General features: G+C 32.9%; 6 protein-coding genes, 1 long non-coding RNA gene and 1 other non-coding gene across 14 annotated transcripts; 4 read left to right on the top strand and 4 right to left on the bottom strand.

Annotated features, from left to right (window-relative positions):
• Nucleotides 1-12,794: 12,794 nt before the first annotated feature.
• LOC117910605 lies at nt 12,795-19,810 on the bottom strand. Of its 3 annotated transcripts, none has more exons than XR_004650710.1 (3): nt 18,690-19,810; nt 14,090-18,329; nt 12,795-13,008 (listed from the first exon to the last, which is right to left on the bottom strand). It is a non-coding gene; the product is annotated as an uncharacterized LOC117910605 (long non-coding RNA). The 3 variants fall into 3 exon arrangements; XR_004650711.1 differs by lacking the exon at nt 18,690-19,810 and having other exon boundaries at nt 12,797-13,008; nt 14,090-15,684; nt 15,793-18,475; XR_004650709.1 differs by lacking the exon at nt 18,690-19,810 and having other exon boundaries at nt 14,090-18,475.
• A 3,404-nt stretch (nt 19,811-23,214) lies between these two features.
• LOC117910603 (FT-interacting protein 1-like) lies at nt 23,215-26,415 on the top strand. Its single transcript, XM_034824702.1, is given in 3 exon segments — nt 23,215-23,565; nt 23,633-25,399; nt 25,402-26,415. Coding segments are annotated over 2 exon segments (2,382 nt in total). The 5' UTR covers nt 23,215-23,565; nt 23,633-23,889; the 3' UTR covers nt 26,274-26,415.
• Nucleotides 26,416-27,040: 625 nt separating this feature from the next.
• LOC117910604 (60S ribosomal protein L6-1-like) lies at nt 27,041-30,714 on the bottom strand. The gene is made up of 4 exons (XM_034824703.1): nt 30,384-30,714; nt 30,111-30,217; nt 27,522-27,700; nt 27,041-27,414 (listed from the first exon to the last, which is right to left on the bottom strand). The coding sequence occupies exons 1-4, from the start codon at nt 30,635-30,637 to the stop codon at nt 27,259-27,261; spliced, it is 696 nt and encodes a 231-aa protein (XP_034680594.1). The 5' UTR covers nt 30,638-30,714; the 3' UTR covers nt 27,041-27,258.
• Nucleotides 30,715-33,999: 3,285 nt separating this feature from the next.
• Nucleotides 34,000-38,958, bottom strand: LOC117910599 (bZIP transcription factor TGA10-like). Its single transcript, XM_034824697.1, has 11 exons — nt 38,408-38,958; nt 38,200-38,297; nt 37,507-37,580; nt 37,275-37,403; nt 37,108-37,176; nt 36,917-36,976; nt 36,734-36,811; nt 36,541-36,628; nt 36,161-36,432; nt 35,297-35,536; nt 34,000-34,335 (listed from the first exon to the last, which is right to left on the bottom strand). The coding sequence occupies exons 1-11, from the start codon at nt 38,629-38,631 to the stop codon at nt 34,186-34,188; spliced, it is 1,482 nt and encodes a 493-aa protein (XP_034680588.1). The 5' UTR covers nt 38,632-38,958; the 3' UTR covers nt 34,000-34,185.
• An 8,522-nt stretch (nt 38,959-47,480) lies between these two features.
• On the top strand, nt 47,481-47,690 carry LOC117910607. Its single transcript, XR_004650713.1, has one exon. It is a non-coding gene; the product is annotated as a small nucleolar RNA U3 (small nucleolar RNA).
• A 3,389-nt stretch (nt 47,691-51,079) lies between these two features.
• LOC117910602 (FT-interacting protein 3-like) lies at nt 51,080-55,048 on the bottom strand. Its single transcript, XM_034824701.1, is given in 3 exon segments — nt 51,080-52,339; nt 52,342-53,880; nt 54,874-55,048. Coding segments are annotated over 2 exon segments (2,331 nt in total). The 5' UTR covers nt 53,792-53,880; nt 54,874-55,048; the 3' UTR covers nt 51,080-51,458.
• A 4,575-nt stretch (nt 55,049-59,623) lies between these two features.
• Nucleotides 59,624-65,676, top strand: LOC117910596 (myb family transcription factor PHL5-like). Of its 5 annotated transcripts, none has more exons than XM_034824688.1 (9): nt 59,624-61,582; nt 64,009-64,075; nt 64,159-64,238; nt 64,353-64,407; nt 64,510-64,582; nt 64,778-64,970; nt 65,051-65,127; nt 65,226-65,265; nt 65,377-65,676. In XM_034824688.1, the coding sequence occupies exons 3-9, from the start codon at nt 64,169-64,171 to the stop codon at nt 65,412-65,414; spliced, it is 546 nt and encodes a 181-aa protein (XP_034680579.1). In that variant the 5' UTR covers nt 59,624-61,582; nt 64,009-64,075; nt 64,159-64,168; the 3' UTR covers nt 65,415-65,676. The 5 variants fall into 5 exon arrangements, with proteins under 5 accessions (XP_034680579.1, XP_034680583.1, XP_034680581.1 ...); XM_034824692.1 differs by lacking the exon at nt 59,624-61,582 and adding an exon at nt 61,626-62,544 and having other exon boundaries at nt 64,176-64,238; XM_034824690.1 differs by lacking the exon at nt 59,624-61,582 and adding an exon at nt 61,627-62,544 and having other exon boundaries at nt 64,001-64,075.
• A 1,357-nt stretch (nt 65,677-67,033) lies between these two features.
• On the top strand, nt 67,034-69,085 carry LOC117910595 (the record flags this gene model as incomplete). The annotated part of the gene is made up of 2 exons (XM_034824687.1): nt 67,034-67,582; nt 69,048-69,085. Coding segments are annotated over exons 1-2 (524 nt in total), but the record flags the coding sequence as incomplete, so codon positions are not given.
• Between the last annotated feature and the right edge of the window lie 13 nt (nt 69,086-69,098).

Below are 69,098 nucleotides of genomic sequence, written 5' to 3' on the forward strand. Positions count from 1 at the left end.
AAAAAATAGTTTTCAAACAAGTTCCAAAAATCTCATTTAAAAGATGAGGCTGATTTTATCGCAATAATTTATTTTAATATATTTCTGAGTGTTTTTCGAAGGCTATAGAAAGATTAATTAATTATAAAAGATGATGTTGCAACAAATTTAATTTTTTTTTTTGTTTTTATAAATAAAAATATATTCACTTATATATTTACTTTAATTAATTTATATATTTATTTATTTATAGAAAAATACAAAATAAGAAACTAAAATGATAAATAATCCTAATGATAGGAAAACAAAGAACAATGTAACATGGATAGACCTTTAAACTTAAGCTATATGTGGTCTATATTAAATAATTGAAGATAACTTTGATAATTAATTAATTGATTAATAAATACAATGTCAAGTAAATAACAACAAATCAGCTAACACAAGATGGCCAGCAAGGGGAGGAGTGAATCGATTGAGATGACTACTAGGGTTAGTGGTTGTGGTAGATCTACTCTTATATTTTTATATACAAATCATTTCATACTTAAAATCTTTTAATAAATAAATAAATTAAGTAAATACTTAAAGTAATAAGTGGATGCAAATAAATCAATTTTGATATATATATAACAAAATTATTGTATTTACACTTCAAAATTAATCTATCATAAATAAGATTATCTTCTTGTTAATAAAATAATAATTTATAAAATATAACTATTTTTCCTATTAAAATAATTTTTTATGTAAAAAGTGAAAATTCATAAATTATACCCTTTTCTCACTTTTTTTATTTTTTATTTTTATGCCCAAGGCATTTATCAAATTACCAAATAAGTTTATTTACTATAAGAAATTATTTTCTTTTTCATTTATCTTAAAACAATATAAATTTGCATAATTTGAAATACAATTAGATTTGAACATACTTAAATTGCCTACTAAGAGAATTGCAAAAATTATCTTTTTATTTACTTATATATAGAAATGCATATAAATTAATCCATCTTTTTATGTGGGAATGATTTTGAAAAAGAAATTTAGTTTGACAATGATTTTAAGAAGTGCTTCAAACCTTTTTAAGATTTAAAATTTTGAATCATTCAAATGTTAGAAATGCTAAAAACATTTTCTAAAATCACTATCAAACGCACTCTTAGAGTATGTTTTAATATTTCTAATATTTTAAAATTTTTATCATTTAAGTATTAGAAAAATAAAAAATTTTAAGTATTAAAAAGACTAAAAACATTTCTCAGAATCACTATCAAACACACTCTTCGAGTTCATTTGATAGTAATTTGAGAAAGCGTTTTTAACTTTTCTAATATTTAAAAATTTTTATCATTCAAGTATTACAAATATTAGAAATGTTTCATAAAATCATTATTAAACATACTCTTAAAGTTCATTTGGTAGTCATTCTAGGAAGCGCTTTTAATATTTCTAATACTTGAAATTTTTTATCATTCAAGTCTTAGATATGCTAAAAAAACTTTTTAAAATCATTCTCAAATGTACTCTTAGAATCCATTTTATAGTAATTTTAAAAAATACTTCAAATATTTTTATCACTTAAAAGAAAAATTCTTTTAATATTAAAAATGTTAAAAACACTTTTTAAAATCATTATCAAATACACTCTTAACCTATGTGTTTCCTCGGCAATATTGATGTACTGAATAATTAATAAGTTAGGATACGTGTTTGCCTAGCAATACTGATGCAGTGAACAATACTGAATAATTAATAAGGTGTTTCCTCCTTGGCCACGAGAATATATTCTAATATTTGCAGCCACAAAAAGATAAGCAAGATGTCATGGACAGCATTTTAATTACCGGGAGTTATGAAAGAAATAAATCTGTATAATAAACATGCCTACTATCAAACAAAACAGCCAAGGAGAAAGCCCATCCAGAGTAGCCAAATGAAGTGGGTTAGAAAAGTTAGAAATTTGTTCGAAGAAGAAACCGGTTATTTCCACATGCTCTCAAACTTGGGAGACTGGTACCTATCCTTCCTCTCGATAGAATTAACTGCAGAAGCATCATGGCTGTTGATATATTCAAATTCTGCACTCTTCAAAGACTCACAAGTAGACAAGGTCTCGTACAAAGAAATTGAACCCAAAAAACATAATTCAAATGCCAGTTTCCTGAAAAACTCTGTAGCAAAATAACAAGATCCTTTCTTAGGACTAAATGAATTCATCTCTCCTATTTAGTATTATGACATCTTAATATAAAATGAGAGAAATATTCACACATTAAGGCTGTTGAAAACACACACTGATTAAATCAATCGCCAAATTCACATTTAAGGCAAAATAAGAAAAAGAAAAAACACACTTATTTTTTATTCTGTAGCTCTGAACTTATTAAACCCCATGGCCCACCATCATACTATTTCTTAGAAAAACCACAAAAACGATAAGTCAAAAAACAAACAGTTTTGTTAGCACCCTAAACAATCCTATCCCACCATCCTTACATAAACTAGGAGGGTTTTTCTTTTTCTGTATCTGAAACATGTCTATTGATTAAAAAGGATGGACATCCCTGCACAACATGCAAATCTAACCAAAATCCTAATGTAGTGGATAACAGTAGTATAGCTGGCCCTACCATTGTGCATTAGTGCTTCTTTTTTCCCCCCTTCTTTTGTGGTCAATTTGAATATTAATAATAAATTAACATATAAAATAATACACCTTATATAATACCATTAACATGTAAAATAATATGTTACCTAAATTAAAGTCATTCATACCATATTTAATATATAAAATACTAATTTTCAAATTTCCAATTCCAAATACCGTTGGCATATAAGGTAAAATGATGCAAATACATGAACATTTGAAATAATAAATCATTTTTATATAAAACAATGTATTAAGCCCTTTTCTTAAATTCTCAATCCCAAACATCCCTTATTCACACCACGGGATACCCGGTTTGCAGAAGCAAAAGCCTCTCTATAGTACACAGCCAAACAACACTACGGAGATCGAGCAAGAAAAGGCAAGACCAACATGCAAAGATCATCATCAATGAAAGAATGTGATGTTTCTCACCGGTCGGTCACCACGACTACATCACCGACACAAAGCTTTCTTTCTTCTTCTTCTTATCCTTCACAGCTATGGGTCTTGAAAAAAAAAATTATTTTTAAGAGAATCTCTCATATTTATTAAAGATTTCTCAGTTTTGGTTGCCGTTTGTTGTGATTTGAAAGGAAAAAAAAATTTGGTTTAATCTGAGAATATTTAGATCTTAAACGATTGAACTAGTAATTTCGACCAAGTCCACTCAGAATCTCAACCGAGGCGACCAAGTTTAACCGATTCTTAGTTGGGTCTATGTTCAAGATGGTACCGGGTATTGGACTCGATGCATAAAGGTTCGAGTCAAATACGACTCGGCCAATATTTTGAACCATGTGCTAAAGTGACATACATCATCTGCCAAAGTCAGACCTGCACCTGCTAAAGTGACATACATCAACACCGTCCCATTTCTGATCCTAATTTGCTTAGGTTCCTTCACTTATTTGTGAAAGAACCCTACCCACATAGTAAATTTCCTGAAAAGTTCCACACGCAGAGAGCTTCCATGTTTGAAAGATGAGATTCTAAAATCTAAAAAAATATATATATATTAAAATCACATCAAAGGCTATCAACAACCTTATTGAACCAAACCCCATAATAATATAACTAATACTCATAATAAAAAAAATAATTATCTACAGAAAATATAGACATATCCTCCTATGGTGTTGTACAACATCTCAGGTATACAAGAAAGATTGCTACGGGATGAAAGATTGTTGAAGGATCTATGACAAATCACTTGTCTTACATTTATTTGGACAATATGGCAACAAAGAAATTGATGAGAATGAATCTCTAAGATAGATTTGTTGCAATTTAAGTAAGATTAGTATTACTTTGAATTAAATTAAGATTAGTATTTGTTGGAGTTAAATTAGGAGTAGTCAATTATTAGAATCATAATTAGGTTATAGGAGAATTAAAATTAGAGTCATAATAGGTTGTTAGAATCCTAATACACTTTGGATTTCTTAGATATGTCTATAAATAAGGCTAATTAATGTAAACCAAAGTATTAATTGATTGATGATTAATAATACTATGTTTTCTTGTGGAGTCTCCTAGAAGTCCTGAGTGCAACTCTAAAGTTCTACCCCTTCTTTTTATCTTAGTTCTCTATTTTTTTTTTTCCTTTTATGTTGTTGTCATAAACTTTATCTCTTATTCCTCTCCTTAAACCCTAAAAGATAAAAACCCTAACCCACCTATTTGATGGTAGACAGCCATCCTAGGGTTGCCCTACATAAAAAATACAAGGATCTCTAAGGACAAATGGATGACTTTTCAAACGATATGGGACCTAGTCTACTTCTATTCATCTTTTTGGGCCTCTACTAGGGCATTCCTCTCAACATTATTCAACTTGATTGGCTTTCAATATGTAAATCAAAAGGTTAAAATAGCAATCATTTTCATGTCTTTTGGATTGTCTTGATAAAAAGAAAAAAAATGCATAATTGTTGAAATGGAGACAAATGGATTGGTATACTACCAAACTTGCAAACTCAAAACGGATGGCCATAGAACTTGAGAATCTAAACCAAGAAGTAAAGCCACAATTCATAAGCTTCCAAACTTATTTATACTCGAACAAAAAAATTCCAATGCTTTGCTTCGAATATTTAATTAATCAATAACTAGAGCGCTTCAACACACCATGAAAGCAAGTAAGAAGCATAGATGAATTATAAAAATCCAATTGTACTTCTTTGGGCATCAGTGGGCCCTTGAGGTCTGGCTCAAGTGCTAAAGGGTTGGAGAGGGCTTATGGGAGGTTTTAAGTTCAAGTCTCAATGGAGACAAAAATTTACCTACCAACAAAAAGTTCTCTAGGCATTAGTGGGAAAAGGAAGCAATAATAACATAACAAATTAATCAATGAATTCTTGAACAAAACACAAGCTGCCTAAAATGCAAATGGCACATGACCAAGTCAATATACAATTCCCAGGCAAGATACCACTTTCTACATATAAACCACAATGCAAACCCCACATACATTTTTACTTATTTATTTACAAAAACCTCATAGACAAAATCTTCACAAACCAAACCTTGGTAATCCAAAGGAAAGTGAGAGAAAAAAATAAGCTCTTCATAGACAAGTATTTATTTATTTATTTCCAAAAACCTCATAGTTAAGGTTTTCACAAATCAAACCTTGGTAACCCAAAGAATAGTAAAAGCTCTTCAATTTGTGAGCTAGACAACTATATTAGCCATGTTTTTATTTAAAAATTAACAAAATAAATTAAAAAAACTGACCTGTTTTAATGTCCTCACTCTGACCCTTTCTTATGAAACCAGAAATCAAAAAAATTGAGTTAAGGCAAATTGATGTCCATGTCATAAAGAAGAGTGCTCAGAGACATAAATGTAACAGCCCCAAAAACATGATATTCAATAGAAAATAAATAAATAAGAATTTGTTACCACATAACTCCACTTATTCTTATTTCAAATCAGTATCTATAATGTCATTTTGTTCAAATACAAGCTATTATAAATGAACACTTCTCAAATCAATCTTTCAAATAAAAAAAATTAAGTTCAAATACAAAAAAACTTAAATTCCATTTTGTTCTTCAAAGGGAAGAGATGATTTAAAAAATCAGTATCTATAATGTCATTCTTTTATGAAAGAAATAATTCTAAGAATCAAATGTCCCTTGATTAGGATTTACGATACCCGAAAAAAAGCATTCAAATACAATTCCATTTTGTTCTTTAAGGGGAAGAGATGATTTAAAAAATCAGTATCTCTATGCCATTCTTTTATGAAAGAAACAATTTTAAAAATCAAATGTCCCTTGATTAGGCTTTATGATATCCGACAAAAAGCACTCATACAAGGGACAAAATGCTCCATATTGAGGAAAAAGAAGAAAAAAAAGGTAACAACGAAACTCATCATTATATGTAACTCTTAATCTTATCAAATTCTGCATAATACATCATATCACTTCCTGCAAAAACAACATCAATTGGAAGCCCAAAAAAACAACTCCTGTTAGCACACCAAATAAACTTATCCCACCATGCTAATCAAACTCGGATCATTGAGAGTAATAGACCAAGCTGCAGATGTTAATACCCAAATCACTAATAAAGGGTTCATTATGAAATACAGGGTTTGCATAGGACTTTGTTGGGATGGATGATCATCAGTTCCCTGATATTTCTCAACAATTGTTGTTAACCTCCTCCCGACTTTCTATAAAAGGAGGGTTCTACTGTGTCAAATGTGCCTGAAAGTAACAATGTAGCCAATCTATGACACCAATTTATTTAGACGAAACTGTAAAAGTACACACAAATAAAACTCAGGCATTGCCCAAATATCCCAAAAAATTTTAACAAATCACAAACACATAACCAAAAATATTAATTTCTGTACAAATTACCAACAAATCAAAGAACATTTGTCACTAACAACGACTTCAAACAGATTGTAATCAGATAGCTGCCAATGAAGACAAAACCCAATATCAGAAATAAAACTCAGGCATTGCCCAAATATCCCAAAAAATTTTAACAAATCACAAACACATAACCAAAAATATTAATTTCTGTACAAATTACCAACAAATCAAAGGACATTTGTCACTAACAACGACTTCAAACAGATTGTAATCAGATAGCTGCCAATGAAGACAAAAATACACGACCAAATATCATAAATAAAACTCAGACATTGCCCAAATATCTCAAAAAAATTTAACAAATCACAAACACATAACTTGAAAATTTTAATTTTTTTTACAAATTACAGACAAATCAAAGAACATTTGTCACCAACCATCATGAACCCTTTCCTTGCGTCAAGCCCGATCCATTCCTGAAAAATCCTAAACCATGCCCAAAAAATTCCTATAGAAAATCCTATCGTCCTCACCCATCGTCGAGAAACCCTAACAGAAAAATTCTACCGTCTTCGTCTATCATCTTTATTTTAATATGGAATAAGATCGTCGTACAAAACCCTAAAAACCGCCTTCACCCATCATCCTCAAACACAAAAAAACCTAATGCCTGTACTCTTCATTCAACACCCATCAAAAAGCAAAACCCCAACACCCATCAAAAAGCAAAACAATAAAAAAAAACTCACTCTTTAGTTTTTATAGTCGATCGTTGGGCTTTACAATTTCAGCCCAATCGGAGCCCAAAGCCCCCGTAGTAGTGAGCCAGATAATCAGGCCAGGACCACCACGCGCCCCACGCCACCCTGTGTGTGAGGAAAAAATATTCTTGGAAAATTGATGATGACGTGTATGCGAAGATTCCAAGAAGCTTCCATGTTTCTTGGAAAATATTCTCTGCTTCCCGATTTTATTCCTCGTCATCAAAGATTCTTCGCACACAGATTCTTGCAATTTTCATGTTTTGGAAGATCCTACCTTTCAGCTTTTTTCTGAGCCCTTCCAAGAAACGACTTCTTTCACCTTAGGATTGCACCAGTGAGGGCCTCCACAGCCTTCTTAGCCTCATCTGGCAACTCAAAGTACACAAAACCAAACCCTCTGGATTTCCCATTGCCATCCTTCATGATAACATCAGTGCAAACTTTTCCAAACTCAGAGAGCTTACCTCGAATTGTCACCCAGATTATTCACTTACACATTTGGACACATATAATTTTTCCCTTCAAGACATTTTCTGCAAGTTTGGCAATATACTCTCTTGCAAGGTGGTGGAAGAAAGCTGCTGCTATTAATGCTTGATAAGTTGCTTGACGGGAAAAAATTATATGTGTCTAAATTTGTCAAGAAAGGTGAGAGGAAAGACGTTTCTGCGGAAACAAGGTCATGATACAAGAAATTTGTCAAGAAAAGTGAGAGGATAATAGGTTGAGAGTTTAGGATGATAGGTTCTTTTAAGGACTTTAAAGGATGAAAGATGATGGAGTTTGTCAAGAAAAGTGAGAGGATGATAGGTTCTTTAAGGATTTTAAAGGATGAAAGATGATGGACTGGGGAGTTGGAGTTTTCCTTTTTGATGGGTGTTGAATGAGGAGTATAGGCGTTAGGATTTTATATTTTTATAATATCTATATTATTTTATTATCAATAATTTTTTTTTAATTTTAAATAAAAATATTAAATTATAATTATATTATATACTTTTTTTTTTAAAGTATATATAAGTTTTTTTTTGTTTTTTTATTGTTATCTTGAAATTTGTATTATTCATTATTTAAATTTTGGTATAAATATATATATAAAATTTGAAACACTTTTAATATTTTGAAAAATTACTTGTAATATTGAATTTAAAAAATTAAATGTTAGACAAAATTTAGGAAGCACCTTCAAAAATATGAAAAATAACTTATGGGGTTAAAAATCACTTTTTAATATCATCCGGAGAAAAAATTGATCCATGAATTTTTTTAAAAACTCAGAGAAAACAATTTGACTAAAATCACAGGCATTCATTATCTTTTACTAAAATTTAAAAAAAAAAATTGGATAAATAAAAAAAACTATTTTAATTGATTTGACAAAGTTAGCTTTATCTTTATGTTTTTAATCAATATAAATAAAAACAAAGCGTTAAATTTTGTTTTTAAAATATAAAAGATTCAATAAATATAAAAATAGATTATTATTTTTTGAAGATAGATTTTAAAACGAAAGAAAAAAAATTATCCTTTGAATTAAAATTTATATTCTTTATCTATTGTGGCTGATTTGTAAAGATTTAAAAAATAAATAAAATTAAAATGTTTTAATTGATTTTTAAGATAAAATTTTAGATTAATTTCCTTCAAATTATTATGAAAAAAAATCTATTGTTATACCAAAATTTAATTTCTTTTATTGCTTAATTTATATAAATTTATAATTTATAAAAATTATATAATTTTTTTGAGAAAGAATTGATATGACATATTTTCTAAATAGCGAATATGCAATAGATTATGATGTCATTAAAAGAATAGGAAATCTTTTGCAATGTTGGTTTAAATATTTACCTTTTTTCGAAAATGATGATATATAACCACTTTTCAGATTTACGGTTTTAATTTGTGTTTAGTATTTTTAAATATATTTTAAAAATAAATTTTATATCTAGTGTTTTATTTTTAATTATTCTACATGATTGTATAATTATTTCTTAAAACTGCACAACAAATGGAAACAACTAAAAGATGTTTTTTGAAAATACCATATTTTTTTATTCTTAAGAATAGAAAATAGGAAACAATTTTTTGTTATCAAACGTGTTTTTTTATAGTTTTTGTTCTAAAGAACAAAATTTGAAAAAAAAAATAGTTTTCAAACAAGTTCTAAAAATCTCATTGATGAGGTTGATTTTATCGCAATAATTTATTTTAATATCTTCCTGAGTGTTTTTCGAAGGCTATAGAAAGATTAATTAATTATAAAAGACAATGTTGCAACAAATTTTATTTTATTTTACTTTTTTTTGGCTTTTATAAATAAAAATATATTCACTTATCTATTCACTTTAATTAATTTATATATTAATTTATTTATTTATAGGAAAATACAAAATAAGAAACTAAAATGATAAATAATCCTAATGATAGGAAAACAAAGAACAATGTAACACAAACAGACCTTTATACTTAAGCTATATGTGGTCTATATTAAATAATTGAAGATTACTTTTATAATTAATTAATTGATTAATAAATACAATGTCAAATAAATAACAAAATTAATTTTCTTATATTATCACAGTTTGACTTGATGGGAAATCAATGCAAATATAGATGGCTTGGATAACAACAAATGAGCTAACACATTATGGCTAGCAAGGGGAGGAGTGAATCAATCGAGATGACTACTAAGGTTAGTGGTTGTGGTAGGTCTACTCTTATATTTTTATATACAAATCATTTCATACTTAAAATCTTTTAATAAATAAATAAAAGAGAAAATAAATAAATTAAGTAAATACTTAAAGTAATAAGTGGATACAAATAAATCAATTTTGATATATATATAACAAAATTAGTGTATTTACACGTCAAAATTAATCTATCATAAATAAGATTATCTTCTTGTTAATAAAATAATAAATTATAAAATATAACTATTTTTCCTATTAAAATAAATTTTTTTGTAAAAAGTGAAAATTCATAAATTATACTCTTTTCTCACTTTTTTTTTTTTTAATGCCCAAGGCATTTATCAAATTACCAAATCAGTTTATTTACTATAAGAAATTATTTTCTTTTTCATTTATCTTAAAACAATATAAATTTGCATAATTTGAAATACAATTAGATTTGAACATACTTAAATTGCTTACTAAAAGAATTGCAAAAATTATCTCTTTATTTACTTATATATAGAAATGCATATAAATTAACCTATGTGGAAGTGATTTTGATGAAGAAATTTAGAGTTTATTTGATAATGATTCTAGGAAGCGTTTTTAATATTTTTAATACTTGAAAATTTTTATCATTCAAGTGTTAAAAATACTAGAAATGTTTTCTAAAATTACTCTCAAACGTACTTTTAGTTTGACAATGATATTAAGAAGTGTTTCAGACCTTTTTAATATTTAAAATTTTGAATCATTCAAGTATTAGAAATGTTAAAAACATTTTATAAAATCACTATCAAACGCACTTTTAGAACCCATTTGGTGGTGATTATAGAAAATGCTTTTAATATTTCTAATATTTTAAATTTTTTATTATTTAAGTATTAAAAATGCTAGAAATGCTTTCTAGAATCATTTTCAAACGCATTCTTAAAGTGCGTTTGGTAGTGATTTTGAGAAGTGTTTTTAACATTTTTAATACCGAAAAAATAATTTTTTTTAAGTATTAAAAAGACAAAATATTTCTCAAAATCACTATCAAACACACTCTTAGAGTTTGTTTGATACTAATTTGAGGAAGCGTTTTTAACTTTTCTAATATTTGAACATCTTTATCATTCAAGTATTACAAATATTAGAAACGTTTCATAAAATCATTACCAAACACACTCTTAGAGTTCATTTGGTAGTCATTCTATGAAGCGCTTTTAATATTTATAATACTTGAAAATTTGTATAATTCAAGTGTTAGAAATGCTAAAAACGTTTTTTAGAATCATTTTCAAATGTACTCTTAGAATCCATTTGATAGTAATTTTAGAAAACGCTTCTACTATTTTTATCACTTAAAACATTTTTTTTTCAAGTATTAAAAATGTTAAAAGCGCATTTTAGAATCATTGTCAAATACCCTCTTAAAGTGCAATTAATAATATTTTTTATTCAAAGTGTTTTTAGGTAAAACGTTTTCTTTAAAAGTGTTTTTTAAAAAATCACATAATAAGATTTCTTTTTGGAGTGATTATAGAAAACATTTTTAACATTTCTAATACTTAAATGATAAAAAAAATTAAATTATTAAAAAGATTAAAAGCATTTTTTAGAATCATTATCAAGCGGACTCTAAGAATGCATTTGGTAGTGATTATAGAAAACATTATTAAAAAATTAAATTTATTTTTTAAATGTTAGAAGGGCTAAAACGTTTCCTACCATCACTGTCGAACAAGCTCTAAATGTTTTTCAATAAAAAAATTATAAATGATTTTTCATTATTATAAGTGATGATTTTTTATTATTATAAGTGATCATTTAAATTTTTAAAAGTGTTTCCTAAATTTTATCAAACGTTTCCTAGAGTCATTGCCAAATGAATCCTTAACACCGTGCACAACAAATTTTCGTGCATGCATATTTTAACTCCTTGAAACTTAACATTTACATACATGTTTTAACCTCCAAAGTTAGCATGGGCTGCCACTTTAAATAAATATTTTATTGTCTTAAAGCTCAGACCAGATATGTATTTATATTTTGAAGCTTCACACATACAATTAATTATATCTTGTTCTTAGACCAAAAAATGAAATTTATTCTTGAGCCCATGCAATCAAACATATCATTTATTCCTCACAAGTCACAACCAGAGTTACTGCAGTTATTTGCAAACGTGATCAACCCAAAACTCCACCACTCTCTTATGAGCACAATGCGTGAGAAGAGTATACTGAGAGTGGAGATCAGTTTTCGACGGCTTATGAATTATGGCCTCGTGGTGGGAGCATGAATCGGTCCTTTCTGCGGCGTATTGGAGGAGAAGGGGGGTGGAGGCTATCACGTTCATGGCGGAAGAGATGCAAGCTGGGCCCGATCCGATATGGGCTGATGACTGTGGAACACGGGACAGGGAGGGGGTACTTAATTTCAGCTTTGTGGACGGTGTGGAAGGCTAGCTTGCTAGGCTTGGGTGAAGAGTGATCGTGTGGGTCTGTAGTGGTGTTTTTATGGGCCTGTAAGCGGCTATAAGATGAAGGGCTGGAGCTTCCATGGGTAAAGCTTGAGGATTTCGCAAGGTGTAGCATTTAGATTTGATGAAGGAACTTGTCTGCATGGTTAATTTTCAAGCCGATTTCATGCCTGTAGTGTCAGTTTGAATACCGGCCAGCCCAAAACCAGACCCATGACCTAGATCAAAGGTTTGACTCAAAGTTGCTAAGTTGACACTTAATCTCATAATCCGATTTTTTTAAAGAATAAAATGAACGATAATTTCAAATGAATTTATTAAACTAGAATTAACTATATGGATTTTTTTATAAAAAATAAAAATAATCTCAAATGAATTTATTAAACCACGATTTGTAAATTTTTTTTTTTCAAACCAACCATGTACACAAGTAAAAGCATAATAAATTTATTAATCATCCTACAACCTAAGCTGTTTATACAATTTTTTATCATAATTTCTATGATAAAGTATTTTTAAGTTACAATAATCCATATAACTTGAATTAACATACGTCGGGAAAAAAAATTAATATAAAATAAAAACAATTGCTCTAGAACTTCTCTTGATCTTCAAGTGGTTCTTCATAAATTTGCACCTAAAAATTTTAGGAGAAAAATGAATGTGCATTTCCATGTCCAACAGTAAGGCGTCTTGCACCCAAAAGAGTTCAAAATTTTAGGTCAATACCATACAATCCCATGTCAAAATATAATAATTCATTTACATTATATTACATCAAATAAAACTCAACCATCCAAAATTAAATTAATCTAGATTTTCACATTTTTTTTTTTTATACAATCACATATACCATAGCAAATATTTTTTACTTTTTTATAAAACAAATAAATCATTTTATTCTCTAATAATACATGCAAACATTCCATTAATGTCATTCAATTAATTGATACAAATTCATCTTCTAAATGCAAATGTTTACACGCAATCAAAACAATGCATCATCAAAGGATATGCATTTGTACTCAAATACTTTTCTCATTTGAAGTCTTTGTAGGATAAATTTATCTTTCACGCCAAAGGTCTAACTTGCTTTTTAATTCACCCTTTGAAGTTATTTCATTTCTTTTTTTTCCATCTTTCGGGTTTTTTTTTTCTCATTTTTAATTCATTCAACCATTTTTTTCCTTACACACAATCGTGGATGCAAAATGAATACGGCAATATAATATACTACCATTATTCAATCCCAACTAAAATAATAAAATTTAATAATATAAAAAGAACATTTTAAACTAATAAAATTTAATAATATAAAAAGAACATTTTAAACATGTAACACCCAAACTTTTTCATAATTTATACATAGAATAAACTTGAAATTTTACAATTTAAACTATCACTATTTCGTTTTCTGTAAATAATTTTCATTGTTTGAACACTAGTGTATATCTAAATAATCGTCCTAAATTTAATTTCATCTTCAAAGAGAATCCAAATAATTCCAATATTTCACACAAATATCTCCCTTTAATTCATATAAACTATGTCATCAACTATTAATTACTACATTTTTCTCCAACATTTCATCCACTAAAATCAATACCAAAAATTCATATATGCATCAAAAAAGATTAACAAAATATTACATAAGTGGATCTAGTTTTAACATCTACAAAAAAGAAAAATATTAAATGAAAATTTTGAGAATGAATTACCTTTACCAAAATGCAAAAATCCAATGCTTGGATTCAAAATCCCACTCCATAACGATGTTCCCCATGTAAAATCGAATGGAATATTCTTCTAAAGTTTCATGCGAAATGAACCGCGTTTGGCTTTACCAGATGGCCAGTAGCAGGCAAACAATAGCATTGCAACAACAAAGAAGTCATGGAGAAAGAAAATGCAAGAAAATTGAACCAAGATATGGAATGCAGATGCTGCAATTTTAGCAGAGCTTCATGAGCATTTTCACACTCTAAAATAAGCAAATCCTTTATACAAATGTAAGTACACCATACAAGCAATCTATTTATTGTCTTTTCAAATGCTCCATATATATATAGGCACACAAAATCTAGATTATTTTTAGTACAATGTACACAGGTACATGCATGCATATACTAGTGCATATTTCTTAATTATATTCTATTTGCTAGTCAATAATGAGTATCTCATCATATTTTGGTAGGGTTTTAAATAGTGTTGTAGGAATGGAATAGTTTTTATATGTTCAATTCAATTAAATATTCTATCTTAGGATGGCTGCAGGCAAGTTCCTTATCATGACGGCTTAGGTTGCATAATTCAAAAACATAATTCTTAGTGGTGTTAGCATGGCTAGATTAGGTTGGTAATTTTAGTCCAAAAACAAAGTTGAAGATAACAAATTTGTGAAGCAAAGCAAGGTAAGCATGTAATTTGAAGCATTGGTTAAGTAATGACAAATAAAAAAGCAGAATTATGGTTTATGAAGGAGTGTAAAGGTGTTTAAAGATGTTTGAAAGCTCAAATTTAGCAACACTGAGTCCACTTAAAAATAGGAGTAAATGTTGAAGCAGCAAATGATAGTAGAGTAGTAATTACACATACCTTTAAGCAGATGGAAATGGAAGATAACTTTTTAATGGCATTGATAAGTTAGAAATCAGCAGATAATTCAAACATTATGCCTAATACCCCAAGGATCAGTTGGATTCATTGTATGGCACACCTCAGTTGGTCTTCTCTAGGCACTTGGGATAGTTTAGCTGCTTCTGTTGGTTTTACCTACCTTCTACATGGTCAAGTTTTGTAGAACTCAGTGGAGTAGAGAGTCTATATAATGCATTTCATCCATTTGTGGAGTCAAAGATTATAGACGAATGCAAACTTTCTAGCCTTGCCTCTCTAGTAATCAAATTTTGCAAAGCACATATGAGGTTGTTTTTCCACCCGAACCTATGAAAGCAACAAAGCTTTTAATAGCTGGGTCAGTTCGAAAATTCTGAAGGGTGATTTTATAGGAAACCGCAAGTCCACGAGAAATGAATTAGTTTCGATATGTGTTTCCCTAGCAATATTGATGTACTGAATAATTAATAAGTTAGGACACGTGTTTGCCTAGCAATACTGATGCAGTGAACAATGTATGGGAACAAAATAGCACATACATTTAAAATGCAAAAGAGGTGTCTTAACATTTGTATGCATGCAAGTGATGGTAGATATCACAATCAATGGTTGCACAAACCGTGGATCCAAGAAATTGTTATCAACCTTCACAATCTTGTAAATTGTTTCCACCGCAAGATCTCCCTTGTAGATATTCCTTGATATAAAAATTACAGAAACTAAATTAGTAAGGCCACAATAATATATTCTAATATTTGCAGCCACAAAAAGATAAGCAAGATGTCATGGACAACATTTTAATTACCATGAGTTTAATGAAAGAAATAAATTTGTATAATAAACATGCCTACTATCAAACAAAACAGCCAAGGAGAAAGCCCATCCAGCTGCCAAATGAAGTGGGTTAGAAAAGTTAGAAATTTGTTAGAAGAAGAAACCGGTTATTTCCACATGCTCTCAAACTTGGGAGACTGGTACCTATCTTCCTCTCGATAGAATTAACTGCAAAAGAATCATGGCTGTTGATATATTCAAATTCTGCACTCTTTAAAGACTCACAAGTAGACAAGGTCTCATACAAAGAAATTGAACCCAAAAAACATAATTCAAATGCCAGTTTCCTGAAAAACTCTGTAACAAAATAACAAGATCCTTTCTTAGGACTAAATAAATTCATCTCTCCTATTTAGTATTATGACATCTTAATAAAAAATGAGAGAAATATTCCCACATTAAGGCTGTTGAAAACAAACACTGATTAAATCAATCGCCAAATTCACATTTAAGGCAAAATAAGAAAAAGAAAAAACACACTTATTTTATATTCTGTAGCTCTGAACTTATTAAACCCCATGGCCCCCCATCATACTATTTCTTAGAAAAATCACAAAAACAATAAGTCAAAAAACAAACAGTTTTGTTAGCACCCTAAACAATCCTATCCCACCATCCTTACATAAACTAGGAGGGTTTTTCTTTTTCTGTATCTGAAACATGTCTATTGATTAAAAATGACGGACATCCTTGCACAACATGCAAATCTAACCAAAATCCTAATGTAGTGGATAACAGTAGAATAGCTGGCTCTACCATTGTGCATTAGTGCTTCTTTTTTCCCCCTTCTTTTGTGGTCAATTTGAATATTAATTCATGGGCATAGTTTACATAAGAGGAATCCTGGTGGGAACCTTGTTCAACATTTTTATTCCCTACAGAGTAAGTCACCAAGCTACAATAGAAAATTGAGTTTCAGGTCAACAGACCAAGCTCAATCAAAGCAAAATAAAAATACAGTTGCATTTTAAGACTGCCCACAACCTCATTGAACCCAACCTCATAATATAACTCATTATTGTAGGAACCACAACTCCTCAGCAAAAAATTATTCACACATATTTTTTATTGGGATGGATGATCATTAGTGGGAAAAGGAAGCAATAATAACATAACAAATTAATCAAAGAATTCTTGAACAAAACACAAGCTGCCTAAAATACAAATGGCACATGACCAAGTCAATATACAATTCCCGGGCAAGATACCACTTTTTACTTATAAACCATAGTGCAAACCCCACATACATTTTTACTTATTTATTTACAAAAACTTCATAGACAAAATCTTCACAAACCAAACCTTGGTAATCCAAAGGAAAGTGAGAGAAAAAAAAAAGCTCTTCATAGACAAGTTATTTATTTACTTATTTCCAAAAACCTCATAGTTAAGGTTTTCACAAATCAAACATTGGTAACCCAAAGAATAGTAAAAGCTCTTCAATTTGTGAGCTAGACAACTAGATTAGCCATGTTTTGATTTAAAAATTAACAAAATAAAATAAGAATTAAAAAAACTGACCTATTTTAATGTAATGTCCTCACTCTGACCCTTTCTTATGAAACCAGAAATCAAAAAAATTGAGTTGAGGCAAATTGATGTCCATGTCATAAAGAAGAGTGCTCAGAGACATAAATGTAACAGCCCCAAAAACATGATATTCAATAGAAAATAAATAAATAAGAATTTGTTACCACATAACTCCACTTATTCTTATTTCAAATGAGTATCTATAATGTCACTTTGTTCAAATACAAGCTATTGTAAATGAACACTTCTCAAATCAATCTTTCAAATAAAAAAAATTAAGTTCAAATACAAAAAAACTTAAATTCCATTTTGTTCTTCAAAGGGAAGAGATGATTTAAAAAATCAGTATCTATAATGTCATTCTTTTATGAAAGAAATAATTCCAAGAATCAAATGTCCCTTGATTAGGCTTTACGATATCCGAAAAAAAGCATTCAAATACAATTCCATTTTATTCTTTAAAAGGAAGAGATGATTTAAAAAATCAGTATCTCTATGCCATTCTTTTATGAAAGAAAGAATTCTAAAAATCAAATGTCCCTTGATTAGGCTTTATGATATCCGACAAAAAGCACTCATACAAGGGACAAAATGCTCCATATTGAGGAAAAAGAAGAAAAAAAGGTAACAACGAAACTCATCATTATATGTAACTCTTAATCTTATCACATTCTGCATAATACATCATATCACTTCCTGCAAAAACAACATCAATTGGAAGCCCAAAAAAACAACTCCTGTTAGCATTCCAAATAAACTTATCCCACCATGCTAATCAAACTCGGATCATTGAGAGTAATAGACCAAGCTGCAGATGTTAATACCCAAATCACTAATAAAGGGTTCATTATGAAATACAGGGTTTGCATAGGACTTCGTTGGGATGGATGATCATCAGTTCCCTGATATTTCTCAACAATTGCTGTTAACCTCCTCCCGACTTTCTATAAAAGGAGGGTTCTACTGTGTCAAATGTGCCTGAAAGTAACAATGTAGCCAATCTATGACACCAATTTATTTAGACGAAACTGTAAAAGTACACACAAATAAAACTCAGGCATTGCCCAAATATCCCTAAATTTTTTAACAAATCACAAACACATAACCAAATATATTAATTTCTGTACAAATTACCAACAAATCAAAGAACATTTGTCACTAACAACGAGTTCAAACAGATTGTAATCAGATAGCTGCCAGTGAAGACAAAAACGAATATCAGAAATAAAACTCAGACATTGCCCAAATATCTCAAAAAAATTTAACAAATCACAAACACATAACTTGAAAATTTTAATTTTTTTACAAATTACAGACAAATCAAAGAACATTTGTCACCAACCATCATGAACCCTTTCCTTGCGTCAAGCCCGATCCATTCCTGAAAAATCCTAAAGCATGCCCAAAAAATTCCTATAGAAAATCCTATCGTCCTCACCCAACGTCGAGAAACCCTAACAGAAAAATTCTACCGTCTTCGTCTATCATCTTTATTTTAATATGGAATAAGATCGTACAAAACCCTAAAAACCGCCTTCACCCATCATCCTCAAACACAAAAAAACCTAATGCCTGTACTCTTCATTCAACACCCATCAAAAAGGAAAACCCCAACACTCATCAAAAAGCAAAACAATAAAAAAAACTCACTCTTTAGTTTTTATAGTCGATCGTTGGGCTTTACAATTTCAGCCCAATCGGAGCCCAAAGCCCCCGTAGTAGTGAGCCAGATAATCAGGCCAGGACCACCACGCGCCCCACGCCACCCTGTGTGTGAGGAAAAAATATTCTTGGAAAATTGATGATGACGTGTATGCGAAGATTCCAAGAAGCTTCCATGTTTCTTGGAAAATATTCTCTGCTTCCCGATTTTATTCCTCGTCATCAAAGATTCTTCGCATACAGATTCTTGCAATTTTCATGTTTTGGAAGATCCTACCTTTCAGCTTTTTTCTGAGCCCTTCCAAGAAACGACTTCTTTCACCTTAGGATTGCACCAGTGAGGCCTCCACAGCCTTCTTAGCCTCATCTGGCAACTCAAAGTACACAAAACTAAACCCTCTGGATTTCCCATTGCCATCCTTCATGATAACATCAATGCCAACTTTTCCAAACTCAGAGAGCTTACCTCGAATTGTATCCTCTGTCAAATCTTCACCCAGATTATTCACTTACACATTTGGACACATATAATTTTTCCCTTCAAGACATTTTCTGCAAGTTTGGCAATATACTCTCTTGCAAGGTGGTGGAAGAAAGCTGCTGCTATTAATGCTTGATAAGTTGCTTGACGGGAAAAAATTATATGTGTCTAAATTTGTCAAGAAAGGTGAGAGGAAAGACGTTTCTGCGGAAACAAGGTCATGATACAAGAAATTTGTCAAGAAAAGTGAGAGGATAATAGGTTGAGAGTTTAGGATGATAGGTTCTTTTAAAGATTTTAAAGGATGAAAGATGATGGAGTTTGTCAAGAAAAGTGAGAGGATGATAGGTTCTTTAAGGATTTTAAAGGATGAAAGATGATGGATTGGGGAGTTGGAGTTTTCCTTTTTGATGGGTGTTGAATGAGGAGTATAGGCGTTAGGATTTTATATTTTTATAATATCTATATTATTTTATTATCAATAATTTTTTTTAATTTTAAATAAAAATATCAAATTATAATTATATTATATATATTTTTATTTTAAAAATATATACATATGAGCTAATTTTTATTTTTTTTATTGTTATCTTAAAATTTTATATTAATTATTATTTAAATTTTTATATAAATATATAGAAAAAAAAGTTTTTTTGAAAAATGAATTTTGACTCTTACAACCTAAAGGACTGTAGTCCAACCCAATCAACTCGAGTTTAACTCGATCAACCTGAGTTGAATTGAATTTAAAAAAATGACATTGGATTGAGCTTAAGTTAAGTAGCTCAAATTAGAGACCAAATTAACTTAACTTAAGTTAAGTTTAGTTCGGATTAGGTAAACTTGGGTTAGTCAGCAACTTAACCAATCTGCCTAAGTTGAATAAAAGGATTACTTAAAGAAATAACTTCTATCAAAAACACTTTTAACAAACAAGATTTTAACAATGTTACCATAAACAATTTCTTTACATATTAAATTATTTTTAAAATTAAATTTAAAATGAAAATATTATATTTTTATTTTTATTTTAAATTAATTTTATTAAATAAACTTTAAAATTAATATATATATATATATATATAAATTAATATAAATTAATTTTTAACATAAAATTCAAGATTAAGACAAATTATAAATAGTAAAAGATAATATAGTTTGAAAAATAAAATAACTATAACAAATTTCAAAATCATAAATCTGAAAAGTGGTTACATATCATCATTTTGGAAAAAAAGGTAAATATTTAAACCAATTGCAAAAGATTTCCTATTCTTTTAATAACATCATAATTTATTGCATATTCGCTATTTAGAAAATATGTCATATCAATTCTTTCTCAAAAAAATATATAATTTTTATAAATTATAAATTTATATAAATTAAGCAATAAAAGAAATTAAATTTTGGTATAACAATAGATTTTTTTTCATAATAATTTGAACGAAATTAATCTAAAATTTTATCTTAAAAATCAATTTTTTTTCATAATAGGAATTGATATGTTTTTATATTTTACATTTTTCAAATAATTATTTTATTTATTTGAAAATTCAGATAGTTTTTTTTTTTTACTTTTTATTGGCTTATTACTTATTTCTTAAATTATTTTTAACTAAATAAAAAAGTTAAAATATTCCGTGTTTTGAATGATAAAAATAAATTATCATAATTAAGATGAACTTAACGGTTTTTATTTACAGTTAATACTTAATAAAAATAAAATATTAAAAAAAACAAATAATTTAATACTTAATTATATTAAACATTATTTAGTATTAAGTTGTATTTGAAATTAAGTGGTAAAAACAAACAACCATTGAAGGCTTTTTATTTGTCCTGGGTTGGAATTCTAATTGGAACCTCCGAGTGGATTTGACATGGATTGCATATTTGATAATGAATCAAGGGACTTATAGCCCGTTCGGTAATGATTTTAAGAAATGCTTTTAATATTTCTAATACTTGAAAATTTTTATCATTCAAGTGTTAAAAATGCTAGAAACCTTTTTTAGAATTACTTCCAAACGCACTCTAAACTTCTAAATTATAGCCAGTCCATTAAGAGTTAGGAGCATTGAGTGAGGCTAATACACGGAGACGAAGGTTTTATTTAGAAAAGAGAACATAATTAGTACGTAGACAAATTTTAAATTCGGAAATCTCTCGGATCCATTTAATATCAATCAATAAACTTTTTGCAAAAGCTGATTCATCCTGGCCTCAACTTAATCAAAAGGAAATTTTAGAAGTAAAAATTCCTCCATTTAAAGCGAAAGATATGTAAAGCCTTACTCGAGATAGAAATGTCGGACCTTACATGGCTGGTTTTGGTATGAGTGAAGTCATCTTCTCCACAACCCTCATATCTGCAGTCTTCCAAAATGAACTTTAGACTGACAAACAAAGCTTGAAAAGAAAAGGGTATATCATATAATCATATGATCTCTAATCACCTCAAATGATTCAGCAATTGATACACAGATATCTGCCTTTACAACTCTGAAGATTAAGCAAATTTTTGTGAACTTCTGACCAATGAATTATGAATCTAATCATGGTTTTGTTTAACTATACTGCTCATGCAGACATCTTTTCATGGCTAAGATTCTCTGTGGGTTGTGTTTCAATACCCTCACTGAAAGCCATTGGATCTTTTTAACCACCAGTATTAACAGTATTCTAAAAAGCCAAAGATGCTCCTCCCTACCCCAAAAAAAATAAAGGAACTTGGCCATTAAGAAACAGCTACTGAAAGAGAATCCAATAAATTGAAGAAAGAGGTGTTGCAAGCATCAAGTTGCTGGATATATAACCATCTATTCAAACAGATTTGATCCATATTTTCAATAATTCAACGACAAAATGATCAAGTTATACATGGGAGGGACTCCACCACCTACTTCAATCTATAATGCAAGAGGGAATAAGCATCTAAAGGAGAGAATTTAAATTTGGGTGAAGGAGTAATGACAATAGGAAATTTGTAATAAAGGAGAATAAAGATGGAGAATAATGGACAAAAGCATCTTTATGAATTATGTGCAAGGCTGCATGCCCTTAAGCTTTTCTATTTTGCTTTTGCTTTTCTTTAAGTCATACACTGGATTGCTTTAGCTTTTTCAATTTCTTTTTTCTGTTTCACATGCTTCTCCTCACATTTGCTTTGCTCTGCTGCTGAGAGAAAATAAACAGAGAGAAGAAAAGAAAAGAGAAGAGAGTCCACCTTGGGCCACCCAGGTGCTTTCTTCACGTTGGCTGTGGTGCTGAATAAAGAAAGCAAAAACAAAAAGAAAACAAAATCCAACAAGGGGGGTATGCAGATCAATAAAATTGGAATACTCCCAGCTTCAAATGCTATATTAGTTCTTCACTGAAGATTTTGAGGGAATGAGAATAGAGCAATGCAGGGTTTGACAAGGCAAGAAAGCCAGTAAAGTAGGAAAGAATCTAGGAAAGCCAACATGCCATAGATCATCACCCAGTTTCAAAATCCAAGAAAGCCTATCTTTGTCATCCAGAGTGGGGCATCAATCATCTTTTGCAAAAATGTGGAATTTAATGACCTAACCCACTTGCTTTTTCCTATGCTTTCCCACTAATACTAATGTCCCGGCTCAGTTCAATGCGTCTAGAGGAAGCAAATACTTCCACTACCAAGCCTCCAGCCCAGCCCACTTTTCAGTGACAACACACTATGGCTTCTCACTTAAAAGGCTCATATATTCTCCATGTATTTTTCTATTTCAGAATTTTGCCACCTCTGTTACAGGTAAGAGCTTTGTGTTTCTCAAGAAAGCAACAGGAGAGATTTTATGAAGCTGGGGGAGGTGGATGCTGACAGCAATTTTTGAAGGAAAAAAAATTTGAAAAATCAGAGATACTCACAGTTTTATACCCAAGGATCAAATTCTCAAGAACAGAGAGATCGAGAACTGCATGTGATGAGGAGAAATCATTCTCCCGTCCAACCTTTGCAGGAAAGATAAGAATTCATGGCTCAGATAGAGTAAAGGTGTGGTTTATGGATCATACAATCAGAACAGAGGGTTTTGCTCTGCTGGGTATAAGGTGAGATTGGCTTGAAACGATCTCTCTCTCTCTTCCTATTTTTACTGATGATACCAATCTTCCTCAGATTAAACTAGCTACTTCCAAGACTTCAGCTGCCCAAGCAGCTATGCTCGGTGTCCTAACTTGCAGCAGCAGCAACTGGTACTTCAACTGCTAGAGTTCCAGTGGCTGAAACATATGTCTACCATCCCGACCACTTCTGCTAAAGACACAGGAGGCGATCAACGAAGCTGTAGAAGCAGAAGCCGTTACAATTGAACATTCATACAGAAGCAGGAATTTTGTTTGACGCCCAGAAGAGGTTCCTTCAATCTCAAAAACATGCAAGCCTCTTCCAACCACCAAGAGGACTATAAGTTGAAGGACACACACCCCCAGCTCGGGGAGCGATGGCCGCATGGAGGAGTACGTGGTGGAGGCGGGTGGATCAGCAGCGACAGAGTTACAAGCACTTACGATCTTGTTGAACAGATGTATTATCTGTATGTACGAGTGGTAAAAGCCAAAGATCTTCCCACAAACGCTGTAACTGGAGGCTGTGACCCATATGTAGAAGTGAAGCTGGGGAATTATAAAGGAAAAACAATGCACTTTGAGAAGAAAACAAACCCCGAATGGCACCAGGTCTTCGCATTCTCTAAAGACAAGATTCAATCTTCAGTTCTTGAGGTTTATGTCAGAGAAAGAGATATGGTGTCGAGAGATGATTATCTTGGGAAGGTGGTGTTTGACATGAACGAAGTTCCAACCAGAGTTCCACCAGATAGCCCGCTGGCACCTCAGTGGTACAGATTAGAGGATAGGCGTGGGGACAGCAAGGTGAAAGGGGAGGTCATGCTTGCAGTTTGGATGGGAACCCAAGCTGATGAAGCTTTTCCAGAGGCATGGCATTCAGATGCAGCTACAGTACATGGAGAGGGTGTTTTCAATATCCGATCAAAAGTTTATGTATCACCAAAGCTCTGGTATCTCAGGGTCAATGTGATTGAAGCTCAAGACGTAGAATCACAGGACAAAAGCCAACTACCACAGGTTTTTGTGAAGGCTCAAGTTGGAAACCAGGTACTTAAAACCAAGACATGCCCAACCCGAACCACCAGCCCATTCTGGAACGAAGATCTACTCTTTGTAGCAGCCGAGCCTTTTGAAGAAATGTTGGTAATGACAATTGAAAATAAGATGGGCCCTTCAAAAGATGAACTTATGGGCAGGATAAGCTTGCCACTCAACATCTTTGAGCGGCGCATGGATCATCGGCCGGTTCATTCTCGATGGTTCAACCTTGAAAAATTTGGATTCGGAGCTTTAGAGGGAGACAAGAGGCATGAGCTTAAGTTCTCAAGCAGGGTTCATCTCAGAGTCTGCCTTGAGGGAGCTTATCATGTACTTGATGAATCAACCATGTACATAAGCGACCAACGGCCCACAGCTCGGCAGCTATGGAAGCAGCCAATTGGGATCCTGGAAGTGGGCATCTTAAGTGCACAAGGGCTTCTCCCAATGAAGACCAGGGATGGCCGAGGAACCACAGATGCTTATTGTGTAGCTAAGTATGGGCAGAAATGGGTAAGAACAAGAACAATACTCGAGAGCTCCACTCCAAAATGGAATGAGCAATACACATGGGAAGTCTATGACCCTTGTACAGTGATAACACTGGGAGTTTTTGATAACTGCCACTTGGGTGGGAATGAGAAACCCGGTGGTGGCGGCGGAGCTGGAAAAGACTCGAGGATTGGAAAGGTGAGAATTCGTCTATCAACCCTAGAAACGGATCGGATATATACACATGCTTACCCGCTTCTTGTTCTACACCCATCTGGTGTGAAGAAGATGGGGAACTCCAACTAGCTGTTCGATTCACTTGCCTTTCTCTGGCAAACATGATATATCTCTATGGACACCCCTTACTGCCAAAGATGCATTATCTACATCCTTTCACTGTGAACCAACTAGATAGCTTGAGATACCAGGCCATGAGCATTGTGGCAGCGAGACTTGGCCGCGCTGAGCCACCGTTACGGAAAGAGGTTGTGGAGTACATGCTGGATGTGGATTCCCACATGTGGAGCATGAGAAGAAGCAAAGCTAACTTCTTCAGAATTGTGTCTCTGTTTTCTGGTATGATCTCTATGAGCAGGTGGCTTGGTGAAGTCTGTCAATGGAAGAACCCCGTCACTTCAGTTCTAGTTCACGTCCTGTTTTTCATATTGATCTGCTACCCAGAATTGATACTCCCAACCATCTTCCTTTACATGTTTCTAATCGGGATATGGAACTACCGGTTCAGGCCGAGGCATCCTCCACACATGGATACTAAGCTTTCATGGGCAGAAGCAGTTCACCGAGATGAACTAGATGAAGAGTTTGACACTTTCCCTACGTCTAAGCCTCAAGATGTAGTGATGATGAGATATGACAGGCTTAGAAGTGTGGCTGGAAGGATTCAAACTGTGGTGGGAGACATGGCAACACAGGGGGAGAGATTTCAGTCCTTGCTCAGCTGGAGAGACCCAAGAGCTACGAGCCTCTACATAGTTTTCTGCCTCATTGCAGCTGTGGTTCTTTATGTGACACCCTTTAAAATATTGGCTTTGGTAGCAGGCCTGTTTTGGCTGCGGCATCCAAGGTTTCGAAGCAAAATGCCTTCTGTTCCCAGCAATTTCTTCAGGAGGCTGCCTGCTCGCAGTGATAGCATGCTCTGAAAAATGGAACACAACCAAGCTGTTTCTCACTGTTTTAACGTCAATTCTAATTTTGTACCTCATCCTTTCACTGTGTTACCATAACATGTCTGTTCTTTTGTTTGTTCAATAGAAAAAGGGCAAGAATCAACTCAGATCTTAAGTTCCCTTGTGTGACATTTCTTTCCTCCAAACCTAACATAAAAAAGAGGATGCAATTAAATGAAGGGGAACATTGCAGAACTTAGGCATGTATGTGAGTGTATGTATATACACATGATGAGAATGGAAGAAATGTCTTCCATGTAGATAGAAATGCTGAAAATGCCAAAGACCTGAACAAATTAACAGTCTCCACAAAAATGCTGGATGGCGAAGTTTTGTCGGTTGGGTTGAAATGTAACATCTTCAACTGCCCTCTCTTTCCTTTTACTATTTGATGAAGGAAAGGTATAGAATACATCCAAATAAGGGTTATAGAACCCTACAGATGAGGAAAGGGTAGATCGCTCCAAGAATAGCACTTAAAAGTGTAGAAGATCAACCAGACCCAATAGAAAACACATTTCTCAGGCTGCAATGTAGGTGTAGTATGACAGACAAGCTGGGTACTTTAAGTTCCGAATTGGATCTGGAATTTCCAGTAGGAAAGTGAAGATGTTGGGCAAATTAATATGCCATACCACCATTGAAGTAGGACCACTGCTTTGTCCCACTGTTTGGAATTGTTAAACAAAATGCAAGATAAGGTGTAATAACACCATTTGACAATTGAATCATGAGACAGCTAAAATGGAAAAAGATAAATTCCTCACATAACTGAAAACTAGTAACACAAAATTTGGGGGTCCAGCCCAGTAAAATCTGAAATACAGTCACGGATATGCAAACTAGGATTACCACAAAATTTGGGTTCTGCCGAACAAAATCTGAAATACAATCCCTGATACTCTAAATCAAACAAATTCCAGAGCAGAGCATGTATCCTAATAACTGAGAAGTTCCTTTAGAAGACAAGCTCATGAGGTTTCATGCCTGACTTGAGAGAAAATCTTGCAGCCAGGTATACCTTCAACTCGGGAACTCCCTCAATGGATGCAATCAATGAAGCATCAACAGCCTTCTGGTCATCTTTCTTCTCCTGCGGGAGATCCTTCTTTTCCTACAGTTTGTCAGGAGGTAGAAAATCAAAATTGGGTTCAACAAGCCAAAGAAAACTATAAATCTTCCAGTGGAGATAAATATATGTGAACAAAGCATAAGACTCACCTCCTTCTCTGCCTCAAAAAACTCTCCCTCTCCCTTCTTCTTCTTTTGTACTTCCTTGGCAAAGTACTTGTCATCAAACTTCTCCACATTGACCTTGGAAATGTCAACCTTTGTGGAAGTTGCAATCACATAAGCTTGATTTACACGCCTTAGAGGAACACCATTAATCTTGAATGGCCCTGTTATGACTCAAAAAATCAGCATTAAAGAAATTGATATAAAACCAAACGGGATGAGAGCAAAGCCTACAGGTTGAAGAGGGTAACACGCAATGACACCAGTCAAAATTATTACTAATACATCCATACAGTAAGCATGTTTTTTCACAAGGCAAATATATCAGAAGGTTTTGCTAGAAATTTTCTTCTATAAAGGGACAACCAGAACAAAATTCCACTGCAAAAGCAAGGAAAAACTCAAATTAGAGAGCATTATATATTGCAAACCCTCCTCTTCCACAACTATTCTTTCTCTAAAAATGAAAGTTGTTAACTTCCTGTATCACAGAGGTCATTCATAAACATTATAGCACATAACATGAAGTATATTTATGTCAACAAAAATTGTAAATGAGTGATCCAGAGTGTCTTCAAAAGAATTAAAGAATTGGTGGAATATGTGTATATATCTACACACACCAATCATATAAGACACGCCAAAAAATATTATTATAACTAGCAGTACATGTTGGTTTTATACCATGGGCACAACAAGGCTCATCTAGCTAATTTTAGTTTGCTAATAACAGAGAGTACTTTCCCAAGAGGACTCTCCAAGATTATTAATAAAGACTTGAAAGGGTATAAAATCTGCAAAGACAGTGACCTCTTCAAGAGTGTTTGCTTTCTATGACAACAAATGAATATCCGTATTTCAAAACTTCAAGGAGCATCATTAAATTTCTTTTATTCTGCATGATAGTGTTCTAGACAAAGTAGCATGTCAGCAAGTCAGTTGTATATGAATGGTCAGCATTGTTGTTTGGATTGGGCTCTTTACAAAGATGAACACAGTACATAGCTAAGTGCGCCTAGACCCAAGGCACAATTACTTCCTAGTTATGGTGCCTTGCTTGCCAAGGCATGCGGCTTATTGAAGAGGTGCACCTCATTACTCTACTTTTCCTTTTTAAACTTGAAATTTCAAGTTGCATATTGAAATTTATATAATAGGATTACTTTTTTGTTGAATGCTTCTTTCAAATGTTTGGAATCTCAAATTTCCTATTGATTGGATTAAATTTTGGATCATATTTTATAAAATTGATATGCATCCTAGGTCAAGTTTCACTTTATTGAGACGCACACCTTGTGTTCCGCCTTGCACCTACGCTATAAGAGACTTTTGCGTCTTAGGTATGCCGCACCTTTTAAAACTATGACAGTGTTTTGGACAAATTATAATGTCAATAAGTGCATTTAAGATTGAAATGTACAGCAAATTGAGAGCGCACACAAACAACGATTATCCTGTCATGCCAGCAAAACTGCAAAAATTTGAAGATAAAAGAATGTGAAAGCTATAAAGGCAGTAGACATGCACCACTTCCACCAATTTTAGTCTGAAACTTTAAAATGAACTAAAATGCTGAGCCCCTCATCATGATTTGGCATAAATATCAACAGACACATGATAAATTTCAATTTTTCGAACAGCATGCAAGAACTCTCTTGAAGGATTATCCTAGTAGCCTTTCCCAAAAACAGATATGTCAGCAGAACCAACATGTGACACACAAAATTAAACATGCTAAACAATTAACTCAAATTTTGGGGCATTGCTGGGGATACCAGAGGAAATTATAAGAATCATCTACTGCTGGGTGAGCCCTCATGCCTTCCTCAATTTTAAAACAAAATTACCATCAATTTCCCATTAATCCTAACCACGTCAGCCATTTAGAGTGTCCAGTAAAAATCAGATAATGGGCAGAACATTTCAAAAATAAATAAAAATCTATCACAGTATCACCCTAAACCAGCTTCTTAAAAGGATTGTACTGAAGCCAGACTCTGACATCATCTAAATAAAATATGTCATTGAACACTTCGGCTTATACTTGTCCATTGAATTTCACAAAGCAAGTGTGACCACATGATGCCTTAGTAACAGGCATAATAACTCATTTTCAGATTATTTTGACAAAAATCATTTTCTATAAAATCTCCATACACCTTTTGTAACAATTTGTTTCTCTAACCCACAGCCAAATAGTTCACAGGACATTATTTTCAGGACCATCCGTTATGTTCTTCTTTTTCCCCGGAAATAACAGTCTTTTTTTGCCGTGAAGGCACGGCGCTGATAGTGGAAATGATTTCGGTACAACATGAATCCTTTGCACTAAAACAAATGACACTTAATTTACATTCTTTCAATTAATCCAAAACCAAATTCAGACATCTGGTTCATTGTACCCGTGTTCCATTTTCAACACTATAAAGAACAACACCAAACGAAAAAATCATACTACATACCATCAAAATAAAAGCAAAATATATATATATAAGGCACATTTCAAATATTCAAAATCATTTCCAATTCAATCATAATTGGCCTAAAACATTGGGGAAAAAAAAAACACCTTACCGGTAATCAGAAGCAACCCGGATGAGAGCTGTTTCAGAAAAACAACTCTCTTCCCTTTAAACCTCCCAGCCAAGATAATCAACACCGTTCCAGGAGTAATACTTGCCCTAATATTCACCAAAAAAACATAAACACAAAATCAAAGTCAAAAAAAAAAGAAAAAAGGAAACAAACAAAACCAAAACCACAAAAACATATTTCGAGAAAATAATCGAAAGATCTGAAAACAAGAAAAAAAAAAAAAAAAAAAAAAAAAAACATCATAAATAGAACCTGAGTTTGGTCGGCTTGGCTTTGTGCTTATTGATCAATGGCTTCTTGACGTCATCGGCCGGGTAGAACTTTGGAAGCTTCTCCAATGGAGCTGGAGCCACCGGCTTCTTCTCGTGGCAAGGGAAAACACCGCCGTTTTTAGCCTTGATGGCCCAGAGACCACGCTTGTGGTACATTTTCGATCTAGAGAACTTGCCGACGCCGCGAATCAGATCCGGGTTTCGGCTTGTTCTTGGGGTTTTCCTTGGTGCCATCGCTGCGACTCTCAAGCCTCTGTCTCAGCAACTACGGCACTGTTAAGGAGAATCTAAGAGAGGCGTTTTGTAAACCCTAGACGCCTTAAGAGGAAGGACAGATATGAAAAATATCCAACGAGAGTTCTAAAAATGTCGATTGCACTCTTTGAGCTTTCTAAAATATCAATCACACCCCTGATATATATATATATGTGTAGTGTATATATCAAAATATTTTGAGTTTCTGAAATATCATTGACGCCCTTGGTCTCCTTATCGTTTAGTCATTGTCCATGGACTCAGCCCACCCATTTGGTTTGCTCAAAGAAAGCCCATTGGGCTGGGGCTAAATTCATTGACAATTTGGAGAAGTGTTTGTGAACCTAGGGTTGATGTAAATGAGTCATCTTATTTTAATAATTAAAAATATTATTATTAATTATTAAATATACTTTTTCCCTTTTCCAAAATATTTTGACTTCACTATTAAAATGAGCTAATTGTCAATTATTGGCCCAGTTATTATAGCTATGAAATTAACATCTCATTAATGGAAATCTCAACATTTCACTCAATATTACTTCTCAATATTACCAATTTCAATAACTTGAAAATTTCCATAGTAACCTGATTATGAGTAGGTTTGAAATTTTTGATAAGTTAGGTAGTGAAATTTTTTTGGAACCCAAAATTTCCTAATCCTGGATAGGTTGAACAGTAAAATTTTTTTGAAACTTAAAGTTTAATTGGTTTGACATTTTGTAACAATCCATGACACTTTGTCATCTTTATAACCCTAAATCTCATTATAACATTTTTTTTAATTGTATTTATCTTCGTTTTCTCCGTCGTTAACTCATAAATGTCAGATTATATCATTACCTTTTTAAAAATTTAGAAATTTCTAATTGCAACATTCAAAAGTTACAAAAATTAAATATTATAAAAATATCATTTTTAATACAAGGAAAATGAAAGTTCTCATCATAGGAAACTACGACAACGATACTGGCATCAAAAATCTCATCCCCTAAAAGAAATCATATGAAGATAATATAACTCACACTAAATGCAACTTTAGTATAAAGTTATGGTCGTTTATGCCGCAACCCTTTATGATCAACATCAACATCATAGCCGCTAATGATCGACATGGATATCATGGTCATCAATGGTATTGTTTCTACCACTTCTCTTTGAATGATATATTAGGTTTTGCATAAATTTAGTTGCTAATAAATTTAATTTGTGGTTTTTTATTTTATTTTTTATATTTTATCTTTCATTTTAAACTTATTAAAGAACAAAAAAAGATCAATACACCAAGGACTCGACTCAAACCACCTAACTTCACCTGAAACAGTACAACAAATCTAAAGCAAGACAAGGTGAAAATAAGGATTAGGTCTAGCTGCCTTGTCTCACCCCATCCCGACCTTAATCTAAGTCGCATATAAGAAATTCCTTTTCCCATAAAAGGAACATCGGAATGGGGTAATCCATCCAACCTACCTTCTCAACGTAACGAAAGATTGTTTCTCGATACCCTACCACCAGCCGCATCATGGAAAAATCCTAAACAAGAGTCGAGGCCCAACTTAAGTTAGGGCCTGGACCTTTCAGGGGGATGGATGGTGTATCAGGCCAATCTGGCCCAATATCGTGGCAACCCCAAACGACTCAGTATGGTATGCTTCATAATTGGGCCGGGCCAAGCAAGAGGTAACATCCTGTCTAAGAGGCCCTGGGCCCAACCCAATATTTGTCTTTGATCTCTTTGTTGCATACTTGAGAATATGATCTTTGTTTCCACAAGGCAACAATCACACAACCTCTGGTATGAATTAAATAGAGTAACTAAACTTGTATGGACCCTATAAGTCTGTGTTTTACTGATATCACAGCTTCTGTTAAGTTATCATTTCTTAAATAATGAATGATTATTTTATCCATAATTTAGGAGCTTAATGTACCAAAACCCAACCGTCTTACCTAACATGAAATGTCAACCTCTACCACTCTATTATTTTTCCTTTAGTCGTCCAAGCTATTGGATCTTAATAGAGCTATTAAAAAAGAAAAAAAAAAAAAAAAACTCAAAGCAAATAAACTATATAGCGTGATGAAAAAAGTAAAAAATAAAATAGTCAATCAAATGCTAATGAAAGGTGATAGAAAAATTCAAAGCTTTTCTTAGACTATTTAAACCTTGCCTCTATAGAAAAAGACTAGTGTTAGGTTTTTCCAGCTACAATCAACACCTATGTCACGTGTGTATATGACTATCACCACTCCCATCTCCCCATTAATTTTCTAGGAAAATATTGAAATTTCTCTATCATATATTGTATTATATATAATTTGTGTTTTGTTTTTTTTTTTGTCGGTAATTAACTTAGAGTCCATTTGACCATGCGCTTTAAATATAGTTTTATGTTTTTAAATACAGTTTTCCACTTTTAAAAATAAAAAATTATTTTTAAAATTTATAATATTGTTTGATCGTTGTTTTTTTTTTAAATAAAATAAAATAGAAAATATTTTTTAAAAAATAAGTAAAAATTATTTTTATTAGTTTTTAAAAATAAAATAAAAATACATTTTGTTTAATTATGTTTTCTTAAACTTATTTATTTTTAAATAAAAAAATGGTTTTTAAAAAAAAATTTCAAAAAATATGGTGAAACAGACCAATCACTTTTTCATTTTTTAAAAAAACTCTAGACTTTATACATTCAACCATTTTATACAAACATATCTATGCGTGTATCACCTACCCCCTTCTTCTTTTTTTCTACATTTTATTTTATTTGTTTCTCCATCTACGTGTAAATAATTCACATCAATTGGTCAATTTCGGGCAGTTTTTCAAAAATTTTAATCAAGGGTCCATCCCTCTTCTCTTGCCACACAAGCTTCACATCCTCTTTTTTAAAGAAATATATTGGTGCGTGGTGGAAGACATCTCGAAAGTTGAAAACCCAAAGATTTTAATCATTGAATAGTCCAAAGAATCGACAATTAAAATTTGAAAATGACATAAAATATATTTTGAATATTCAAAATCATTTAAGAGTGGCATTTGAGGTCATCTTTGGGCATATGGGAATAGAAAAGGTGTGCTGTCAACTTTCTTTTAAGAGTCATGGGCAGTTTCCATGCAACAACATCACAGCCGCATGGGCATTTGACTCAAACAAAAACAATAGAATTTGTCCTTCTCTCCCTCTCCCTCTCCTTCTCCCTCGTGCGCCCAATGCCATAGAGAATTAAACAAGCTTAACCTCTTCCTTCAATCAATCTCAGTCAAATATGGCTGCAGAATCAATCATTAGTGCCTTAAATTCCTTAACCCATGAAGAAAATCAAGAGGGTAGAAATACCCGAGGAGAAAACAAAGAGAGTTAGATTACTCCTACTGTTTTGATTTTCATCTATTTTATTTGTCTATCTATACATCATCCCTCTGTGGAAACACAGTAAAAGATACATTAAAGGAGTTGCTAGTACTAAAGGAAAAGAGTACTACTCTAAACATATGAAGATCAAACTGGTTTTTCATTTTCTTATTCCTGCCGAGGGCGAGCCATCCAGAGAGAACTGAGAGCTCGGAGGCGGTGGAAATACTCCGCCATGGCCAGCAGACACCTCGCCGCTTGTCTGGTGGTCAGGACTTGCTGCAGCCTGTGAATAGTCTGGTGCCTCAGATTGTCCGCCTGTAAGATTTTCATTCATTTATTTACCAGAAATTAAAAGGAAAAAGAAAATCAGAGCTCATTCATATACTATTATTTTCATAGGGTACATTTAACATGAATGATACATCGACTACAAATCAATCACCATCCTATGACTTTATGACATGTTTCCATTGTCAAATGCACTAGGGGAATACAAGGAAACCAGACAAGGACGTGGACGTGTACGTGTATTTTACGTGTTGGGCAGGGTTTTACCAAACCCTAAGTTTGTTTTTTTTACTAGAAATTTGATAGGAAAAACTCTCATTGTAGCCCATGTGAAATGTATCGATCTAGAACTTCATCTAGTACTGTCATTTTCTCCTGAGTCAACTCAAAACTCAGTGAGTTAAGCTCAAGATTTGGAACACGAGGTAAACCTTGTATGATCATCAAGGTCTGGGACTCATAGACCTTTCAAGTCAAACGGTTGCGACCATGACATCACATGGCATGGGCATAGGCGAAAGAGATTCATAGCTGTGTGGTGCTGCCACGTGCACAGATCTAGCACATCAGGTGAATCTCATGCTGGTGATTTTCTCATCCTATCTGCCCTTAACAATGGGCTTGAGTCACTCACCTAAGCCTCAATCACCGTCAACCAGCAGATTTAGAAAACGACTTGAGCACTTTTTTTTTTCTTTTCTGAAATATCAAAATACAACAGGTGCTATAAAAAATTCATGGTACTCTAAATTTATAGGAAATTTCTTGACACTAATTCAGGACTACATCAAATTTGGTTTGTTGATCAAGAATTTATGTATAAAATGTAAGTGGTGCTTGGGTATAGGTGGATACCCAGTAACCATCGGTCACCTAGAATTGGAGTGGTTCATGAATCTAAGGATTGGAGTAGGTTCCCAATCCAGTTGTCTCGCCTTGATATATTATACACACACCAACTCTGAAAAATAGTATTGAAATTACATACCTGTCTAACAAATCCTTCAAGAGTAGAGAGTTTGTTCATGGCAATAGCCATCTGACCCATGTAGTTCGCCATGTTAGGAGGCGCGCTCAGTGAGTCTGAAGCTATGGTGTCTGAGAGAGACTGATTCAGAGCTTCAAGCCCTTGAGAGAGAGCTTCTTCCGCCTCCTGGGTCGACTGCTGTAATCCACATATCCCCAAGATCTGTTGCTCCGTTAAGGGCTCAATTTGGTTCAGAATGATCTAACACCACCACACGTTTACCGCACATAAAAACCATTACACATCTCAAATTCATGGAGGAAAAAAATAAAAGAAAAAGAAATTACATTTGAATTTTGTTTTTCCACACCCATAGAATCCGAGTTAGGGTTTATTTATTTACTACCAACCAAAGGAAGGACTGAGAATGAGAAAAACGAAATCAAGAGAGACAAGACATGGAAAGTGCACTCTGAACACACATGCTCTAGACAGTAGTCGTAAGAGAGATAGGCTTTATAGAATGGATGAGAATATGATCTAACCCGAACTTATAATGGAAAACTTCTTGGTATATCTCACGTACGTCATTCATCAATATTCTTTGAGGGATCTTCTTGAAAGGGCACGACAAGTTGGTCCGTGACTCCATGCAATAAGCGTCTTATATACCTTGTGGAGTATCTCATCATTCTTCTACATCTCATCTAAATTATCCTTTTCTTTTTCAATCACGTAAACAGTTAGGGGCTCACTCTAAAGTTCTAAACTGAATAAATATATGGAGTTGGGTGTTTTGGAGCTAGGGTTTTATTTTTTCATAACTAGGGCTTGGGTGCTTAAGGGCAAATATAAATATTGGTAATGTGTTGAGGGTTAGAGTACCTTGATGACCTCTGATGGGCGGAAACCACCCATCCACATGAAGCAACGTTCGGCCGGAGTCTTCCACATGCCCGAAACAAGATGAAAGACATCGGACTTGGCGACCATGCTCTTGAGGTTCATCATCCCATCGAAGTGTGCTATGCAGTTGTCCACGAAGAGGCGAAGCTCGTTCTCGGGTAAATGCTCTTGTACTGCTGCTCGAAGATCGCACATGAGGCGGTGGTGCTCCTCAAGCCATCTACCGTATTCCATGTCAAAGACGGCGGCATCTATAAGGAACGACGTTCAAAGGGATTAGCCGAGGAAATCCATTTATATATCTCTTCAATAGATTCAAATATAACAAAGAGCTTAATCAATTAGCTTTGGAAATGTACCTGAGCTCAAGTTGGTCACAGCCACAGGAGCATTCTGGTCTCCTCCTCCTCCTCCTCCTAAAAGTCCTCCACCAGTGAAAATTAGGCCCTAAAAAGAGAATCCAACCTATGAGTTTATACATGTTTTTCATGCTGAAAATCTGATGGAAAAAAAAATGGTTGTTTGTAGGCTTTTGTTGTCCAAGAATCTCACTTGAGCTCTAGCTCTTTGTAGTTCTTGTTCCAGCTGTGTGAGCTTGATCCTGCTGGACTCTAGCTGCTGAACATAAGCCTGCAGTAGAATAAAAGTACAAATGGAACCCAGATCATGATTTTCTGCTGTTTGGACTTTGGATAGAAAGAATAATGATGACTAGCTAATTTTATCTGGATTTACCTTTTTTCTTAGCCTGCTTTTCCGGGCTGCCTCTCTATTCTGAGCAAGTCTTCTCAGTGTCTACTTAGAGAGGAAAAAAAAAAGAGAGAGAGAAAGAAAGAAAGAAAAGCACTTAACATTGTTGAAGAAGATGCAAATAGATGGATGTAAAGAAATTGCTGTGGAAATGGAGCTAGACAAGTAACCGCCACCTTAGGGTCTGGCGTTTTGGGTCCTTCCTGCTCTGAACTCGATGTTGGACCTTTGCGGTTTCCTTCGCGCTGTCATAATATTCCAAGCAACAACATTCAAATATTTAGAAAAGAGGAAAAAAAACAAAAACAAAAACAAAAACCCGAATTAAAATAATCTATCCTACCTTGACAGCCTTGGCAGGTTGATCAGGCCCAGAAACATTAGCATCATTTTTTGGGTTGGCCAACTCCATAGATGGCTCTGATGGTCTCTTTGAACCGCTGGTTGATGGAGAAACCAACCCTAGACTCGCCTGAGAAGTACAAAACAAACCCATATTTTTCATTTTTACCTTAAAAAAAAAAGCTGAGAACTCAAGGGCAAGAAAAGAAGTATGTGTGATAACAGTTACATACCTTTATTGGTGGTTCTACGTGCATAGGCTGAGAGGGGAAAATGTTTAGGGTTGGAGGTCTGATATCTGAGTTATCTGGAAAAAAGAAGAAATTTTGAAAGCATTAATTGCCCTGAAAGGTGAAACTAAGCTCATGAAAGAGAGAGAGACAAGGAGGAGAGAGACACAATGATTAAAGGAGAAGCCAAGTGAGGAGAGCTGTGAATGAAAGTCTTGGAATCATCATGCATTTGTAGCTCTCTGCCAGCCAAAACAGAAAAAAGAAAGAAGAAAATAGAAGAAAAAGAAAGCTGAAAAAACTGATCCCATCTTCGTACCCTTTTCAGTACATACATAACTCTCAACAAATTCTTGATGATCTTTGGTTTGTTACATGTCATGGTCTAAATCCCAAATAACAAGAAATAAAGAAGGATTTCGGAAGAGAGGAAAAACAATTTTTCTTGGAATTTGGATTTTCTTCTTTCCTCCCCTCTTCTTTCTGCAAGGATCCGGTCAAAGAAAGTACAAGCAGATTTAATCTGTTGAACATGCTTTTCCTGTGACCCAAACAACCCTTTCCAAAGAGAATCTCCCAGACAGGAGCAGAAAGTTAATCAAAGAAGAAAATCCCTTATAATCTCTCATGTCTCAGAATTTTAAAACCAAGAGAAAAAAAAAAAAAAGAAAGAACGATAGAGAGAGAGGCGCTCACGTCTTTGCTCTTGTATAGCTGAAGGATCATGCCCATCGAGATAGAGAAAAAGGGCTTGATCCAATTCTCCTAAATCATAAGCTCCAGGGTCTTTGCTTCTGATGACACCAAAAAAATTCAACACAGGAAATTAAAATTTAAACCACAAAATTAAAAACCAATTTTTTTTTTTTCAAACATTCAGGCTTGTTGTGTATAAAATTAATACAAGAAGTTTCCAGGCATAGCTGATGATGACGATGATTGCATCATTCCGTAAGACATCTGATGATGATCCAACACTTGCTGGTGCTGCTGTTGCTGCTGCTGTTGTTGATGCTGTAATTCTAGGTGGCTCGTGTGGTTGGTGGGTTTATTAGCTGTCGCCATGAAAGGACTCACAAGAAGCTTTGCTTCTATTTCTTCCTCAGCAGCAGCTCTTGAGAACCTCATTAATGGTGAAACTGCCTTGAGGTGTGTCCAGTGCAGATCATTTCTAGAGATAAAGAGATAGAGATAGAGAGAGGGAGTCGGTTATGGGGTTTGATAATAAGAAGATAAAAATGAGGGAGGAAAAGGGAGAATAGAATTCAATGCAAATGAAACAAACGACAAAGCTTTTTCAAGCTCTCTCTTTCTCCATCTTTTCTCTTTCTCTCTCTCTTCACACAACCGGACGACTTTCTCCAAACCAAATTTTCAGATAAAGCGGTCTCAAGATATCTGCTTCAACTCCCTCCCTCTCTCTCTCTTCCTCTCTTTCTAAAACCGCCCCATTCAGACAAACCGCTTTTGGAATTGACAAAAATGGAACCACCCCGGGTTGAGATTCTATGGAAACCGCCTATGGCTTCCTTGTCCAACCTTCTCAACCTTCAATTACCGAAATGCCCTCCTTTCATTTGGAAATTGGATTTTCATCCTCCCTTTTTCTCTTCATGCAAATTAAACCTGCACGTATTTGATGGCGGTGGCTTGGTTTTGATGCGGGTGTGTAACACTTTAACCAAGGAGGATAGTTTAGTCATTTACAAATTGAAATCACACGTAAAAATGTCATTCATCTCAGTCAATTTGTCCTAGGTTAGACTCTAATTACATTGATTATTCAAATTGTATGATCATATTGGACTGAATCCAATTAAATTAAAATATTTAGTGAATATTTAATAGCATACATATTTGAATTTGGTAAATAATTTGTACTTCATTTAAGAAATGTTGCTTGCATGATAAGGACTTGTAATAAAACAGTTCTTAGTTGGTGATTTTGTTTTTTTTGTTGTTCTCCTTTTACTTGTTACCCTAAATAATAATAATAATAATAATAATATTAGAAAAAATCTTTTTCGGTTAACAGGTTTCAATAAAATCCTTTATTTTAATTATTATGAAGACTAATTTGGTTTCCCGTCCAATAATAATTATATCAAATTATTTATTTATTTTAATAGATATTTTTTACTGTAGAAAATATGGTGTAAGAGAAAATATTGTTCCACATTTTAATATCTTTATATATTTTACTAAAGAAAATTATAAAAATAAATGGTGGATTCAGTGGGTGGACCGTGTGGGGTATAATCGTCAATTAAAATTTTGACATTGTTACACGGGCAGCTGTCGGCAGAAGAAAGTTGACTGAAGACACGTGTCAGCGAGAAGTTCTGTCCTTATATGAAGGCGTTGAGGCAGTGGGACCCATAGCCTCGAGTAATTAGTGACTAATTACGAGTAGCATACGGCTGCGAGCTCCGAGCTCTCTGATACTCGGGGGTTTCAAGTGGGTCCCACTGGACCACCCCCTCCCAGCCCTGTGATTTTTAAATTCATTAGTTTTTGTTTTCAACTACTCTGAAAAAACAACGACTCTGCTAACAGCAAAGAAAATGATGTCAAAAAATATTCATAAAATATGTGAGTTGTTATTTGGGCACACCTCCATTCTGCTATTACCCTTTCCATATTATACATATATATATATTATAATGTTTCTATGATAATTATTTTGGAAAATAAATTTTTATTATCTAAAATAAAATAATAAAAAAACATATTTGATAATTAAAAATTAAAAAATAATTTTTTATTTTTAAAAATAGAAAACCATGTTGTTTTCATATCAACTACTTTCACTTATTTTTTAATACTATTTTAAAATATAATTATATAAATATAAAGAATAATTAAAAATAAAAATTTACATATTAAAATCATTTCATATCCTCTGTTTTATAAAATATTATAAAATTTGCAAAGCCTAAAAATCATCTACTAAAAAGAATAAATGCATACTCAAATTGAACGGAATTTTAGGAAATTAAACACTTTTTTTGAAGTTTAATAAAAGTTTCTATATTTATTTAGTTAATTTTATTTAAAATAATTTATACTTTTTAAAATTTAGTATAAATTTAAGAAAATATTGTTTACTGTTGAAGGTCTATTTATTGAAGTTATTTATTATACAAAGTCTATTTTTACTTGTGTAATAAACTATTTTATATTTAATAAATATTTTATATTATTAATATAATCCTTTAAAATTTATAATTTTAACTTCAACTTCAACTTTCAATAGAAATATAAAAGCAAAAATAATAATAATAATAATATTATTTGTTATGATTTATAATTACTAAACTGCTAGTTTTCTTAAAAAATTAAGCATATATTTCTAAATACCTTTCTTTACACGTAATCTCATACCAACATGTGAAAAAATACCATAAAATTATAAATTAGGAAAAGAAGATACCGAACCCATGACACCCCTCTAAGTCAGGCTTTGATGGCATGTTGAATTACAAGTTTTTTAAAAAGTTTTAATTTATTGGATTTGAGCTTAAAATCCATATCATGCTATTAAACAATAATTAATTATAATTAGAATAGCAAATAAATCAAATCCATAGAATTGCAGCTTATGATTGGTGAGGATAGATGAAATCATGAAGTCACTTTCATGGTGAAATAAATGGTGGGCTTCTAGGGAAAGCGATCTTTCTAGAGTTGCTCAAAGGAGATCCCATTGCAAGAAATCTAGTGAGAAGAACAAGAAAAGGAAATCAATTTCCATCGCTATTGCTTTTGAAAAAGTTGCTTTATTCAGCATAGTTTCTTTTACCAGTATCAAAGAGAAATAAAATTTGAACACAATCCAAGGAAAAAGGGAAAAGGCCAAGCAAAGGGGTATATGTATTAGTAAGAGTCATAAATTAGATTTTGGAGTTCTAAAAAGATCTTCCTCTGATTATACTGACCAGGAAGCATATATTATTCTCCTTGTTTTTCTCAGTTTGTCTTGCAGCACTTTTTCCCACCTTCCAAACACAATTTTATTTACTAATAATTTTCTTCATCAAAAGTCATCTTCTTCATCCTTTCCTCTTTTTTTTTCCTCCATTTTTGGGTGATCCATTTGTCTTCATTTAGAAACCTCCCCCCCATTAAAAACAATTAACCTCAAGACTCTATGGCCCAAATGGAAATCACTAGTCAAAATAGAGATAATGCTAAACAACATAATGCCATCAATTTTCCCAAGAAAATATCACCCCCTTCCATAGAATTTACTGCATTTTCTTCTACTGCGTCAATGTGGGGATTTTCCAAGTCAAGTGTGCGTTTCACCTACCAAAACCTTATTACTATTATTGTATATGGCAATCCTCCAAGAAACTTTATTCAACTTGTAACAATACATGAATCTTGTATTAATTGTGTATATAAATGCATATATTATTTCCATTGACTAGAATTTTTTGTTTTGTTTAGTAAATGAAAAAAAAATAAAAAATTAATACAATATTTTATTTTTATTTTTTTGGGTAGTCTCATCACCATTGCTTTGTGCATATTTGAACACAAGGTGGTTAGAAGAATTTTTCTTATTTCAACTGTCATGATCAAAGAAGTTTTTTATTGTCTAGATTATGAATAAATAAATGGAGGACATTGGAAAGTAGGATTTGAGTTTGATTAATTAATGTATATGTTTTGTTTTTGTTCCTCTTGGACCTGAGCCTGGCTTCAACCTCCCACTCTAGGAGGCAAAATATTTAATTAGGAAAGAAACAAACTATTTGGATTAGGTATATCAGAACACATCCACAAAAGTAAAATATTTTAATAATTATATGATTTAGGCCTTCTTAATGCCATTCTAAGCATGCTCTACCTTGGGTTTCCACCAACTCCTCCCATTGGCTGAGTCCATATTTCTATAGCGAAAAGCAACAATATATTAATGTCAACTAGAACCCTAATTTAGAAATTATGGTTTGATCTGCAACCCTTGAATAAAAATGTGAGTAGTCTAGTTGAATAGTCCAAGTATAACATTTTTGTTACCTATTCTTATGTGAATCTAAGCCCGGACTTATTTATTGAAATCGAGTAAACGAATAAATATCTATTGTTTATGTTCAAACGTAATATCCCACATCGAACAACGGATTAATGGAATGAGGGGTCAAGAGACAGATAAGGGGGGTGGGAATGACCTATCAATTATTGGTGACCTTCCCTTGAACCGATCACGGAGCTCTTAACTGTATTGTTTAAGTTCTAGAATTCCATCTAGTTGGGGGTTTCGACTTGAAGGTTCTAAAATATGGTGCAAGTTCTTCTCTCTCGACCAATTCAAGTTCAAGGGAAGGGTGATCAATAATGAATAAGTATTTATTGTTTTATATTTTAATGTGATATCCCACATCAAATATATGCATAAATTCTTATTAAAGTGTGTTTAGTAGTAATTATAGAAAACGTTTCTAATCTTTTTAATATTTAAATAATAAAATTTAAAATATTGAAAACTTTTCTTAAAATTATTATCAAACCGATTCTTTTTAGGTGTGATATGTTTTAAAGTTATGAGTATCTTTTTAGGCCCAAAGTAAACTACAAATCATTATAATTTGTATTAAAATCAATCATCAACCACCCTTAATTGCTATAAACTCCTTTTAATCCGATATACATCGGATATATAATATGTATAAACTCCTCTTAATTTTATTGATACATTTTAAAGTTGTGAGTGTCCTTTTAAGCCCAAAGCGAACTACAAATCATTATAAATGTTATAGAAACAATCCTCGATCAATAATGATTAATATATATATATATATATATAAACTCCTCTTAATTTTATTAATGAATTTATAGTTGTGAATGTCGTTTTAGGTCCAAAGTTAACTGCAAATCATTATAAATGATATCAAAATAGATTTACTTGTATATAATATATATATATATATATATATATATATATTAATTACCCTTTTAAATTTTATAAAGATTAAATTTATTTATGTCTCATAACTTTTTAAAATGATATAAAGCATCTAATGCTTTTACTCATTCAAGGAAATTGATGCAGGCCTACAATGTCTTTCCGGTACCATATCCCTCTACATACATTAGAAAATTTAGTGTGTTGGTTGATGTAGGTAATCTCTTGATTCCTACAATATGAAAGTCAAAATTGTATTCAATAATGAAATTTGAGCATGGTAATATAAAAGTTACAATTTTTTAGTCACTTAATGTTGGCCCTTTAACTCCCCCATGGTCTATTGCTCTTGCTAGATTCTTTATGATGTCTGATTGGTGATTTTTTAATTTGCTATCTTCAATTTGGTTTGTTGGTACAAAATTCATTAGGTCACCCAATCTTTACTACTAAAATATATAAAAATAAATAAAAAATAAAATTGAAAAATAAAAATAAATCATTTTTAAGGGCAGTCAAATTTGGAAATATACATATGACACTTTCAAAAGTAGACATGACTAAAGTATAATAATAATAATTATAAATAACCTCATAAATCACTCTTCTTCTATATTAAAACCCTGGTATTTTATTAGGGTTTGTATTTGACAGCATAAATCTTTCTAAAAACCCTAATATTTTATTAGGGTTTAGTGTCTGTATTCAATGGATCAATCCCTCTCTACATTGAAATGTTTTTGTTCTGACTAATTATTTTGTACCATGTGATCAATAAAAGGCTTTGGGCAATTATTCTTGAATTGACTATTTGGAAAATAGCATTTGGTCAACTAAGGGCATCTTATTAATTAGCTGAGTATATTGCCACGCCCAACACTTCAACACAACTTATTCAATACACAACTTACATATATATACATCTGATTTTTATTTTTATTTTGCTATTTTCTTTGAATCAAACACAGAAGATTTGAATAAATAAATAAAAATACAAAGGAGCTTTATGGAAAAGAATAAAGATGCTCCAATAAGAGTTTTTTTAAAAAAAAATATACATTTTTTAATTGTGACATGATACTGTAAAAATTGAATGATTTCTTAACACATATTTTAGTAATTTTTTATTTTATGCTTTAATTAGAAGTTCAAATTAAAATTAAAATCAATAATATTATGAAATCTTTATTAAACATGGAATAACTTACTTCATAAAGCAAAATAAAGCTTTTGGGGAAAATAAAGGTCTAATTAGTAATTGTTTTACAAAACAATTCTGAAAATTTGATTTTTGATTTTTGTATAATAAAAGTTTGTTTGCAAGTCTAAAATGTTTTTAACTTATTTTTTAATATTTTTAAATATGCTTTAAAAATAAATTTGATATCTAGTGTTTCATTTTTAATCATTTTACATGTTTATATGATTATTTTTTAAAACGGTCTTTAAAAAACAAATAAAAATAATAGAAAACAATTAAAAAATGTTTTCTAAAAACATCATATTTTTTATTCTTAAAAACAGAAAACAAAAAATAGTTTTTGGTTGCCAAATATGTTTTATGTTTTTTATTTTGGAAAATAAAAAATTATTCTAAAAAATAATTTATAATATCTTTATGACTTTTATATTAAATAACCTTAAGTTATTTAATAAATGAGTTTAAAAAAAATTGTTACCTTTTTAAAATTAAATTCAAAAGTTATGTATTTTTATGCATGGCTATTTTAGACATATAGTTTTGATTTGCTATACCGATTATATTTATTTATACTAAAATTATTTTTAAATTATATAAATTTATAATCTATTTAATAGTAGTTTTAGGAAACGTTTTTAACATTTTTATTACTTAAAATTTTTTATCTTTTAATTATTAGAAAGATTAAAAACTCTTTTTACAATCACCATCAAACACATCCTTCTTAATCACATATGGATTAAAATGGGGGACTAAATTTTAATTCTCCTCTTGAACTTACTCAAGCTACCATGATTCATGAAAAGAAAAGGAAGGGTAGACATTTTGAATTCAAAGCAAAATGGTCAAGTCCCCATAAGGCCATAACCAAGTTCCCAAGGAGGGCCTCCTTTTACCATAAAAGTCAAGTGCAGTTATGCTACACGACTTGAGACTTGAAGGAAAGAGAAGAAGGCATCCAAAAACCCATTTCACATAATGTACGGAATCAAGGGTTTAGTCACCAAAAAGAGCAAAAGGGTTTGGTGGGGCATCTCATCTCATCTTATGGGCATCTTCTAAAATCAATGTATATATTAAATTTGTTGTTGGATGGAAGTGGAGGAGATAAAAGATTTTACTAAATTTAGCAAAGGCTTTAGGCTTTGTTTTTAGACTAGGATGGGTCCTTCTGGTTGTAGGGGTTGTGGGAGGGTAACATGGGCCTTATAATAATAATTCCACACCCATCAACAAATCCAAAACACTAAGTGGGGGCCATGGCCCCTTTTTCAGTTTCTAAATATAGCAAGTCTTCATCCCTTTGTCAAGCTTTTTCTAGGGTTTCTGTTTCGTCTATAAACCACATTGAATGGGGGCCTCCCTTTTCTGTTAGGCTTCTCCACTTGCTTCCATCTTTCTATTCAATTCGTATGTCCCACTTGCCCCCCTCAACCTCTTCATTCTTTTGCTTCCTCTTGACCACAACTCCTCAAGTTTAGCCTTCTCGAGGATTTTTAAGTGTCGCATGTATGCTTAAGAAAAAAAATCAAGCAATCAGGTAACTTATGAATTTTAAAGCACTTTGATATGTCTGATCCTGCCTTTCGTACTTTGGTGGGTCTTCGAAAAACAACAACGATTAATTACTATTGCTATAAAACAAGCTCGTGTATAACATAAGTACTTAGAAAAAAGCAATTTAAAATGTCTAAGTAACGCATGAGTGATTAAAAAAACTCAAATCCATTATCAAAACAAGGGTTTTTGGGGTTTTTTTTTCCTACCTTTTAGTAATAGTTTTGAAAAATTATTTGAAAGGTATAGAAAAATAAAATATTTAAAAATATTAAATTTAATATTAATGAAAATTTTTATACTTGTTGGACTAATTTTATTAAAAAGACTTTTTGCTCTAAAAAATGCTTTTGTCATAGAAAGATATTTTGTATTTAATACAATTTTTATAACATTAATATCGCTTTAAAATTATGACTAATTAGCTTTAGTTTCTATCTATCCCAAATAGACTTTAGCTATGTAGTCCAAAATCCAAATTCTAGGGTTACCCATAAATAATGGGTTTTTAAGCTTAGACTTAGAAACTAGTGAGGGTCATTTGGACTAAGCTTCCTTTGACAAGATGGCATATCATGAATTGACTGAACTTGGCTCATGGACAAAAAACCTACGTTCTAAATTTTCAACTATACTTGGCTTTTTTTCCCTACATTGTCTCCTAAATTCTATATATTAGGTATCGGATTATCACTAAGGTTTACATTGAACCTAATACATTAACGTCTTTTACATTAATCAAATGACATAAAGCATCACTACTATTTTTACTCAATAAATTTAAGGAAAATATCATAATAATCTTATGGTCGGTTTTATTTTGAATTCGAGATAAATTATTATTATTATTTCTATTAATAATGATATGAATTGCCCATTTTGTTGAATGAGAATAGCACTGTAGAATGAGGCTATCAAGCATTGACAAACATCTTTGAAGTAATTTCTTACAAAGGGAAAAAGAAGCACCACCTTTCTTTCGATCAAACTCAGAAGTCAAAAGCCCAAGTTTGAAGTTAGAATGTGAAGGGCTTTTGTTGAATTTATATGCAAATCTTCCGGAAGTTTTCAAAAGTGAAGATATTTACATGTTAAGTTATTTCTTTATTGTTTACTTATTTTGCTGAATGGTCAAAGGGCCTCAGCGTTAAACCCAGCAGGCCCATTAGTATGGGCTGGGCCATGTACACTTGTTACTTAAAGGATGGGCTACACCAATAAAACGACGACGTTCAGTTCGTCCCACGTTGAGAAAGCGAAAGGAAAAATGTAGGGATTTAAGATGACAGCTTTGACTCTACGGCCACGACCTTACTTGGACAGGATCTGTTCCGTAGGTTGTACCTCTGTATATTCGAGTTCTAAGGAGATAGGAATCAAAGCTTGGTGGATGAATCGGGACCGCATGATCAGAGCGTGATTAACGGTTGGATGATTTCGGATCATTAGACGGTAGAGGATCGTGCCAAGTCGGCTCAGACCGGCCTGGTTGGTCATGCGGTTGTATGACAGGCTACTAATCAATTTTTTTTCTTTTTTTAAAAATTTTTTACGTGTCAGGCGTCATTTTTAAGTATAGGCTGGGCCGAAGGAATGATCAAAATTTGTTCCGGGTGACACTTGGACCAACCCAACCTATTGATATGGGCTAACCCAAATGATAAACTTAAATTTTGGGAATGCTAGAACCTGACTAATCCAGGGGCTCAACAACCTGGCCCAACTAATTACCATTCCGGTGGCTTCAAATGATGCTGAGTATGTCAGTTTCAATTTCTTCATGGATTGAATCCTAAAAATTTGTTTCGGATGATGAAAAGAAGAAAGAAAATTTAATATTTTTCTACCATATTCTCTATTATTCGTTTGATATTGAGAACAAAAAATGTACCAATGTACCAATTTTTAAGTAATTCTTGTTATATTTTCATTTTATTTTGTTTTTTAAGGATAAACTAAATAAAAGAATTTACAATTCCGTTTTTCATCATATGGATATGGAGAAAATAAGGATTTATTTGGGAATTATTTTTTAAAATTCTCTAAAATAAAAAACACAAAAAACATGTTTGACAATCAAAAATTATTTTTCATTTTTTATTCCTAAAAACAAAAAATATAATATTTTCATAAAACATTTTTTTAGTTATTTTCTATTGTTTTCATTTATTTTCTAAAGACCGTTTTAAAAATTAATTATATAAACATGTGAAATGATTAAAAATAAAACAATAAATACAAAAATTATTTTTAAAACGTATTTAAAATATGTTAAAAATATTTTAAGTTTTCAACCAGATTTTTGTTTTACAAAAATCAAAGAATAATTCAAAAACTATTTTTGCAAAATTATTTTCGAAAATAGTTATTAAGTAATTTAAAATTCTCATCATATTCTTCATTTTAAAGAGCATTTTACTTAATGGATAAGTGAGAAGCCTAGTTGAGATGGGTTCAAGACCCAAGTTGAGGCTTGGAAGGGCAAAAGGAAGACCAAAAGTTAGATGGGTTGAGGTACCAAGAAAAAACATGTCCACCAAACATCTTAAAAAGAGTGCAATAAAATGGGTTTATCTTATTTTTATTAGGTTTTCGGACAATTATTTATTTTGTTAACAATGTTTATCTATTTTTATTTTATTTTTAATATACGGATTTTAAAAAAATTATATTGCTAGTTTGAAATTTTCACTTAAATATTAAACAAATTGGCTTTGATAGAAGTGTAATCATCCTTACTTCTTTCTTAAGCTCTTTTTAAAAGCAAAAAAGTACTTCCATATAACCATAAAGGAGAGTTTGGAATTGGGAATAAATTGTAGCAACCAAATATGGTTTTACTTATGAGGATATAATCTTCCAACTCACACATTCAGGGCTACTAAACTGGACATTTGATGACTAAAAATAAGAGAATGAAGCAGGAGAAACACTCGACGCCAGTCCCCACATCACCCAAAAAAAAGCCATGGTTAATGCTTTTGTGTGTGCTTTGAAAAAAATTCTACAGTGGGACCGAAGGCCCAAAGAAAAGCAAAAGCATCCAGCTTTATTTCTTTACCCATAAAGCATAAGACGCATATACTGGAAGCATGTGATGGATTCTTGTGGGGCATGCATGCATCACAAAAGTCCAATTCAAGGTGTGTGTAGCATATTCCCACTTTCGCCTCTCTGAGAGATTTTACCAAAATGCCTCTGTTGTGAAGAAGAGGTCTCCATCACCTTCACCTTTTTCAGACCACACCCATTTCCACTCCCTAAGATATGTGTTCTTCCAAGTTGGGACATTTGACACAGGCCATGCGTGCACTTGCTCCAATGTGATCAAGAAATGCCATATTCTTCGGGTTTCTTGGGCGTTCAAGGCAACAAGATTGGCTAGAAAATGGGATTATGTCGTGTAAGGTAAGAAAAAATGTGACCAACATATGAAAAATATTTGCAGGAAAGGGTAGACATAATGTGATGGGGTATGAAATTTAGGTATGATACCTCTTCAATGTCATAGAGTTTTCCTTCAAATAAAAATAAAAATTTGAAAGGGTTCAATGAGAAGGGGCATTGAGGCTGTGTTTCCCATTTCTGAGACTCAAGTGGTAGTTTGTCTTTATTGATCACCATCAAGATTGGGTTCAATGGGAAGGGCATTTAAGCTTTGAGCTTCTCAACTCGGACTACTCGGGTAGTCAAGTGGTGTCTCCATCCACTACAACCCTCCCCACCAAAGATACTCCTGGCCCATGAATAATAAAGATGGATGATTCACATCTATTCACAAAATGTAAAAAATAGACGGATCAAAGTGGCCCTACTTTATATATTTGGCTCGAAAGCTACACACAACCCCACCTTATATATTGGTGTGTGTATAATTTTCAGATAGTATCATTTTGGGTATATCCTTAATCCTTACATGCATTTTGGTGAAGGATCCAAACACAGCCCTAAATGACCTTAAGGGGCACCTACAACTACAAAGAGGAAAAGACAAGTAGTGAAAGTCTGGTTACAGGTTGTAAAGGTAAAAAACAGCACAGGTCCCCAAACAAACATCCAAAATCAGAAGAGGCTACAAAATTCCATGAATCAATGAGCCATTTTCTACCCCCAAAACCTTTATCACGTACGCCCGCGGTCAAAAAATAGCTGTTGAAAATAGACAAGTTACTCCAGAAAAGCAGTAGGCACACAGTCAAGTAAACCCATCTTTCAACTAGAGGGCAAAAGTATCTTCCCATTACTGCATTTTTCTCATAACACATTTTTTACAGCATGTCTTTACGGTTAGAACTCACCAAAAAATTTCCCAGTCCAAGTGCAATGGCGAGTTTCATATTAGCCCATTTTTGGACCAAAAAAAACCACATTAAGGAATCATACAAAGCCAACATCTAGCCCTAATCTGATCAAGCATGCGCTGTTGTTCATTGTTCAAAGAAGATGGCAACTAAGAAAACAAATGGCTTAAGGCAATCGCATTGACTCCATCATTTGCTATTTCCCTGGAATAAACAAAGGGACAATGAAGCAGCAAAGAATGTGTTTTGTTCATTGTCCAAGTACAAGCATGCCCAGATTATTTCACAAAGAAATCAGTATAATATAATAAATTACTATCACTAAATTCCACATGAATATGATAAACAACATACTAGATCTGTTGGCTTAAGAAGGAAACAAACTAGCAAGGAATCGCTATAATGTACAGACCAAACTCTGTTTTACAAGTAAAACAATCTAGCTTTGGTTTGCTTTGGTATTAGCTGTTTTACATGGACGCCTCTCATCTGCAAGAAAAAGAATCTAGCTTTGTTTAATCAAAACAAGCTCAGCATAGAAAATGTAGCCACAATGAATGGATGATGACAGACAAATCAACCAAGATACAATCAGAAACAAGATTTACTGGGATGGGAGCAGATGTGCCATTAAAGAAACCAGCTAGTAATTAAGGATATAGCACAGAGAAACTCAAATCACGGCCTACAAAATTACAAATGAACATGGATTGATTACCATGGAGTCAAGACACAAAGTTTGAAACAGAAATCCTATAAATGACATAAATAAAACACAAATCCACAAAACCTACTAAGCTTCAAGGGAGAGGTTACATATCATACCAGGTCCCAACATTCGCAGCTAATGGAAAGAAAACAAACAAGCTCCATTTGTTTCTACATCTTCTTCACTGACTGGAAAAGGGAAAAGAAGAAAACATAACGGGCAAATCCAATGCAATACCGCATCACATGAATTGCATAATGCCAGTTTGCTTGCTCATAACATGCAGTCAGTTCTGGCTGGCAACCTCCTGAAGAAATTCAGGGGCACTGAAGGAAGCTTATGACGGAACCTGGGATGTCTCAACACATAAAATCCTGTCAAAAGAGCCACAACCTGAAAGGGTGTAACATACAGAACTATGGCAGCAACCAAACAGAAAAGCACAAACAGTGCTGTAGCTCTCGGGTCTCGCCAGCTCAGCAAAGATTGCAGCCTCTCCCCTTGAGTTGCCAAGTCACCAACCACAGTCTGAATCCTCCCTGCAATACTTCTCAATCGATCATATCTCATCCTTACAACATCAGAAGGCCGGGAAGTTGGAAATGTATCGAATTCTTCATCCAGTTCATCAGGATGTGCAGAATCAGCATGGGAGAGACGAGTGTCCATGTGTGGAGGATGCCTTGGCCTCCATCTGAAGTACCAAACTCCAATCAAGAAAAGATAGAGGAAAATTGTGGGTAAAATGAGCTCAGGATACATGACCAGTATAAAGAACAATATGTGAATCAGGACGGTTGTAATGGAGTTCTTCCAATTGCATATCTGATCAAACCATTTTCCCACAGCAATTAGCCCACCCAAAACCCCCATGATCCTGAAAAAGTTGGCTTTGCTTCTTCTCATACTCCACATGTGGGAACCCACATCCAGCATATACTCCACCACTTCTTTTCTCAGTGGTGGCTCGGCACGGCTCAGCCTCATTGAGACAATCTGGGTGGCCTGATGCCTCAAGCTATCTAGCTGATTAACAGTTAACGGATGAAGGTAGTGCATTTTTGGCAACAGTGGTTGTGAGTACATATGCATCATATTAAGCAAAGATGAGCAAGTAAACCTCACAGCCAAATGAATTTCACCCATCTTCTTCACCCAGTTGGATGTAAGACAAGAAGTGGGTATGAGTGTGTATAAACACGATCAGTCTCAAGGGTTGAAAGGCGAATTCTTACCTTTCCAATCCTCGAGTCCTTGGTCGCTCCTCCAGCCTTATCACCTCCATGCAAATGACAGTTGTCAAACACCCCAATAGTTATGACAGTACATGGGTCATAAACCTCCCATGTGTATTGCTCATTCCACTTGGGAGTAGAGCTATCTATGATTGTCCTCGTCCTAACCCACTTTTGACCATATTTGGCCACACAATAAGCATCAGTCGTTCCCCGCCCATCTTTCGTCTTCATCGGCAACAACCCCTGAGCATTCAAAATCCCCAATTCCAGAACGCCAATGCTAGACTTCCACAACCGTTTTTCTGTTGGTCTAAGATCACTACTGTAGTGTGTTGACTCATCCAGAACATGATAACCACCCTCCAAACAGATCCTCAAATGAATCCTGCTTGCAAACTTGATCTCCTTCTTCTTTTGCTCCCCATCCACAACAATATGCTTCTCAAGATTAAACCACCTCGAGTTCATAATTTTATGATCAAACCTTCTATCCACATACTGTAAAGGAATTGCACACCTCCCCAAGACCTCATCTTTGTTGTTTCCAACCCTATCTTCCACACTCAAAATCAAGGGCTCCTCAAATGGCTCAGATGCCACAAACATCAAATCCTCATTCCACATTGGATTGATGGATTTGATCTGAGAAATTCTAGTTCTCAGAGCCTGATTTCCTAGAATAGCCTTCACAAAAACTTCAGGATACCGACCCCTATCAGTTGGTTGCAGGTCCTGAGCTTCAATCACATTAACCCTCAGATACCATAGCTTAGGCGAGAGATACACCTTTGATCTCATATTTGCAAGACCATCACTACCACTGACCGCTGCAGCATCAGAATGCCATGCATCCGGAAATGCTTCATCTGCTTGAGTACCCATCCAAACGGCCAACATCAGCTCTCCTCCTTTAACCTTGTCCCCCTTTCTGTCCTCCAACCTATACCACTGAGGTGCCAGAGGACTGTCCGGGGGAACCCGCTTTGGAACCTCATTGAGATCAAATACAACCCGACCTATGTAGTCATCCTTCACAAAATCCTTATCTTTCACTATAACCTCCAGCATTGAAGCCTGCATCCGATCTTTTGAGAAAGCAAACACCCGGTTCCATTCTGGATTAGTTTTCTTCTCAAAATGTGGTGTGGTGCCCTTATAGTTTCCAAGCTTAACTTCAACATACGGGTCACAGCTTCCTGTAACGTCCTTTGATGGTAAATCTTTTGCTTTAACAACACGAACATATAGATATTGCATTTGCTCAACGAGGTCATATGTGCTTGTGAGCTTATCCCCGGTGACCTTTCCCCCACCGAGGTGGGGAGAGGTCTCCTTCAGAGAAAAATCGTCAGGTGGTGGTCTGTGCATTTTCTGATTCTCAAGGGGAGAACTTGAAGCAACGGTCGAGTATTATAGAAGCCGAAACGGGGTTCAAAATTTCGAAAACCCCTTAATCCCTAACAGATCGGAATTTAGATTCGATTAGCCGTTAGAGAAGAACAAACTCAGATGCCTATATATGCGGAATGGAAAATATCACAAATTTTGAACATTTCAAAGCAAAACAAACGTCAGATGTGCAACGGATAGTTAAATAGAAGCCAAAACGACAATAAATGAAAGCACAATGGCAACCTATACACTTGAAACCCTAGATCTCCGATACGTGAAGAAGCATTGAACTGGACTATCAACAAAGTTGCTTCAAAACGTTCCGATCCGAATGCTGGAACCCTGTAAAATCAAAGCCGCATCTGAAATAGTAACACTTGTTCATTTCCTAGGAAAACGGAGGAAAAAAGAAAAAGGAAAGGAAAATGTAATTTGACGATTTCCATTTTCTGCCGTTTGGTTCTCAGGAGGGGAAAAAGAAAAGAAAACCTCAGCTGAGTTTATCGTCCTTCTTGCTTGTGTTTTCACACACCATAATAATGAAAAAGAAAAATATTTCAAAACTTCTTTTTGTTTCCTTTTTTTCTCCATTTCTCAGTCGCTTAACGCCGCATAACGTCTGAATCTCGTACCGAAATAGAGAGCACCAGAGCAGAGATGAAAACAGTACAGATAAAACAATCTACGATACAAAGGGAAAAAAAAAAAAAGGTTTAAAGGAAAAACATGTTTGGTTGCTGCGAAAACGAAAGAAACGTAACTTAAAAAACTTTTCCCTTTCTGCTGTTTGCTTCTCGGAGGGAAAAAGCTGAGTTGAGCAGCTATTTTCATTTTTCTCTCATAAACCTCAAAACAATCAATTTTAAAAAAATTAAAAAAAAAAAAATCTAGAACATTTTCTTTTTCCTCCCTTTTCCTCCAGTTTCTCAGAAACCAAACGGAGTACATTACAGCACAAAAGAAAGCTCAAACAAAAGCTCACAAGAACCACAGAAAAAAGAGGAGAACGAAGAATGCGCAGAAGCTGAAGGAGGTGGGTTGTACAGAGAGAAACGTACCTCGAGGAAAGGATTTAGCAAAACCCCAGAAGCAGGATGCTGAGCGTTAGAGGCGATGTAGAGAGAAGGGTTTGTGAGACTGAAATCAAATAGATAATGAAAAGAGAAAGAGAGAGAAAAAGAGTTTTCCAGAGGGAGAATGAAAATCTAGAGAGAGAGGGCTTCGGTGGGATCTGAATATGTGGGGAATACAAAGATAGAAGCCAAATACACTGCCACCTTTTCCCTTTTCTTTTCTTTTTTCCGCTTTTTTTATTTTTTATTTTTTATTTTTTATTTCTTAGACTCTTGTTCTTACTCTCTGTTGCTGTACAGGGCAACGGTCAAGCGTGCCAAGACTGTGGTCGGCCTCACGCACGTGCCTCACTTATTTTTAATTTATTTATCCATTTATTTATAGTACATATATCAAAAACCTCCCCCAGGTTCAGCCTAATCTCACTAGCATCACCTTCCACCTTAATGCTAGTTTTAATAAATAAATAAATAAAATCATTTTATTTATTTTAAGTATATAATAATTAAATAATTTTAAATTTAATAAAATTTTAAATAATTAAATTAAATTTATTTAATTTTATATTTTACAGTGAAACAACATGCATAAAAAAAAATCATTTTTTTTTAATATTTTATTGTGGAAGCATTTGATTGATATTTGGAACAACTTAGGGAGGTTTGTGATATTTTTGGACAATTTCAATACAAATGGTGTGCAGCACTCTCTGACGTATAAAGTTGCATGTACTCGCATTGTGTAGTCATCAACGGAGTGGAGATCGGGGTAGCACGAAAGGGCGGTGCTGCACGGCAGTAGTATGACACGTGTCAGGAGGAGCTAGGCCACGTAAGAAATCTACGAGACAGCAACGCGTGGGAGTGTTGTTGATGGTGAACAGAACAACAGCGCTTCTAAGTTCTGTACCTTTACAGGTGTCGCGGTCAGATATTCTTTGCTTCGTTTGAACACCACCAACTACGTTGATTTGGGCCGATGCAGAATATCTGGGCTTGTTTTGGGCTGGCCCAACCCAACTCATCACCACAACAGCCCACTATAAAAAGCATTTGTATTTTTAACACAAAATTTGGACTTCTAAATCCATGAAAGGTAAAAAATTGGACTTCGAAGCACGGGTTCACCTCCTTCTAAGTAATTTATATATCAACACTTAAATTTACACATTATGTTTGGTTGGTAGTGATAAAATATGATATGTATATCATAATATATAATATCTTATTGGATATGATTTACGTATTTTAGGATATCATTTGTAAATAGATATGATGTTTTTAGATATTATATCTAATGAATATAATATTTTAAGGTAATATATCTAATAAGATATATTATATCATTTATATTTAATTTGTAAAACAAATACAAAATAAAAATAAAATATGTATTATTTTAAATGTTTAATATTTGTTTAAAATAAAAATTACAATATGATATATGTTAAAAAAATTGAACTTTTTTTCTATTTAAAAATCGTTCAATAATTTAAAACCAACTAAATAATTATTATTTATTTATTAATAATATTTATAAAAATATATATATTATTATTCTCTCTCTCTCTCTCTCTCTCTCTATATATATATATATATATATTAATTACAATATACTCTATAGATATTTTTTTAGATTTTTCGATTAGCAATTTAATTTATGAGTTAAAATATTATATTTTGCAACATAAATAATATATAATAAATAAATAAATAAATTTATGATATATAAAATGTATATCTTACAAGATTAACATATCTCACTTGATAGTGATATAAAAAAAATATTATGAATAATATATTTTATCACTTATCTTATCAATGACCAGTAAAACGTAATAATTTATCATGTCTCATTAATTATTAAACATGAAATAAGACATATTATTACATCTTTTATTATGTCTTGTATCATATTCAGTCAATCAAATATAGTCCTAATACATATATTAGATGCATATTATATAAGTTAAATATTATACTTATTTGCATAAGAGTGACTCGTCATAAAAAACTTCAAAACAGTTTATTAAATGAGCCGATTTTCATCAATTATCATGAAAGTTTTTTGAAATAATTATAGAATATAACAAGTTTATTTGGAAACTATTTTTTAAAATAATTTTTTTTTCTTAAAAAAATGGAAAATAAGACGTTTTCGATGACATGTTTTAATTGTTTTTATTCATTTTTTGAAATTTGTTTTAAAAATTGATTATACAAGAAAAATAAAACATTAGATATAAAATTTATTTTTTAAATATATTTAAAAATATTTATAACATGTTAAAAATATTTTAGGTTTGAAAATAAATATTTTATTTTATAAAAATATTAAAAATAAAAATGGTTCTAAAAACTAGTTTTTAAAATTATTTTTGAAAATAATTATAAAAAAGCCGCTTTATTCACATATGCGGAACAACTTTTTGATTGCGTGATTTTATAATAATAGGATGCGGATTTCATTTTCCGTCCAAACAAACGCCCTCTCACATGTAAGGGCAAAAAGGTCGTTATGCACACTACAGTTCAAAGTAGTACGTCTAACGTTGTCCCCATTGTTTCGTGAGAGCCAAGACAAAGGAAAAGAAAATTGGAACTTGGAATCCAATGAGAAATGAGAATGGTAGGTAGAACAATTTACGTATTGAAACGTCCATACCAAGGAAACCTAATCTAACCTCCTCCCTTCATACTTCAAACCACCCATCATACCATCAAAACTAAAGGAACCAACCCCCTCGCACCACCCCCGCCAACAAAAAAAAAAGGAAGAAGAAGAAAGGACAGATGGTAAATGTGGGGATCACATGTTCCAACTTCCAACCTCATTGTGATGCTCTATACATACATTATTTCTAATTCATATTATTTATTTTTTATTCAACGATAAAATAAAATTAAAATTAAAATTATTACATTTTATATCAATTTTAATTATATATATTTTTATAATAAAACAAAACATAATATTTTTTTTTTATTTCCTTAATACTTACAACTAAAAATAACATTACACCGTGATAACTGTAATTTTCAAAAGATTTATTTGATTGTGATTTATTATTTTGATAGGACTTTTGATTTAATGGTTACATAATTTAGTTATAAACCCGAGTATAAGGTCAAAATAGTGCCTTTAAAGAAAAAAATAAAACAGACCATCTCTCAAAATATTTATCAATTTCGTATTTATAACCATGTCAACATTTACGTAATTTTTTTTAGTGTGAAAGTCATAAATAATTACCAAATATGGTTTTAAAATGAAACTTTATGCTCTGTGTAAACATTACTTTAACAAATATTTTTAACACAAGTTTAGATTGAAAATATATTTTAAACATTGACAAATATTTTTAACATAAGTTTAGATTAATAATATATTTTAAACAATAGATTACTTTAATCAAAACTCTATCAACCCAATATATGTACCATTTATTATATTTTATTAAATTAAAGAAATCTTTTGTCATTCATCTTTTCCTCTCTCGAGGCTGCACGTGACTCTTGAAAAAGCCCTCAATTTGGCAAAAAAAATAACCTGCAACAAAAAATGAGAACGAGCCTGAAATGGGGGTCTACAATAGGCCATCTCCCAAAATATTTATCAATCTAGTATTTATAATCACGTAAACATTTACGTTTTTTTTTTTAGTGTAAAAACTATAAATAATTACTAAACGTGATTTTAAAATGAAACTTGATGTTATGCATAGACATCACTTTGATAAATATTTTTAACACAAATTTAGATTGACAATATATTTTAAACAACAAATTACTTTGATTGAAACTCTATCAACCCAATATGTACCATGTATTTTATTTTATTAAATTAAAGAAATCTTTTGTCATTCATTTTTCCCTCTTAGCTTGAAAATGTTCCACATGATTAGATTTTGTTTGCATATTACCAAATTTGAGAGAAAGTATCAGCATACAAGGAGACAAAAAATAAAAGAAAAGATCAAATAAAACTAAACATTAATTAAATATGAGACAAAATAAGAATTATGATAATGTATTTGGTCCTATTATCAATCAAATATGAGATATATCGAACAAGGGCTCATGAGTGTAAGGCTCAGTTTTGGCCGGCCGGGCCCGACCCAACCAGTTGGCACTTTCAAAGGAAAATAAATAAAAGCAAAAGCATATAGATAAGTGCATGAAAGGGCTAAAAAAGAAGACATTATAATTGTTAGGATAGATAAGAGCATAAATATAAATAAAGGCTACGCTAAGAGGTTACATAATACATCCCATCAAAATCAATTTGATTGGTTTGCAGGTGGTCCCTTGCTTGTCTTTAAGTCATGGAGATAGGTGGACTTTCTAGATGTTGTAGGCCCAAAGGGTAAGTGTGGAGAGAGAAGGGGGTCAGGGTAAGTTTTGTTTGAGAAGTACTTTTAAAAATAGTTTTGGAGAATAAAAGTTTGTTTAATAATATAAAATGTATTTAATAAAAAATTTATATATAATATTTTTATTTTAATCATATTTTATTTTAAAATAATTCTAAATAGATGTTATTAAGATTAAATAATGTTTGGTAGGATCGCTTTCTTAGAGATTTTCTGGAGAAAGTGTTGTGGAAAGCCCATCATTTCGGTGGGCGAACGCAGGTTGGGAATGTGACACTTCCAAGAAAGAAGAAACGACTTACATGGTCTCAATGCTTTGCTCAGTGATCATTGGTTTTCTCTGTTTATTTTATTATATATTTTTTTTAACCCATCACAACTCTGAATAGTAGATGGTTTATTGATTGTGTTGATCGTCCCACCTTTGGGTTGTTTTCTGCTTGTGGGGATGACGGTGACCTTTGTATTTTCTTTTTCTCTTTTTGTATTTCTCTTCCTAGAATATGTTTGTTGTGGGGGTTCAGGTTGGTGATTGAGAAGGGTTTTTGATTAACTTGCAAGGGCCTAAGAAATTCTTTTTGTCAACCCACGAGCGTTATTTGGTGTATAACTATCTTTCCATTTGCTAGATAGTGAATTAGGGCTTGCTGCCTGCTTGATGATCCTTATAAAACTCATGAAATGATTCTCACCTTTACAGAAGACCCATAACAGTTGTTGGCTGAATGATACTGTCCAGTGATTTGAAAGGAATCGACGTGTTTTGAGATGGGGTTCTCACATATGGAAAAGGGTCATTGGATTTGTTGTTTTGATTATCCTTTTGTAGGCTGATTTGATTAGGTTTTGTTTAATTATAAAGATGCATTGGAGCAGTAATTTAGGGGGTGATGGTCTGTTTTTAAATGGGTTGTACCAATTTGAGAGTGTCTATTTAAATCAATTGTTTACTGGCATAATTTGGAAGGAATGACACCCCAATCTGGAGAAGGTTTATTCAGATTAGCATGTGTGTTCTTTGGTCTGAGATTGTAGTTGTTATTCGTCAAGAGTTTTTATTTTTTTCTCGGACTTAATTTAATAATTTCTTTTATTTTCATTGATTTCATTCTTATCCAGGGAGGTGTTTGTACATGCTGATGGATTTCATGTCTGTATGGGTTTGTAAATCATAATTTTTTCCATTGATGCTGATGGGGTCACTATTGATCCAGTATAGACCTTTGGTTCATCCGAGTTGGGAAAAGAGTTGGCTGTAAACTACTAAACCGTAATTTTCAACTTTATTTTTTGCAATGCAAGCAGCACAGTACATAAGAGTATGATTCCTCTTTTGGTGAAGAAGAGGAGCAGGCTAAAGTGCTGGAGGTTAGTTGTAGCCTTAACAATGTGGTATGCAAGCTGAAACTGAAAAACTACAAGCAGGCTGAGAATATAATCAGAACACTGTATGGTAGTATTGTCATGATTCGTGGGTTTTTAAAGAATGCAAACACTCACTTGAAGATTCATCGTGGGTTTCTTGGCTGATAATTGTTGGTGTTTATACAGGAAGTAATATGATGTTGGATGTAGGGTGTAATATGATCTTCCATTAAAGTATGACATGAAGATGTTTGACTTTTAAAATATTTGGTTCATAAAATAAATTATCATTACATGGAGTTGTTCGATTTTTAAAATCTTTCTTCCATGAAAGAATTATATGGTTGAACTCAAGTTTTTGTTGTTTCATAAATTGTTCTTGTAAGCGTCTATTTGTAGCAGTTTGTAAGTGTTTATTTATAGCAGCTTGTTGAGTTCTTATGGTTACAAGTTTATTTATTTGGGATTGTAGTTGAATTGATTGGAGCTCTGCCTTGTCAATGCAGAAGCTGCGGGTTTGAGCCCCGCCAGTCCCAAGGGATCCAATAAGTTTGTCAAGTCTCTTTTTACCATCCAATACATTTCATTTTCCTTATCCTTCATGGTCATTATTCAACTTGCAAGATTTTCTCTCAAGATATGTTGGATGTTAAAAATATCTATCGCACAAAATGATGAGGTGATATTTAGTTATTATTTTCTTTGCAGTATGGAGCTTGCAACTTTTTGATTAACGAAAGAGACGAGAATGTATTGGCTTATGTTGTTTATAGTTCAGGGTTAAAATGAGGAATAAGAATGAGGCTATGAGGTCAAATAGTTCTGGTTTAATATGAGAAACAAGAAGGGGGTTTGTGAGATTAGTAAACCCCTACCTTGTTATGGTATCTAATATACTCCTTTCTCTTCTTATAGCTTTCATGGCACACTTGTTACACCATCTAAAAGCTGTACAGGTGAATGATCTTTCTATCCTTTTCTTTTTATAGCTTTTATGGGGCACCTTATCTTGTATAATAGTATATCATAAATTGCATGTATGATGTAAGATTGTATATTGCCTTTGCTTCATTTTCTTCTTTGTTATTTCCTCTAAAGAGCATACCATTTTTCAATTTTATCTTTTCAAGTCTAGAGAAGTTTTCATTCCTTATGGATTCTTCCCGATTTGTGTTTTATTTTATTGTCTCGTATTCCTATCAAATAATGAATGTGGCAAAAGATTTGGTGTTGGCTGGGACTATCTTCATTAGAGAATAGCTTGATATTTCTTATAAGCCTTTCTATGTGGAAGTTAATTGCAGCATCCTTTAAATGTCAAACTAATCTATCTTTCTGAGTGGAAGTTAATTGCAACGTCCTTGAAGTTAATTATAGGGGACATCTTCCTTGATTTTCTTTTCATAGTATAGACTGTTTTTTGATTCGTAAATATTCAATGTATTAAAAGCGTCCAACAAAATGGCCACTAAAGTATACATGATATGTACAAAGGCACCACTTAACTGAGTGGTAGAATACAAAAAACAACTCCCAACCACTACTTAAAGCTTAGGTTGTCAATATAGTCCAACATGGACAAGAAATCAACTCCTATGCACACACCGACTCTTTCCCAGAAATTACACACACTGTTCATCAGTTATGAGAAGATATCCTTGTAAAATGGATTAATAAGAACACTATAGTTAAGTACCCGTTTGGGAGGAGGAACCTCAGGACTTAAGTTTTTTTATTCTTTATTTATCATCTCATGCAAATGTTGCACTTAAATAGGATTTGTCCAAAGAAAAAGGTGATGTTGACACAGAGAGGTTAGTGCTTTTTTGTTCTTATTTTTATAAGATAATCAAGTTTCAGTGAAGGACACAAGTAAGAGGGAGAGTGGTAGAAGGGAAAAAGAGAGAGAGGAAGAGAGGTTAGTGCTTTTCTGCTTTTGCTTTTATAAGATAATCTAGTTTCATCACCAATAGATGAATTGTGATATGAATTTATGAATTTTTTTGCTCTGGTGTTCATATCTAATCATATAGTCTAGTAATTATGATATTTTTTCCTTTGTTTGTATTGCCTGTGAAATAATGAGCAACTAAGTGTTGGGAATTCATTGGGACACTCCTTGTCGGACTGTTATATGAAGTTTCTGTTGGGCCTTTTTTAGGTGAAGTTATTTGAGTGTCCCTGATATGCCACTTATCTTTCCCCGTCCTTCCATGTTCTTTACCTTAATTTTCTATCTTTTATTTTCTTGTTTTGATTTTTAGAAAACATGCTAGATTGAAGCAAAGGCACCAAGGAGTATGCCCATTCAGATTATTCTATAACATGATATGAGTTTTAAGTTCCTACACATGTAGTAGGATGATCATTAGGACATCAAGAAATGACACTACTTCAATTGTTTTGTTACCATTTTTGTTTAAGACTTGGACTGCCAACTGTTATTGAATACCAAAGATAAGAAGCTGTTTGCATTTGGTTTCTCATTACATTTATGCTTTCAATTAACCATTCTTAGTTATCTGTTAACATATTATCATTTAAATTAATAAATAAAGAACTTATTATTATTATTATTATATACAAAGCAAGTAGATTCTTCATATTGAAAATTAAATTAATAAAATAAATACTAGTTATTAAATAGTTAATAATATTATATATAAATGGCAAATTTAAAATCATTTATTCATTTTTATTTTTAATATGATAAATATACAACAAAAAGCATGTTTGTAAATATAGAATGAAAGAATATATAGCTAAATATATAGATTATATAATAAAATTTTATTTCACTTTTCCATAAATGTTACACTTTATTGATTAAAAATAAATAAATAGAAATTTAATGTATGTTAAATTTTTTCTCTATTATAGTTTAATCTAATAATTTTAAAAACAAAAAAGAAATATTTTTAAAGTTGTTTAATTATGTATATTTTTTTTACTTTTTATTATTATTTTTAATTTTAATAATTTATAAATTATATATTTATATTGTGACATCATGTATAATAGTAGTTTAATACTAGCAAACTAGGAGTCAATTTTTTTTTTGATTTAATGACCGATCTAATTCAAAAAACATTGGATTTTTCTATAACAATAATTAGAATTATGGCAACCAAGGTTATACTTGAATTTATTTATTTATTTTTAAATAAAGTTAGTATCTAATTCTTTTATTTTAGAAATGAAAAATAGCATGTAAAATTATCACAATAAGGTTGTCTTTTTGCTTCACTTGTCCATCCAAAAAATCCAACTGTCCTGCATATTTTAGTGAATTCATGTCATGATCCCACATTTAATTTAAAGAAAAAGGAAAGAATGTACATTGAAATTACCGATGACATTTTGATGTTGTGGAGATTGGCAGTGACAAAAGGTCATCGATCATTCCTATCAATCTTAGGCATAATTAAAACGCATCAGTGAAGCTGAGGGTAAGTGATTTTATATGCGCTACTCTCGATTTTCTGAATGCATCATATTATTCATTGATTACTGGTTTGTTGATCAATTGTAGACTAAAGCTGATGACAGGTTCAGATGGACCAAGTCGCTTTTGTTCTCTTCTTTTGCAGCATATGCTAGAATCTGCAGAAGGTGGAGTCCTTGTTTGATGTTAATTCATGAGGCAGAAAGGCCACATAAGTACTTGTTCTTATACTCCTCACGATTTCCCTCAGAAGGTTAATGTTTGGATTGTTTCCATTGCAGGGAAATCTGAGAAAGGGGCCAGCTCCAATGATGTGCCTCATCTTGATAATGAAGAGTAAACAGCTCCCTGCCTTAAATCTCTCCTCTCTATGCTATATAAATGATTAAACACTATGTTTTGTGCTCGATTTTTATGGTTTTTTTGTTCTTCTGGCAGTGGTATGCAGATCAGGGAGGCACTGCAGCTGCAACTTGATCTTCAGAGGCGTCTCCATGAGCAGTACTCAGAGGTATATATGGGCCATGGCCTGCTTTTGTGCAAACATGTCCCTTTCATGTCCAAATACAGAGAAATTTGCAGCTAAGGATCGAAGAACAAACCAATAGGAGCTTCATGGAGGCTCAGGACTTGGATATACAATACTAAAAGGGACTTGAATAGCAGTTAAATTTTATTTTATTTTTTTTCTGCAATTTTCATTCAGGTTCACGGCTACTTGTGCAAGAGTTCTCCACTTGCACAGCAGGCCCAGTGTGCTACATCTTCTTCTGAGGGTGTTTCTATTGCTTCTGCCGATCCTGTATCCCCAGTTCTTCACAGTAAACCCCGAATCAGGTGGACTCCAGATCTTCATGAGCACTTTGTTGAGTGTGTAAATCGCCTGGGTGGAGCTGAGAGTAAGTGGTTTCAATGGGATTTTCCCAGTTTTAGAAATGATTCGTTGTTCATTGAGTATTAGTATGTCGAACAATTGCAGAAGCAACCCCAAAAGCCATACTCAAGCTGATGGATTCAGAAGGACTGACCATCTTTCATGTGAAACGCCATTTGCAGGTAATAGCGATAAGCCTTTGATAATGTTTTATTCAGTCCCGTATTTCTGGGTTTCTTAATCCAGAGATCTGACCTATTTTTGACCTCTTCTGTTCCAGAAATATCGGATTGCAAAGCACAAGCCAGGATTTGCAGGAGGTAAACCCTTGTTTGATGTGAATTCTTGAACCATTCTGTATACTTGTTGAGACCTAAATCATAAGCCTTCACCTCACATGGATGCTGATATTCACTTTGTTTCCGTTGCAGGGAAATCTGAGAACATGGAAGGCAGTTCATCCGTTTGATGTTTGACTTGGACAAGAAGTTAAAGACTCTCCAAAAAGTAGAAAATTTCAGTGCTTTGAAGAATCTGAAGCGCCTCATTTGACATACAATCTTCCTTGAATATCTGAGGAGCCATGGATGGAGTTCGTCAGGCGAGGGGAAAAGGACATCCATTGAGATACGTGATACTTACATTTTAATCCTTCATTGATTATGTGGACATTTTAGTTCTTTACATGGACATCCATTGAGATATATGAAAGTTATATTTTAGTTCCTCTATACTGATGCCATTGATAACCGAAAAGTGAAAATATCCAACACACTTTTGTTGAAGTTGTGCACTTTTGGATTTTGAAATTGTTAACTTAAAATATGTTTTAAGTTAATTTTATCAAACAATCTTAATTCTTAAAGTAAAAATTTAGTAATAAATTTTAAGTTAATAATTTAACTTAAAATCAACTTAAATAATTAAGTTATGAGTATTAAGTTTTACCAAATATCGAGTTTAATTAATGTCATTTAAAAGATGTATTATAATTTCAAAATTTGAGGGAACAAACTATAATCGTCTAAGTGTAATTTTTCCTTCATTAGAATTTTAAAAAAATGTCAAAATTACTTTAACTTAAATATACATTTTTTAAAAACAAAATAAAATCAAAATTTTGATGTTTTATTGTTTTACCTCTAAAGGGCTTTTTATATTTTACTTGAACATCATCAATCAGTCAGGCCCATGGAACACATCTCATTTATCAGGATTGAGTCCATGTCCGAAACGTTGAGTTCACCCTCAAGCCCTCTAGTAATTCCACATTGGGCCGATAGAGCTACTGGGGCATACTTGAGGCCCATTTTACATCGTGGCTTCCATTTATTTATCTGATGATTTATGAGTTCAATTTAATGCTTATAAGCCAAAAAAGGAAACGGGTTTTTTATGAGGAAGGTTGGCTTCATAATTATGATAATCCAATTTGTCAATTAATCATTATTATTCTCATAATTTACTCCACCATATAATCCATATCTTTTTGGAGCCATGAATTTATTTCATTGCTCAAATCATACCCGTATCTCACCAGAAGCAATAAATTGATTGCATGTTCAAAATTTTAAATCCAATCTTTAAAAATAAATGAGAAAAAAAAATTATATTTTTATGATTTATTCTTGAAAATCTAGAATAAAATCATATTATAAAATCGTATATGAAATTTATTTTATCGTAGCGATATATGTATGTATGATTCTTAATTTGCCTTTTATTTAAAAAAAAAAATTAATTGAAAATGATAATTAGTTAACAGAAAAAAAAAAAAAAAAAAAGGGGAAAACGAATAGATGAAGAAGTGATTGGAGGTGGTCCTTGAAGCCCTCTCCCATGCGGTCCGAAAATTTAACCCACGTATGCAATAATTTCAGGAAGTGCGGGGGAGAGATGTACTACATCGACCGCATGATGTCAGATGAACGATCCAGAAGGAGTCAAAATGGTATTCGTTGACTCTTTCTTGAATTCAAGCAATGAGATCGGCCACGTGTTGACGAGCAAGGAGAGGAATCCACACTCTACACACCCACCCACCTCTCTCTCTCTCTCTCTCATTATTCATTTATTATTATTCTCCTGTAAACATCTCTCTTTTATTTTTTCTCTGTTCTCTTTTCTCTCTCTAGATTCGATTTGGGAGCGATGAGCGACGCCATTGAAGCTTCCACATCGTCTTCATCTTCGCCCAGAGAGTCAGTCTTCATCCACCCTAGGCGCGAGCCCTTCGAGCATGGTCTCCTCCCAATTCCCAAACTTATCTTCACCGACCCCAACGCAACCCTAGCTCCGTTGCGCGACAAGCTCGTAGTCGCCGCCGCCGACCATCCTGCTCGACGGGTCGACTCGAAGGCGCTCTCCGATGCTCTCCAGATCTCGCTCGACCATGCCCGGCTCGTTGTGGACACCCTCACTTCAGTCCTCCACGACGACGCTGACCCGCTTGTTAGGGCGAAGTCGAGCGAGATTGACGCGGTGGGGGCCGATGTTTATGATCTGATTCTGTTTCTCTATATTCAGTCCTATAAGAGGTTGCTTCCCCGGACGCATAAGGATTCAGCGGCGGTGGCGGATGTCTGGCCGTCGACGTCGGCTTTTGATGGGTATTTGTCAGCGTTGTCGCCACTCCAGGTGATTTTTTTTTTCTTTTTTTGGGGGGTCTTGGTTAGTTGTGTGATTTCGATGGTGATTTGGGATGAATTGGTGTGTTTTGAAATGGGTTTGTTTAATTGATTGCTTGACTTCTTTGTTTATTTTTGGAATTTGATTGGTTGTATTGGTCGGGGAGGTGCGTTGGAAGGAATCAATGTGTTTTGAGATGGCTGCTGGCATTTGAAATAGGATCGTTCAGGTTTATTGCTTTGATCATTTGTTGGTTGACCCTAAAACGTTGATTAGGTTTAGGTTAATTACATAGATGCATTGGAGTAGTAATTTGGGCAGTAACGTTCTGTTTTCAAATGCGTTATATTTTAACTCGCGTTGTCTCAATTTGTAAAGTCTTTATTCGAATCAATCGTTTAATTTGTTTGTTGATAGTAAAATTTTGAAAATTTGTGTAATTTTTTGTAGCTGACTGGTATGATCCGGGTGGCATTGACACACCAATTTGAATAAGATTTAGTCAGTTTAGCATGTTTTATCTGTTGGTTGATGGTAAAATTTCAAGACGTTCAATTCCGAATGTTTGTTACTTGCTTTATTGATAAGATTTATTTATTTATTGTTTTGGAAATTTGATTAATTATTCACTTGGACTAGCTATTTAGGAACCTATTGTTATGATTACTCAGTTTTTGTTCATCACAGAATTATTTCTAATGTTTGTTGAATTATTTTCTGTTGGTTGGCTTTCTAAGGAATCAATGTGAATTTGAGTTAGGATTTTAGAAACTTCTACAGGATTCACTCTGATCAATTATTATTATTATTATTTTTATTTAAAGTGGTTACATCGTTGTCATGTTTGATTGTATGTGCTAATTTCCATGTTGCATACTTGTGGGGTTGTTTCTTATGTCCCTGATTTAAAGAAGTGGTTTGCAACTTTGTTTTTTATTGCCTCATTAACCAACACAATCTATTTGAGAGGAGTGCCATATTGGACAGTCATCTAGACCCAGATCACTTGGTAAACCATGACTAATGGACCTAATTTCACATAAACTGCTTATGCCAATTATGTTTTCCACATGTTGCACATGCATAATTCTAGTTTCAGTCTATAGGAAGCGTTCAATGGTTTTCTTTTGCACATGTACCCTTATTCCAGTTACTTTCTTGCAACATAAGCTAGACATTCAAAAAAAGTCTTGTGGATGAAATAATTGGCCAAATGGGGTTCATGTGCCTGGTTCTAAATGTTGTTATTGGTTTGTTTAGTTGATTCCAGTTGAATGGATGAGGTCAGATGATAACTTTTAATGTTTTAGTGATATGCTGTGTTGTTTAATCTTACTGATTTGGATGTGTTGTGTGTACTAAACCTTTTATTTCCTAACAATTCTGATTTCTTATTTATGTAGTTGATACTTAAATTTTTTATGTTGTGTTGTCAAACTGAACTTACCCTTATCTCGGTTCGATCAAATTGCAGCTTGTCCGCAGCAACAGCCGGAGGTTTATGCTTCACAAGCCGATGAAGAGG

The sequence above is a fragment of the Vitis riparia genome, unplaced genomic scaffold (assembly GCF_004353265.1).
Source record: "Vitis riparia cultivar Riparia Gloire de Montpellier isolate 1030 unplaced genomic scaffold, EGFV_Vit.rip_1.0 scaffold785_pilon_pilon, whole genome shotgun sequence".
NCBI classification, from domain to species: domain Eukaryota; kingdom Viridiplantae; phylum Streptophyta; class Magnoliopsida; order Vitales; family Vitaceae; genus Vitis; species Vitis riparia.

What these genes read in the sequence shown, in the direction of transcription:
- LOC117910599 (XM_034824697.1), bottom strand. Translation starts at nt 38,631, where the DNA reads ATGAGGTTCTCAAGAGCTGCTGCTGAGGAAGAAATAGAAGCAAAGCTT. An exon ending in ACGTAGAACCACCAATAAAG is followed by an intron (nt 37,404 to 37,506) that starts GTATGTAACTGT and finishes TGTACTTCTCAG; the next exon opens with GCGAGTCTAGGGTTGGTTTC. An exon ending in AACCTGCCAAGGCTGTCAAG is followed by an intron (nt 37,177 to 37,274) that starts GTAGGATAGATT and finishes ATATTATGACAG; the next exon opens with CGCGAAGGAAACCGCAAAGG.
- LOC117910596 (XM_034824688.1), top strand. Translation starts at nt 64,169, where the DNA reads ATGACAGGTTCAGATGGACCAAGTCGCTTTTGTTCTCTTCTTTTGCAG. An exon ending in TCCATGAGCAGTACTCAGAG is followed by an intron (nt 64,583 to 64,777) that starts GTATATATGGGC and finishes ATTTTCATTCAG; the next exon opens with GTTCACGGCTACTTGTGCAA. An exon ending in CAAGCCAGGATTTGCAGGAG is followed by an intron (nt 65,266 to 65,376) that starts GTAAACCCTTGT and finishes TTTCCGTTGCAG; the next exon opens with GGAAATCTGAGAACATGGAA.
- LOC117910604 (XM_034824703.1), bottom strand. Translation starts at nt 30,637, where the DNA reads ATGGCACCAAGGAAAACCCCAAGAACAAGCCGAAACCCGGATCTGATT. An exon ending in GCCAAGCCGACCAAACTCAG is followed by an intron (nt 30,218 to 30,383) that starts GTTCTATTTATG and finishes GGTGAATATTAG; the next exon opens with GGCAAGTATTACTCCTGGAA. An exon ending in TTTTTGAGGCAGAGAAGGAG is followed by an intron (nt 27,415 to 27,521) that starts GTGAGTCTTATG and finishes GACAAACTGTAG; the next exon opens with GAAAAGAAGGATCTCCCGCA.